The 72,089-nt window shown below is 41.7% G+C and overlaps 1 protein-coding gene across 1 annotated transcript; it reads right to left on the reverse strand.

Annotated features, from left to right (window-relative positions):
• Positions 1-275: 275 nt before the first annotated feature.
• On the reverse strand, positions 276-26,094 carry LOC134347562 (superoxide dismutase [Cu-Zn]-like). Its single transcript, XM_063049916.1, has 5 exons — positions 25,969-26,094; positions 24,831-24,924; positions 13,676-13,745; positions 10,296-10,413; positions 276-608 (listed from the first exon to the last, which is right to left on the reverse strand). Exons 1-5 carry the CDS (start codon positions 26,053-26,055, stop codon positions 498-500), a joined length of 480 nt encoding a protein of 159 aa, XP_062905986.1. The 5' UTR covers positions 26,056-26,094; the 3' UTR covers positions 276-497.
• Positions 26,095-72,089: the final 45,995 nt, after the last annotated feature.

Here is a 72,089-nt window from a genome sequence, read left to right on the forward strand (position 1 = left end):
ATCGAATGGTTTATCCCGTTCCTATCTTTTTAAAAAAAACTTTTAAAATGTTAAATGTTTCCTAATGCATAAGGATCCACGGAATGTACACCAAGATCACACTTTTTCAACATTTTCCCAATTCATTATAATAAATAATAGATAATTATTTAAATTTGATTTAAATTTGGCCACTTAAAAGCTCCAGAAAATTTTATGCTTTGTTTTATTCTTCTAAACAAAGTAAAGCATTATATGAAGGTCACACAGCAGAGGTATAAATAACAAAGATACAATTAAAATCAATATGTTTATTTGATGATACAAGAAACAATAACATTCACAATTTTGGCAATGCATTTTACACAAAAATAAAAGAGTTGTAATATAAACTCAATCTTTACACAGACTAGTTTCAACAAGTTAAGGGAAATTTTAGGGAGTTGTATGCTTACATGGGCAACTGATTTAATTTAATTATTCAATATTATTATTTGAATAATACATATCATGTTAATTTATTTATTAGCTATTCCAATGATACCCCAGGCTAAACCTTTTCCAGCATTTCCTCTGATAAGACTTTCTTCATTTTCACCTTTACCCAGATCATCTTCATTTTCAGTAACCTTCAATAAAGAAAAAGAGTTAGTTCCACATCTGCAAATGGAAACACTAACATTTCTAAAAATTACTGGTGAAAATAGCTATTTCATTCTCAACATTTAAGCTGCTTTTTTCCAGTTTACTGGTTTTTGACAGATAAAAATCAATTCACCTATATGTAAAATGTTTTCAAGTCTTTTGACACTGTGGCTTAAATATTCAATTATGATTTCACTTTGCTTTCACTTGTAATAGGATAGAGGAGGAAAGTGGAATTACATCCTTGCGTCGAAAATATTGCAGGAATAGTACACCATCCAGAATGAATCAACAAATCAGTCAAATGCCCTGTGTGCACAGCTCAGAAAGTGTTTAAGATCCTTCGATGGAGAGCACACACTGTGTGCATGCTCAGGGAGTGTGGTTAAATTTTGGCTTGATAAATAGATTGTCTCCACGAGACCACGATCCCAGGAAATCTATATGCATACCTTGCCTGTTATGCTCTAGAGAAGAGTAATTCTTCTCTGACTAAAGAAATCCCCATTCTGTACTTCAGTGTGTTTTATACGATAAACATCAAAATACATTGTTTGGGGTGACCCAGAGGCAAAGAAATAGAGGGCCACTGTGACATTCACCTTCAGCTGAACCAACAAGGCAAAGATGAAGCTTTGCTTAAAAGGTGCCAGACCTCAGTAGTTCATTATCTACTAGTTCATTAAGGGATGACTTAATGGTCCTCCTAATCATAGCCTTTCACGCCTTTGTCATACATCCCTGTTCTGGGAAAGAGAGGTTACATTCAGATCTTCTACTTCTGCAAATGATCTTATCATAAACAGTCACCTTCTGTACTCTGCAGAATTATCCGTGATTGGTACAAGCCTCAAGTGTTACCCCATGGAACACAGAAAGGGAATGTTAGTGGATTAATCATTATTGCACATATGTATAGATAAATAATATTTAAGGTATCCATTATATTATATAAAATTGTTGCTAGCTTCTGTATTGGTAGCCTTGAATGAATCTCTGCCCTCCTTGTTGTCAGGAGCCAAGTTAATAGTTCAGCCCTCTACAATATAAACCAACATAAAAACAAAAGCTAGGGCATATAATAGAGCAAAAATTAATGGGAAGTTAGATGGTTGGGAAGCTTTTAAAAACCAACAGAAAGCCACTAAGAAAGTCATAAGGAGGGAAAAGATGAAATAAGAAGGTAAGCTAGCCAATCTGCGATGACAGTCCTTGACGAGGATGGCTTGGGCCCAGATGCTGGAGTATTCAAGACTGGGATCGAGACACTGTCTCAAATGGGATTGAGAAACTGAGCACAAAACAAATGCTAGGCGAAATCACTGGTAGGGTTACAATCGAGCACTGAACCTATGTTCAGATGTTCCTTAAATACTCGAGTCTTGGTGCCCAAAACATGATTGTCAGTTAGAGGGAATGTCCTAAGCCCTTAAAGAGGCCGTGCCAGCTATCCGTTCTCCAGAGAGTTAGAGCGTTTAAATCTCAGAAGCTGGCGTAGTTCTCATAACAGGACCCCCTCCCCCACGGCTGACTCCTGACAGCCCTGGTTCCTCGGAGAGGCAGTGATGTTAATTATGGATGAGAGTTGGAACCAAGATGTCTCATTCTGGCACCCAGCACCTTTCCTCCAGTCCACTAAGTATTGCCGAACACCTCAAACAGTACATGAGTCCAAAATTCTTTTCACCATGAAGACCTGGTCCCCCTTGACCTGGCTGGCAGTGGGGCTAATGGTGGTAGGGCTAAGGGGCTGGTGCAGATAGGTTTTAATTTAAAGATGTGGAAAGTGGGGTTGATCTTTAGGGTCTTGGAGAGCTGCAAGGTGTAAGCCACTGGGCTTACTTTCCTCAGGATGTTAAAGGGACCAATGAACTTGAGCGCCAACTTTCTAGATTCCACTCAGAGAGGCAAATCATGAGTGGACAGCCAGACTTGTTGCCCAGGCTGCAACGTGGGTCCCAGACTTCTCCTTTGGTTTGCCTTGGTCTCCACTCTCCAGGTAGAGGACAGCAAAATCTCTCTTGCCCTCATTCATTTCTCCTTGCAGTGTTGGACAAGATCTTCTCCCACAGGGACCCCAACCTCAGTTTCTTGTTCCAGAAAGAGAGACTGAGGATAACCAAACTAGCACGCAAATGGTGACATCCCATGCGCTAAGTGCTGTAAGATGTTGTGAGCCAACTCTGTCCACATCAAATGGTCACACCACTCATCTGTCTTTCTGAAGCCAGGCATCTCAGGATATGCTCTAAATCTTGGTAGTCCACTCCTTTTACCCGTTAGACTGAGGGCAAAACCCAGAGGAAAGGCTTCCTGTTGCCCCTATTAGTTTACAGAAAGCCCTTTACAAATGCAGTGAGAATTGTGGACCACCATCTGAGACAATGTCCACCAGAAATCCATGGACCCTGAAGACCTGGTCAGGATCGAGGCACAACTGCGCAAGCGTGTGGACATCAGCCAGTTAGAACAGCAAGAAGAGTTGAAAGGAGACAGCTTTATAGAGCGGGTAACAGAGCAGAGGGAGACAGAATAGGCGGGCTTTGGCTCAATGGGGCTTCAGTGATAACAGGTCGAAGCGAGGTATGTTACTTGTGTAGAATAGAGACAGGAAGTACGTGTGAGGCCAGTTTTCTGTGCTCGGTGTCAGATCTGGGAAGTCCTGGAGACTCCCAGCCTTCCAGACAGCCACATCTGTGCCAGGTGCGTCGAGCTGCAGCTCCTTAGGAACTGCGTTAGGGACTGGAGATGCAGCTTGATGACCTTCGTCTGGTTAGGGAGAGTGAGGAGCTGATAGGATCTATAGGCAAGTAACACACTGGGGACCTGGAAGTCAGATAAGTGGGTAACAGTCAGGAGAGGGAAGGGCAAAGAGGCAGATGCTAGAGAGTACCCCTGTGACTGTCCCTCTTAACAATAAGTACTCCTGCTTGAGTATTCTTGGGGGGAGGGTCTTGGGGGGGAAGGGGAACGGCCTACCTAGGGGAAGCAAGAGTGGCCGTGTCTCTGGCACAGAGTCTGGCCCTGTGGCTCAGAAGGGTAGGGAAAGGAAGAGGATGGCAGCAGTGATAGGGGACTTTATAGTTAGGGGGTCAGACAGGCGATTCTGTGGACGCAAGAAAGAAATACGGATGGTAGTCTGCCTCCCAGGTGTCAGAGTCCAGGATGTTTATGATCACGTCCACGATATCCTGAAGTGGGAAGGAGAACAGCCAGAGGTCGTGGTACATATTGGTACCAACGACATAGGTAGGAAAGAGGAGGAGATCCTGAAAACAGACTACAGGGAGTTAGGAAGGAAGTTGAGAAGCAGGATCTCAAAGGTAGTACTCTCGGGATTACTGCCTGTGCCACGTGACAATGAGTATAGGAATAGAACGAAGTGGAGAATAAATGTGTTGCTGAGTGATTGGAGCAAGGAGCAGTGATTCAGATTTCTGGATCATTGGGACCTCTTTTGGGGCAGGAGTACCTGTACAAAAAGGACAGGTGGCACTTGAATCCGGCGGGGGGGCAATATCCTGGCGGGGAGTTTGCTACAGCTATTGGGGTGAGTTTAAGCTAGAATTGCTGGGGGGTGGGAACCGAACTGAAGAGACAGAGGAAGAGGTGGTTGGCTCACAAATAGAGAAAGCTTGGAAACAAGCTTGGAGGATAGGCAGGTGATAGAGAAGGGACATGCTCAGACCGATGGTTTGAGATGTGTCTAATTTAGTGCAAGGAGTATTATGAACAAAGGAGATGACCTTAGAGCGTGGATCAGCATTTGGAGCTATGATGTTGTGGCTATTACAGAGACTTGGATGGCTCAATGGCAGGAATGGTTACTTAGAGTGCCAGGCTTTAGATGTTTCAGGAAGGACAGGGAAGGAGGCAAAAGAGGTGGGAGCATGGTACTGCTTATCAGAGATAGTGTCACTGCTGCAGACAAGGAGGAAGTCATGGAGGGATTGTCTATGGGGTCTCTGTGGGTGGAAATTAAGAACAAGAAGGGGTCAATAACTCTACCGGGTGTTTTTTTATAGACCACCCAATAGTAACAGGGACAACGAGGAGCAAATAGGGAGACAGATTCTGGAAAGGTGTAATAATAACAGGGTTGTCATGGTGGGAGATTCTAATTTCCCAAATATTGATTGGCATCTCCCTAGAGCAAGGGGTTTAGATGGGGTGGTGTTTGTTAGATGTGTTCAGGAAGGTTTCTTGACACAATATGTAGATAAGCCTACAAAAGGAGAAGCTGCACTTGAACAGGTATTGGGAAATGAACCTGTCAGGTGTCAGATTTCTCAGTGGGAGAGCATTTTGGAGATAGTGATCACAATTCTATCTCCTTTACCATAGCATTGGAGAGAGATAGGAACAAACAAGTTAGGAAAGTGTTTAATTGGAGTAAGGAGAAATATGAGGCCATCAGGCAGGAACTTGGAAGCATAAATTGGGAACAGATGTTCTCAGAGAAATGTACAGCAGAAATGTGGCAAATGAAGGATGGTAAGGTACAGGAACGTAGCGTACAAAGGCCGTTGTAAATCTAGTCAAGCAGAAAAGCTTACGAAAGGTTCAAAAAACAAGGTAATGATAGAGATCTAGAAGATTATAAGGCTAGCAGGAAGGAGCTTAAGAATGAAATTGGGAGAGCCAGAAGGGGCCATGAGGCGGCTTTGGCGGACAGGAATAAGGAAAACCCCAAGGCATTCTACAAGTATATGAAAAGCAAGAGGATAAGATGTGAGAGAATAGGACCAATCAAGTATGACAGTGGAAAAGTGTGTATGGAACCGGAGGAGATGGCAGAGGTACTTAATGAATACTTTGCTTCAGTATTCACTACGGAAATGGATCTTGGCGATTGTAGGGATGACTTTCAGTGGACTAAAAAGCTTCAGCATGTAGATTTTAAGAAAGAGGATGTGCTGGAGCTTCTGGAAAGCATCAAGTTGGATAAGTCACTGGGACCGGACGAGAGGTACCCCAGGCTACTGTGGGAGGCGAGGGAGGAGATAACTGAGCCTCTGGTGATGATCTTTGTGTCATCAATTGGGACGGGAAAGGTTCCGGAGGATTGGAGGGTTGTGGATGTTGTTCCTTTATTGAAGAAAGGGAGTAGAGATAGCCCAGGAAATTATAAACCAGTGAGTCTTACTTCAGTGATTGGTAAGTTGATGAAAAAGATCCTGAGAGGCAGGATTTATGAACATTTGGAGAGGCATAATATGATTAGGAATAGTCAGCATGGCTTTGTCAAAGGCAGGTCGTGCCTTATGAGCCTGATTTAATTTTTTTCAGAATGTGACTAAACACACTGATAAAGGTAGAGCAGTAATGTAGTGTGTATGGATTTCAGCAAGGCATTCGATAAGGTACCCCATACAAGACTTATTGAGAAAGTCAGGAGGCATGGGATTCAAGGAGATATTGCTTTGTGGATCCAGAATTGGCTTGCCCACAGAACGCAAAGAGTGGTTTTAGACAGGTCATATCCTGCATGGAGGTCGGTGACCAGTGGTGTGCCTCAGGGATCTGTTCTGAGACCCTTACTCTTCGCGATTTTTATAAATGACCTGGATGAGGAAGTGGAGGGATGGGTTAGTAAATTTGCTGATGACACAACGGTTGGGGTGTTGTGGATAGTGTGGAGGGCTGTCAGAGGTTACAACGGTACATTGACAGGATGCATAACTGGGCTGAGAAATGGCAAATGGAATTCAACCCAGATAAGTGTGAAGTGGTTCATTTTGGTAGGTCAAATATGATGGCAGAATATAGTATTAATGGTAAGACTCTTGGCAGTGTGGAGGATCAGAGGAATCTTGGGGTCAGAGTCCATAGGACACTCAAAGCCGCTACGCAGGTTGACTCTGTGGTTAAGAAGGCATACAGTGGATTGATCTTCATCAACCGTGGGATTGAGTTTAGGAGCCGAGAGGTAATGCTGCAGCTATGTAGGACCTTGGTCAGACCCTACTTGGAGTACTGTGCTCAGTTCTGGTTGCCTCACTATAGGAAGGATGTGGAAACCACAGAAAGGGTGCAGAGGAGATTTACAAGGATGTTGCCTGGATTGGGGAGCATGCCTTATGAGAATAGGCTGAGTGAACTCAGCCTTTTCTCCTTGGAACAACTGAGGATAAGAGGTGTCCTGACAGAGGTGTAAAAGATGATGAGAGGTATTGAACATATGGATTGTCAGAGGCTTTTTCCCAGGGCTGAAATAGGTAGCACGAGAGTTTTAAGGTGTTTGGAAGTAGGTTCAGAGGAGATGTCAGGGGTAAGTTGTTTTTTTTTAAAAGCAGAGAGTGGTGAGTGCATGGAATGGGCTGCCAGCGATGGTGGTGGAGGTGGATACGATAGGGTCTTTTAAGACTCTCCTGGACAGGTACATGGAACTTAGAAAAATAGAGGGCTATGGGTAACCCTAGATAATTTCTAAAGTAAGGACATGTTCGGCACAGCTTTGTGGGCTGAAGGGCCTGTACAGTACTGCAGGCTCTTTATGTTTCTATGACAATCTCGGGCATCACCACCTTTGAAGGTAGCTTCTCCAAGGCAATGAAGTTGCAGGGTTTTGGAAATCGATCAACAACCATCACGATGACCGACTTACTCTTGGATGGCAGGAGACCCAGGATAAAGTCCATGGGGATGCGTGCCCTAGGTTTTTTCCCCGAACGGGTAGGGGATGGAGGAGCCTTTGAGATCGAGTATGGGCTCCTTTTCCGGGCGTACACCTTGCATGCCTGCACATACTGCCAAACTTCCTTCCTCATTCCAGGCCACCAATACCTCCTCTTGATAAACTCAAGGGTCCTGGCGATCCTTGGATGTGTGGTCATTCTTGACTAATGTCCCCATTACAGTACCTAGGACCGGACGAAACTTGGAACTAACAGCCAACCCAGAGGGCCATTCTCAGGAATCTCTCGTGTTTGGGCCTTGTGAACTAAATTGTCAATTCTCCAACCAACTGGCGCTACTACCCTGGCTTGGGGCAAACTGGTTGGAAGCTGTTCCTCTTGTTCCGGTTTGTTAAGCTGGCAGGGCAGGGCATCAGGCAGCTGGTTCTTAAACCCCAGTCGATAGGCCAGGATGAAATTAAACCGGTTAAAAAAACAAAGACCACCTGGCCTGCCTGTAATCTAGCCTCCTGGCCTCCTAGTTATAGGCCAGGTTCTTATGATCAGTCCAAATGATAAAAGGGTTCTTAGCCTCCTCCAGCCAGTGATGCCATTCCTCCAAAGCTAACCTAACCGCAAGAAACTCCTGATTCTGAATCTTATAGTTCCTCTCCCCGGGATAGCTGCTTGGAGAAGAATGCACACGGCTTCTGAAGGTTTACTGTCCGAAGGTGATCATTGAGACAAGATGGCACCTACTCTAATGTCTGAGGTGTCCACCTCCACAATGAGGGGAAGGTTCAAGTTAGGAGAAACCAAGATAGGAACTGTAGTAAACTGCTGTTTAATCAAAAGCAGCCTCTGCTTCAGTAGTCCAGACAAAAGAGCCTGTGGATTTCTTAGTAAGGGCTGTCAGTGGAGCTGAAGTTCCTGACGAACTTCCGGTAGAAGTTAACAAGTGCCAGGAATCACTGGACCTGTTTGATATTAGATAGTGGTGGCCAGTCTCTGGCTGCCTGGGTCTTGGTAGGGTCCATCTCGAGATTACTGTTAGAAATGAAGAAACCCGAAAATGAAACAGAGGGTCTGGGTGTTGGAATACTATGCTGTAAACAAAACCTCTTACAATGATTGGACAAGCAATGATTCTCCCTTCTCTCCAGTCCACAGATGGGTTATGCTGGGATAGCCAAGGATACCTGATTATCAGGGTCATGAGTGGAGAGTCAATAAGGTAAAAACTAATGTCTTCCATATGATCCCCTATCCTCATCAGAAATTCCACAATCTGTTGCCAGATATGCCCAGAACCTAGTGGCTGGTCATCCAAAACAGTTACAGGCAAGGACTGGCGCAACTCTTGCAGCTGTATGTCAAATCAATGGGTAGTTTCTAAATCCAGAAAACTTCCGCTGCCCCCAAGTTCACAAAAGCCTTCACCTGCCTCAAGGTCTTACCCCAGGTGAATTCTGTCTTTAGCACAAAACTACAATCCATGGGATTGGGTGTAGAGGATTTTTTGATCGGCAGGAGGCAAAAAGTGGGAACAAAGGGAGCCTTTACTGGTTGGCTGCTGGTGACTAGTGGTGTTTCACAGGGGTTGCTGGTGGGATCTTTTCTTCTTATGTTATATTTCAGTCACTTGGAAGATGGAATTGATGACTTTACGCCCAAGTCTGTGGACAATACGAAGATAGGTGTAAGGGTAGGTAGTATTGAAGCAAGGAGGTTGCAGAAAGACAAACAGACTAGGAGAATGGACAAGTGGCAGATGAAATACAGTTTCGGGAAATGTATGCTCATGCACTTTAGTAGAAGTAACAAAAGTGTAGATTATTTTCTAAATGGACAGAAAATTTAGAAATCTGTAGTGCAAAGGGACTTGGGAGTTCTTGTGCGGGATTCCCTGAAGGTTAACTTGTAAGTTGAGTCAGTAGTGAGGAAGGTAAATGCAATGTTAGCATTCATTTTGAGAAGACTAGAATATAAAAGCAAGGTTGTACTGCTGAGGCTTTATAAGGTATATGTGGGGCCTCACTTGGAGTATTGTGAACAGTTTTTGGCCCCTTATTTAAGAATCAGAATCAGGTTTATTATCACTGGCATGTGACATGAAATTTGATGTGCTGATATTGGAGAGGGTTCAGAGGAGGTTCCAGGAATGAAAAGGTTCAAGAAATGATGCCTCAAAAAGGTGGAAACCATCATTAAGGACACCCATCATCCAGCACATGCCGGCTTCACATGCCGGCTTCTTATTGCTACCATCAGGGAGAAGGTACAGGCACCTGAAACTCAATGATTCAGAAGTAGCTTCTTCCCCTCTGCCATCAGATTTCTGAATAGACATTGAACCCATGAACACTAACCTCACTACTTTCTCTCATCACGTATGAAGTGCCAGTAGCATTACATTGTTTACAACTTGTCTTGTAAATACACCTTATTATTTTGTTTGTTTATTTGTGGCATCATTAGTTTATGTGTTTGTATGAGTTATATGTACTGTGTGCTCCTTGGTCCAGAGGAACGTTGTTTCGTTTGGCAGCATACACGTGTAGGGTTCAATGACCAAAACTGAACCTGAATTTGAACTATTTAACCACAAAATATAATTGCTGGGTGAGCCAGTTAACTTTCAAAGTGGAGTTAGATAATCTTCACAATAAGATTTAATTTTATGAGTACTGTATGGTTCTATCTTAAAAGAATTGAGAGGCCCGATACAAGGCTTGAGAACAACAAATGAACAGTAGAAACAACCACAATGAACTGGAAATGCCCAATAAAGTCCAAGAAAATTTTTATTTTGTGCCTTCTGTTAGTACTTTTGCCATGAATTTTGTGTTTGGATAGACTTAACATTATTAGCAGAGGAGGAAAATTAATGACCTAAAATTGCCCCCTCTTCCTACTAGGCTCCCCTCCCTTACTGAAGCTTCACTGAAAATTATATTAAAAAACTCAGAAGTGCACAATTAAGTTTCTACTTTAATTTGAACAAATCTCGTCTGCGCTCCAACATGAACAGTTGCAATAACACAAAATACTTACCACCAAGGTGCGTCCAATTACTGAATAATTTCCTGCTAAACGAAGGAGTCGATCATGCATTTCAAACTTTGCAACGCCATCATCATTAGCTTCTATGTTACCTAGGTCACCAACATGTCTATAAAATTAAATATATTAAATATTAGTTATTACAAAGAAACAAATGATAAACAGCACATCCACAATATATTTATATAGTACATTTAATATAAAGATATAATTGAGTAAACAGTAGACAAATGAAAGCAATCCAATGACTCTTTGGAAGACAGGGAATCACTGTAACCCCAAAAATGGTAGGCAATGGAGAGGTGCAAAAGGGAGGCCACACAGTATGGTTACAACACGAGTCACACAGTTCATCTCATTCACACCGGCTCTTTATCAAAGCAATACATTCCAGTTACATCAATCAGTCTTCTCTGCAACTTTACAAATTTTTTCCTCCTTGCATTTATTCAATTTTTTTCCAGAGCCATAAAAGAATTCGCTCCACCACACATGCAGGCAATGCATTCTACATTTCAACCATGACCTGCATCAAAAGCTTTCCTTATGTCACTCCTTATTTCCTTCCCTTGTGGGCTCCTGTCCTTGACCCTCCTTCATCAAAAAGAGTAGCCTCCCACTATCCACTCTGATCCCACAGCATTATGGGAGAACTTGGATGATATTCCGAGGGAATGTCCATTGCAGCTGTTAGATAGAACTTAAAAATAGGAAAGAGGTGACTTTGGTGGAATTGTACTATAAGCCTCCAAATACTCAGCAGGAATCAGAGGAGCAAATATATAGGAAGATTACTGACAGCTGCAGGAACAATAGAGATGGAACAGGGAGTTGACTGGAACTGGTAACTTCCCAAGGGATTAGACGGGACAGACTTTGTTAAGTGTGTCACGGAAAACTTTCTCAGTTAATATGCAAATGGGCCTAATAGAAAGGAGGCAACACTTAACCTCCTATTAGGAAATGAGGCTGAAAAAGTGGCTGAAGTATCAATAGGGAGTGCACCTTGGGACAAGTGACAATCTTTTTCATTTTAAATAGTAATGGAAAAATACAGGGCTGGTCCACAAGTTAAAGCCCTTATTTAGAGCAAGGCTGATTTTGACAGCATTAGATAACAACTTGCAAAGGTTATCTAATCCATATCAAGTCCATAACGGGTGAGTCCTGAAGCAAAGGCAGAAGTCGGAGGCTTGATATTTGTGAGCCTAAGAGTTCAGAGTCAAGGAATGGAGGCCCAAAGGAAGCCTATCTTGGGGTTAGAGGCCTGCTTGTGTCTGTGTGAGGGGGTGGAATGAAAATGGGCTTGTTTTGTTGTTTTCTTGTTAGGTCCTCTTGCCCTGCAGTTTCCCAGTTTCTCCCACCTCCCCACCCCTGGTCTACTTACTCCAACTACTTGGTACCACATTCTCTCTCTCTCACTGTTATCCTTTCGCCGAGCATCCTTCCCTTAACTGTTTTCACACCTCTCATTTCTTATCAGATTTTCTGATGTGCAACTCTTTGTTCCAGCACCACCTCCCAAACTCTGTTGCTATCTCCATTCCTCCCACACCCAGCGCCATCTGGCCATCAAACGCTCCTTACTTGGATTTACCCACCTCCAGCTTCTCCAGTCACTCTGCTTTTCAGCAATATTTCTTTAAACTGGTCATTTCCCCTTTACAATCAGTGCTGTGAAGGGTCGCGACTCAAACAAAATCAGCTATATCTCTGCCTCCACAGATGCTACTTGGTGTTCAAACAGGTTTTTTTTGTTCCATATTCCAATTCTCCAGACTCCATTAGGCTTGTTGCAGTCACAATTTATAAGTGACAGGTGAACTCCAAGTCCAAGAACCTAGGCAAATGAACTGTAGATTTGATAGCTAGCAAATTTGGGCACAGTGCATCACGAGCTCTCAAAGCAATTCAGCGAGTTCAGCATAATGCTTGTGTTCCAACAACTCCAGAACTAAACAATGTAGCTCATAAGAAAGCAACTTATGATACTGAGAAACACAGATCTGTCCTAATTAATGAGCTGTTCAATATTCTGCGCAACTAGGAAATGTGCAAGGTACTATATTTAATTCAAAGAATGTTTACATTACAGGGAGATACTCTACAAGCTAGACAATTTGCCAGGATCTATTAAAATAAATTTCATCTTTGTATTTGAAGCCAAATCAATTTCAGATATCATATTTATTTGAAGAGTAAGGGTGCTGTGTTAGCCAACATAATAAGTCCAAAGTAAATACAAATTCTGATCCATGTATAGAACAAGTACAAAGAAGACCAACCTGCGTGTACTCAGCACACTCCTCTATGTCAGTGAGGCTTGGGCACCACACATCAGCCAAGAGGCTAAACTCGTTCCACCCATGCTGCCTCGGGCATATCTTGCACATCTCCTGGCAGGACAGAATCACCAACACAGAGGTTCTGCAGTAGGCTGACATCTCCAGCATTCATGCACTACTCAGCCACAGACACCTCAGAAGGTTGGGCCACATCAAACAGATGAAGCAGGGATGCAAGCTCAGGGACATGTTGCATGGTGAGCTGAGTGAGGGCTACCACCCATGAGAAAGACCATGCCTTCACTACAGGGATGTCTGCAAGCTCAACATGAAGCTGGCAGGCATTGACCTCAACACATGGGACGAAACAGTTGAATACCAGACAGCATGCCGGGGGGGAGTCAAAAGTGGTGTACAAAGTGCTAAGATAGCAAGGACCAACATGCTCATCAGAAAGAGAGCCAGAAAAGCCAAAGCTGCATCACCCAGAGCACCTTCCTCCTTCACCTGCAGCTGCTGTGAAAGAGACTGTCACTCTAGAGTGGGGCTGTACAGCCACTCTAGAAAGTGGAAACAGCCCCAAGTCTACAACCCCTGGAACCATCAGAAAAAGTGTCACACCATTGTCTCTCAAGACGTATGGATACTGCTGACAGAACAAGTAAGGAAAATGAATTAAAGCAATAACCAAAAAGATGAAGAGGTTCTGTTTAAATAAGTATTTTATAATAACTTTTTGACAAGGAGGAAATAGGATTAGATTAAGAAATATTTAAATTATACTTAAAGGTCAATTTTTTTTGCATGTGTTAAGATTTGGGTCCTCAACACAAAATAACTATAATGATTCTCTTGATAATAAATGCACTTTAAAAAGAACTAAACAACCATCATGAATACAATATGAAGTGACAAATAGTCTGATTAAAAGCAGTGGTTATCCAAAGGTTTATTAACTAAAAGAACTTGCAAAAAGAAGTTGGCTGACTCACTTTAGTGATTTTTTTTACATTCTACAGATTTACTTACAAACTAAATAAAGCATGCTAATTGCAGTGCTTATTAGTAACACCCTCACAACCTCACCTCTCATCATCTTGTGGTCCGCCATGTTTTTTCTCACAGGGATTATAATGCACTCCTGAACTAGTGTAGCCTGAAATAATTTGAACAATGACTTTGCATTAAGTTTTACGACTTAGACATATCTGTTTTGTCGCTCATTTCAAATTGACAATTCATTTTTGGAACTTTAGTTTATATATTTGCTTAACTTTAATACAAAATAGACAAAATTATATATGGTGTTTTACTACATTTCAATTAATTCCATGTGTTCGTATTGGTAGATTTATAGCTCTTTGATCCAACACGAAAAGGAATATTCACTACTCATTTTCCCTACCGGGGCAGTAATATATAAGCCAACCTTAATTTACTGTAATAAATTAAATGAGGCAACTTAATTAATAAACTATTTACTAAAAATGACATGCAGTGTATTGCTTCTGCAGTACCTGCGATCTTATGGACTTTTTTGTCCAAGGCAAGACATCTTCAGTAAATGTCTGTTGCTTAAGGAACTTCGGCTGTATGCGAACAAGTTGCAAAGCATCAATGAACTTTTTGCTGCAGGAGCAGCTACCCATCTTAGATTAAATGCTTTAGAAATGAAATGCAGAGAGGCATGGAAGGGTACGATCACAAAGCAGATACACATAATGCTCCATCCCATTCCAACTCTTAATCTATCTTTGTCCACTTATAATGTTCCAGTGAAGTTTGATGATAGCTCCAGGAGTAGTATCTCCTCTTCCAACCAGATACATGACAGCAGTAAAGATTCCACACTAAATTGAACAATTTCACATGATCAGCCTTTCCATTTAAAAACAGCTGGTTCAAATGTAATTTCAATTTGTAACATAAGCATTTTTGTCTTGTCGTTGATGCTGCCTGATCTGACAAGTTATTTCCAGCACCAGTGGTGTTCTGTTAAACTGTTCTCATTTAACCCCTCTGATTTACACTTCTTCCAGTCACCTGAGCCATCTTCTTACAACCAATACCATCATCGTCGGTCACTCAGCACTCTGTCCAATCTTCCTACTTCTCTGTAACTCTGAAATGTCTGACTCTTGCTTAATGGTCATCTCTCAATACACAACTCTCTCTGCTGTCCAACCACTAAAATATTTCCAACATTTTCTGTTTTCATTTCACATTTTCAAATTTGCAATGTTTTGATTATCAACCAACATCTGTCAAGTATTTCCAACATTTTCTATTTTTAATTCACATTTTCAAATTTGCAATGTTTTGTTTATCAACCAGCATTTATGAATTGCACATCACCTCTAATGTCATTTTGTTCCTTTTCGTGCCTTGTGGCATATCGGGCAGTATTTTTGCCACTTCCTTAGGATTTGACTGTTCTTTTTTTTATGTAAGTTCAAATTGCTAGCTTATACTTATACTTTATTGTCGCCAAACAATTGATACTAGAACATAAATCATCACAGCGATATTTGATTCTGCACTTCCTGCTCCTTGGATTACAAATATTAAATAATAAAAATAGTAAAAATTAGTAAATATTAAAAATTTAAATTATAAATCATAAATAGAAAATAGGAAAATGGAAAGTAAGGTAGTGCAAAAAAACCGAGAGGCAGGTCCGGATATTTGGAGGGTACAGCCAAGATCCAGGTCAGGATCCATTCAGCAGTCTTATCACAGTTGGAAAGAAGCTGTTCCCAAATCTGGCCGTACGAGTCTTCAAGTTCCTAAGCCTTCTCCCAGAGGGAAGAGGGACGAAAAGTGTGTTGGCTGGCTGGGCCATGTCCTTGATTATCCTGGCAGCACTGCTCCGACAACATGCAGTGTAAAGTGAGTCCAAGGACGGAAGATTGGTTTGTGTGATGTGCTGTGCCGTGTTCACGATCTTCTGCAGCTTCTTTCGGACTTGGACAGGATAATTTCCATACCAGGTTGTGATGCACCCTAGAAGAATGCTTTCTACGGTGCATCTATAAAAATTAGTGAGGGTTTTAGGGGACAGGCCAAATTTCTTTAGTGTTCTCTTTTTTAAATTTCTTTAGCTCGACGCTCAACCAAGGAGCTGGCCAGATTCAAATTCAGGACCACTCACCTTGAAGTCTGGTGCACCACTGGCCAGCTTCTAATATCATTTAAAAAACAAAATACTTTTCTTATTTTTCGACCAAATGAATAACATCACATTTCCACACATTATTGTCTATCAGCCATTCCCCACTTAACTGACCTATATCCCTCTGATGACTGCATCTTCATCCCCAGTTTATCTTCCCATGATCTTGCATTGCATCATCCATATACATAAAATTACATCTTTTGCCAACTCCACTGCTCATGTCACATGTTGTTTGCTCCATATAACACATTCCCATAAATTAACTGAATCAACACTTATCAATCAGAATTCACACCTGTCTTGTACTCCTCTAAACCCTCATTTACCAAATTCTAAACCTCAAGTCTATCTTTCACAGGTTGCACATAATAGATGTGTCGGTTGTTTGCATTATAGAAACACAGAAAATCTACAGCACAATACAAGCCCTTCAGCTCACAAAGCTGTGCCGAACATGTCCTTACCTTAGAACTATCTAGGCTTACACATAGCCCTCTATTTTTCTAAGCTCATGTATCCATCCAGGAGTCTCTTAAAAGACCCTATCGTTTCCGCCTTGACCACCGCCACTGGCAGCCCATTCCATGCACTCACGATTCTCTGCATAAAAAACTTACCCCTGACATCTCCGCTGTACCTACTTCCAAGCACCTTAAAACTAAGCCCTCTCGTGCTAGCCATTTCAGCCCTGGGGGAAAGCCACAATCAATGCTTCTCATTATCTTGTACACCTCTATCAGGTCACCTTTCATCCTCCGGCGCTCCAAGGAGAAAAGGCATGCTCCCCTATCCAAGCAACATCCTTGTAAGTATCCTCTGCACCCTTTCTCTGGTTTCCACACCCTTCCTGCAGTGAGGCAACCTGAATTGAGCACAGTACTCCAAGTGGGGTCTAACCAGAGTCCTATATAGCTGCAACATTACCTCTCGGCTCTTAAACTCAATCCCATGATTTGGCGACAGCCAATGCACCGTATGCCTTCTTAACCACAGTCAACCTGTATAGCAGCTTTGAGTGTCCTATGGACTCGGACCCCAAGATCCCTCTGATCCTCCACACTGCCAAGAGTCTTACCATTAATGCTATATTCTGCCATCATATTTAACCTACCAAAATGAACCACCTCACACTTATCTGGGTTGAACTCCATCTGCCACTTCTCAGCCCAGTTTTGCATCCTATCAATGTCCCGCTGTAACCTCTGAAAGCCCTCCACACTATCCACAACACCCAACCTTTGTGTCGTCAGCAAATGTACTAACCCATCCCTCCACTTCCTCATTCAGGTCATTTATAAAAATCACAAAGAGTTGGGGTCCCAGAACAGATCCCTGAGGCATACCACTGGTCACCAACCTCCATCCAGAATACGACCTGTCTACAACCACTCTTTGCTTTCTGTGGGCAAGCCAGTTCTGGATCCACAAAGCAATGTCCCCTTGGATCCCATGCCTCCCTACTTTCTCAATAAGCCTTGCATGGGGTATCTTAACAAATGCCTTGCTAAAATCCATATACACTACACCTATGGCTCTAACTTCATCAATGTGTTTAGTCACATCCTCAAAAAATTAATTCAGGCTCATAAGGCATGACAAAGCCATGCTGACTATTCCTAATCATATTATGTCTCTCCAAATGTTCATAAACCCTGTCTCTCAGGATCTTCTCCATCAACTTACCAACCACTGAAGTAAGACTCACTGGTTTATAAATTCCTGGGCCATCACTACTTCCTTTCTTGAATAAGGGAACAACATCCACAACCCTCCAATCCTCTGGAACCTCTCTCATACTCACTGATGTACGCCAGAGGCTCAGCAATCTCCTCCCTTGCTTCCCACAGTAGCCTGGGGTACATCCCGTCCAGTCTTGCTGACTTATCCAACTTGAAGCTTTCCAAAAGCTCCAGCATATCCTCTTCCTTAATATCTACATGCTCAAGCTTTTCAATCCGCTGCAAGTCATTTCTACAATTGCCAAGATCCTTTTCCGTAGTGAATAATGAAGCAAAGTATTCATTAAGTACCTCTACCATCTCCTCTGGTTCCATTCACACTTTTCCACTATCACACTTGATTGGTCCTATTCTCTCACATTTTATCCTCTTGCTCTTCACATACCAGTAGAATGTCTTGGGGTTTTCCTTAATCCCATCCTCCAAGGCCTTCTCATGGCCTCTTCTGGCTCTCCTAATTTCATTCTTAAGATCCTTCCTGCTAGCCTTACAATCTTCTAGATCTCTATCATTACCTAGTTTTTTGAACCTTTCATAAGCTCTTCTTTTCTTCTTGACTAGATTTACAACAGCCTTTGCACACCATGGCTCCTGTACCCTACCATCCTTTCCCTGTCTCATTGGAAAGAATCTATGCAGAACCACACGCAAATATCCCTGAACATTTGCCACATTTCTTCCATACTTTTCCCTGAGAACATCTGTTTCCAATTTAGGCTTCCAAGCTCCTGCCTGATAGCCTCATATTTCCCCTTACTCCAATTAAACGTTTCCCTAACTTGTCTGCTCCTATCCCTCTCCAATGCTATGGTAAAGGAGACAGAATTGTGATCACTATCTCCAAAATCTCTCCCACTAACAGACCTGACACCTGACCAGGTTCATTTCCCAATACCAGATCAAGTATAGCCTCTCCTCTTGTAGGCTTATCTACATATTGTGTCAAGAGTCCTTCCTGAACATAGCTAACAAACTCCACCCCATCTAAACCCCTCACTCTAGGGAGATACCAAACAATATTTGGGAAATTAAAATCTCTCACCACAACAATCTTGTTATTATTACTCCTTTCCAGAATCTGTCTCCCTATCTGCTCCTTGATGTCCCTGTTACTATTCGGTGGTCTATAAAAAACACCCAGTGGAGTTATTGACCCCTTCCTGTTCCTAACTTCCACCCACAGAGACCCCGTAGACAACCACTCCATGACTTCCTCCTTTTCTGCAGCCATGACACTATCTCTGATCAACAGTGCCACGCCCCCACCTCTTTTGCCTCCCTCCCTGTCCTTTCTGAAACATCTAAAGCCTGGCACTTGAAGTAGCCATTCCTGCCCCTGCACCATCCAAGTCTCTGTAATGGCCACAACATCATAGCTCCAAGTGCTGATCCACACTCTAAGCTCTAAATAGTACTCCTCACATTAGAATAGACACATCTCAAACCATCAGTCTGAGTGCATCCCTTCTCTATCACCTGCCTATCCTCCCTTTCGCACTGTCTCCAAGCTTTCTCTATTTGTGAGCCAACCTCCCTTTTCTCCATCACTTCAGTTTGGTTCCCACCCCCCAGCAATTCTAGTTTAAACTCTCCCCAATAACCTTTACAAACCTCCCCACCAAGATATTGGTCCTCCTCAGATTCAAGTGCAACCCGTCCTTTTTGTACAGGTCACACCTGCCCCAGAAGCGGTCCCAATGATCCAGAAATCTGAACCCCTGCCCCCTGCTCCAATCTCTCAGCCACACATTTATCCTCCACTTCATTCTATTCCTATACTCACCATCACGTGGCACAGGCAGTAATCCTGAAATTACTACCTTTGAGGTCCTGTTTCTCAACTTCCTTCCTAATTCCCTGTAGTCTGTTTTCAGGACCTCCTCCCTTTTCCTACCTATGTCGTTGGTACCACTATGTACCATGATCTGTGGCTGTTCTCCTTCTCACTTCAAGATATCGTGGACGCGATCAGAAACATCCTGGACCCTGGCACCTGGGTGGCAAACTACCATGTGTGTTTCTTTCCTGCGTCCACAGAATCGCCTGTCTGACCTCCTAACTATAGAGTCCTGTATCACTGCTGCCATCCCCTACCTTTCCCTACCCTTCTGAGCCACAGGGCCAGACTCTGTGCCAGAGGCACAACCACTGTTGCTTCCTCCAGGTAGGCCATCTCCCCCAACAGTACTCAAACAGGAGTACTTATTGTCAAGGGGGACAGCCACTGGGGTGATCTACAGCATCTGCCTCTTGCCCTTCCCTCTCCCACTTACCTGTCTTCCCAGGCCCCAGTGTGACTACCTGCCTACAGCTGCTCTCCATCACCTCCTCACTCTCCCTGACCAGACGAAGATCATCGAGCTGCATCTCCAGTTCCCTAAGGCGGTCTGCTCTGTAAAGCTGTCTTCCTTTTAAACTCTTCCCGCTGTTCTCACTGGCCGACTTCCACGCGCTTGCGCAGTCCCGCGCTGTTCAAACCGCTGAAGAAATAACCGTCATCTTTTCAACTCTGCTCACTTTTAAACTCTTAAACTTTTAAACTTATGACACTTTTCTTCCTGTTGCTGGAGATAGTGACATAAGTTGAGTGACAAGTAACCAGTAGGCAATGGTCTCTCCCTCCTTCGGGCTGACTGTAACCTACAGGAAGACTAGAGAGCTTACAAGTTGGCATGCAAGTTGAACATCAAAGTGCTGAGCTCATAAGACTGAGGAACTAAAATGGGACCATCTTCTGCTCTAACCCATAGCTTGTATCTGGATTGATCAGTATCTTTTACCAGTTTGTACAGGTCTCAGGGGCCAAAGATTGACCCAAGGTTTTGTGGCACCTGGCTTGACTGATCCTCTGTATCCTTCACAATTACCCGAAGGTACTGGGAGTCTAGTCTGTTGGGCACAGGGCAAGAATTGGCTGGACCAGATAGCCAAGAAATAAGGAATGTGGGAACAGCATTATCATCTGCAAGATGTCCTCAGTGTTACTTTACATGGCACAGGGTATGGCCCATAGTCTGCTCCTGTGTCATACAATCACCCAAGTCATCTTCCATTTCTGCTGGAGAGAAGAATGGATCAAGTCTGTCAGTTTGTGACATACAAGTCTTCAGAGAAAAAGGGAAAAAGGCTATGTGGACTTCATTCAAGTGATTACCTTTATGTGGCTGTATTGAGCTGCAAGTACAACTAGAATGCTCAAAGACCAAATGTCCCTACTGTGAAGTTCTACTTGTCCTTGTGCTGCAAAGGATGAATTGGCCTCATTGCGGCAATGTTTCATTTGAATGGACCTGACTGACTACCTGTTCTTCACAGAAGTTTCTTCAGAGAAACACCTTTAACCAGGCAGTGGCCAACACAAAATGTCTTGTGAGAAGGACACTGTGGCACCTGTGGGACAGTCTCCCAAGCAGACTGTCAAAGTCATTTCGCAGAATATATCATTTCTAGATCTCAAAAACAAGCACCAAGATCTCATTTGGCTGACAGAAAAAGAGACTCCAACAGATTCTTTAGATTCAGGCAAACGTCTCACTCCCACCACACACACGCTTCAAGGCTGCATGAGGATGAGCCAATCATTCACTTCCTTGTTAATTGCATTTGCCAAGGTTTAGAAAATGATGCAGTAGTTTGCTTCTGCAGCTGCATAACATGACTCTAACCCATTGACTGATCTCAGGCACAAACTGATACAAACATCAAATTTTGCTGGAAGAACATCAACTCAGTCTATTGAAAACTTGGTCTTCCAGTGTAGAGGTATCTGAAGGAAAATGCTACTGATCAACACACTTCAAGGTGCGGGAATACATGCTGAGGAACTCAGTGAAGCTTAGATTAGGGCCACAGTCTACAGTACTGCCACCTGTGGAACCTAAGGGGCTGGGATCTGTCTAGTCAACTCTCAAATACTTCATAGGCGCATTGTTTGCAGAAATACAAGTGGCATTGCTGCACTTTTTAAAATGTATTGAACTGGCAGTACAATGAATGAATGGAATAACGTATTCATTTATTTACTATTGCATTTACTGTGTGTATATTATGAATACAGTAGAAACAAGCATCATTTTAACAGCTTACTACCTCCAGGAGGACAGTGTGGTGTTCAGTATTAGATGACTGCAAGAGCTTGTGGCCAAAAGACAACACAGAACCAATTAAAAGGATGGAACTGCTGATATTTCATCCTCCTCCCATTTTTCCAACCCATCCCAAACTACTTATACCTTATAAATTAATGATATTACAAGCTTACTTCTTCCCCTCTTAATAGGGCTATCATTGCACACACATCATCAACAACACAACTGATCAGCAACTGAGCCATGAGAAAATTAAAGCAACATTCACAAACATCTGTTCAGACTTTTAAGACTGACAGCATGTGATGAATTCCTGGATATGAGTATCTGGCTTACTGCTAAGGCATTTCCTTCGATAGGATACTGTAAAAATCCATAATAATAATATATTGCATTTATCAATTGCAGTCAACTAGATGCTGGGATGATACACAACATCAGCAAGTAATGTTGTTTAAAGGCGTAATATTTTACTTTTAGTCACTCTTGGGATTTAAATACCATGTTTAAGGTCAGCATTTTCCCCAGTTATCCTCAAGGTGAGGGTTAGGGAACTGTCTTCTCAAGTCTCTGCAGAAGGTACTCCCGTAATGCTGTGGAGTAATTAATTTCAGGATTTTGATCTAGTGACAATGAAGCAACATAAATATATTTCAAAATTGAGAAGGGGCGAGATCTTTTGTGAAACTACAGTATGCCTGCACTCCTTTGTGGAAAGGTTCACTGTCAGACAGATGCTGACAAAGTTTCAGCATATACGAGGGGTGATTGATAAGTTCGTGGCCTAAGGTAGAAGGAGATGAGTAATACTGTACAATTCTCGTTACATGCACATGCAGTTCAACTCTTTCAGTGACTATACAGAAAGTTTGCAGTTAGTAACTCATCAGGGGTGATTGATAAGTTCATAGAAAGCAATGATTAGATTAGGAGGACACTCAGTCCTTGTTTATTGTCATTTAGAAATGCATGCATTAAAAAATGATACAATGTTCCTCCAGAATGATATCACAAGAAACACAGGACAAACCAAGACTAAAACTGACAAAACCACATATTTATAACATATAGTTACAACAGTGCAAAGCAATACCGTAATTTGATAAAGAGCAGACCATGGGCATGGTAAAAAAAAGTCTCAAAGTCTTGATAGCCCCATCATCTCACGCAGACAGTAGAAGGGAGAAACGCTCCCTACCATGAACCTCCAAGCACCGCAAACTTGCCGATGCAGCACCATTGGAAGCACCCGACGGCAGTGGACTCTGAGTCTGTCCAAAAACTTTGAGCCTCCGAGCAGCCCCTCCAACACAGCCTCTCTGAGCACCATCCTCTGCCGACCGCTTCGACCCCGTCCCGGCCGCCGAGCAACAAGCAAAGCCGAGGACTCGGGGCTTCCCCTCCGGAGATTCTGGATCACACAGTAGCAGCAGCAGCGAAGCAAGCATTTCAGAAGTTTCACCAGATGTTCCTCCGTGCTCTCACGTCTGTCTCCATCAAATCAGGATTGTGCACGGCACCCTACTTGACAGATAACAGACATCACCACCAGAGTGGCCACTGCGAGCTGCATCGCGTCACCATCTTCTCCTCTCGCCAGTTTGGAGTTATTAACTTCAAACTTTCTGCATAATCACTGAAAGAGTTGAACTGCATGTGCATGTAACGAGAGCTGTATAACTCATCTCCTTCTACCTTAGGCCATGAACTTATCAATCACCACTGCTGTAGGCACTTTCTGGAGGTCCAAGATCTGTACGCTCCACGACCGCTGGACTAAGTATGTAAATGTAGGAGGGGACTATGTTGAAAAATAAATGTGCTAGGTTTTCTAAAATTGACTCCTTCTACCTTAGGTCACGAACTTATCAATCACCCCTCGTATGCCACATTTTGAGCTGAAATCACTGGTGAAGGAATTCCATTATACTTTTCACGTGCCTTGTAGACCAAGGGTTTTGCAGAGGCAGAATTCAAGTCACTCACTGCAAAACACCCTGCTCTGGCATACTCTTATAACCAAAGTAATTATTCATCCAGATAAAACATCTTTGTGGTAAATTGTAAACTCTTTAGTCTAGAAGGCACAGGCCAACTATTAGCGGAAAAATCCTATGCAAATAAGGAGTACTTAAAGCTCTTCCCATTCTTTCTTTTTGAATTACTTATTATTTTATTTTTTTCATTTTATGAATTTGCCACCAGAAAATGCCAGTATTTGTTGCCCATTTCCTGAACTGCATAGCTTTCCTTGGTTTTTCAAGGGCTATGTATGGCTCTGGAATCATATATAGGCTTGACCAAGAAAAGGTGATAGATTTCTTTCCCTAATTAATATTATTGAATCACAGTAACTTAGCCATTTCTGATATTTACCTATTTAATTTTAGATGCATTTAATTAAATTTTAATTTCCTATATCTCTAAATTATTTTTGCAGGTCCCTGCACTACTCATCTGATATTCATTACATTACCACACCCTCCCACTCACTGTAAACCAAATGTGTGCTCATGTTGAAGCGATCATATGGTCCAGTAACTACTTCAAAGTCAAAATTAAATACTTTCACCCACAGAATTCTCAAAAATTTTCAACCCCCAACATTACCCAAAAAATAACATTCCAGCAAATTCAAACAACCAATTCTCTTTCCAATAAATTATCAAATCTACCAGAAAGTAATGATCCACTTCAATAGATAAATATCCAGTTCTTCTGTAGCAAGAGCAGATTCTCAATTACTATATTATCCATGACATAGATCTGATCACTGAAACCCAATATGGGGATGTTGGATGACTCGAGGACATTACAATCTCATCCTCTCTATCTTACTTTTGCCATACACAAACAATGCCCAATACAAACTCTTACCAACAAATTGTATTGAAAATTGTGAGAGTAAGAGTTTGGCACGGACTAGAAGGGCCGAGATGGCCTGTTTCCATGCTGTAATTGTTATATGGTTAAAATATAGGCACATGACCAATAAATACTATAGAGTCCAATTTAGTAGCTGCAATATTTTAACCTATCAGAGAATAAACAAGTTTTTATTTCTAAATGAGAGATGCACCCACTATAAATTACAGTTTGCAAGAACCAGAGTCTTTTAACCACAATTACAATGTTGAAAAATTGATTGTTCAGATATTCCTTGCAAGCATTAGCATATTGGTAAATACAGATTAAAAATGCAAATATAATCCTTTTCGATATAATGGCACAATGCATACCATGTGAAACGTTTCCCAGTGCTGAAATATAAAGACCGTGTTTTCCTGGTTTGAGTCCCTCAATGGTCCCTTTTATAAGCACTTCTTCTGTTTCCTACAAAATACAATTTTCCTGTTCAGTAATCAAATCCTTGGATTTTTATACTAAAAAGTATTTTTAATTCAGGGATATATCATGCACATGAACTCAAAGGCAAAAAATAATGTTGGGTTTCTCCACTATTTAATTGAAGGAAACTTCAGCGCATCTATTTATGAATATCGGACAATCGATGAATTGAGACGGTAGTAGTTAGAGTTCAGCGTGCTCAATATCTGGAAACTGATGCTGCTGAGGGCGACATAAAAAAGAGGACTAAGAAAGATCGGGATACATTGTAAATGGAGAGGGAGACGGCAGGGCCAGAGAGACTTTATGGTCATGGAATGCGAAATCGTTGTAGGTGCTTCTCTAGTAAACACAATCACTGACTAAATTTTGGGCCACAAGTCCTAAGGTTTTGGGGTAGAATTTACAGTTCTTAGTAAGCCCGATGCTGACCGAGATCTAGAAAGCTGAGCACTTATGCCAAATTATCTGAAGAGTGGTAATTTGGGGGCGGAAGAAAACTTGGTTGTATAACTGTATAAAAGTGTGTCGAACAAGGTGGTTTTAGCAGATTCCCCGACAAACTCGCACTCCCGCAACGTTGCTCCAAACTCAAATCTCAGTCGATCACAAGCGGGCAGCTTCCGAATCTCCGCATACATCGAGTTATGCCCGTGTTCCCCCGCAAAATCCGGTTTAAGTGGCGATGGGTTCCGCAACCACACACACGGCTCACCGCCGCACGGACGCTGACAGGAGACACGGTTCCTCCCGGCATCGGGGGAGGGGCAACGGCAGAGCCAGTCCCGCCCACCGCCGCGTGCCCACGGAACCGTCGGTTTAGGAGAAAATCGCGCGTGCCATTAGAAATCACCCTAAATCTCCTGACGCCAGTCACATCATTCATCATTCAAAGTTTTTTTTAAATTTAGGCGTTTCTAGACATTAATAATCGTCATCCTGTAGTTTCAAGCATGGCCACAATTGTTTGTGTTTAAACATCCCTCTCGAAGATGAATTCCCACCCACCAAATTGAACCTTTTACTTACATCCCACTCGAATGTAACGATCCCTTGGATGGAATTATCCTGTTCTGCCTCGTCACCTCGCAGGAAACAAGTACCCGTGGCTATCATGTTTTAACCAACTTGCGCCCACTCGCACCCCCACCAGCGACTGAACTGATGGCACTGAGCATGCGCCTCCCGTCCCTCCGCTTCCACTGCGCGCGCGGAATTGGGGGCGCGTGAGTGAATATGAATCCTTGCACGCAATGCTTAAAATAGGAAAAGAACGGGGGTGCAATGGATTTCCTATCAGAAAGGGCATTGATAGCAGAAAGGCTTTGCCGATGTTTAAAGTTTTCTGTGATGAACGTCTGTCTTTTTGTAATGAAAAGTTATGTCACATTATTCATGAAACTGCGTTGGAAGTGATTCCTATTAGGAAGGGCTTTAATAGGAGAAAGATTGTACCATGGTAGACTGAGGAGTGTGCAGAGGCAATTAGGTGGAGAAATAATGCGTTCAGGAAAGTTAAGCAGTATCACTCTCCAGGTGACATTATTTAGTATAAAAGGGCGCAAGCCGTGGTGAGGAAAATGGTAAAGATTGTGCAACACACATAAAAGTTGCTGGTGAATGCAGCAGGCCAGGCAACATCTCTATAACCATATAACAATTACAGCATGGAAACAGACCATCTCGGCCCTTCTAGTCTGTGCCAAACTCTTACCCTATCCTATTCCCACCGACCTGCACTCAGCCCATTACCCTCCATTCCTTTCCTGTCCATATATCTATCCAATTTTACTTTAAACGGCAACATAGAACCTGCCTCAACCACTTCTGCTGGAAGCTCATTCCACACAGCCACCACTCTCTGGGTAAAGTTCCCCTTCGTGTAACCCCTAAACTTTTGTCCTCTAATTACCAACCCACGCCCTCTTGTTTGAATCTTTCCCACTCTCAATGGAAAAAGTCTAACCACGTCACCCCCTCATAATTTTAAACACCTCTATCAAGTCTCCTCTCAACCTTCTACGCTCCAAAGAATAAACACCTAACTTGTTCAACCTTTCTCTGTAATTTAGGAGATGAAACCCAGGCAACGTTTTAGTAAACCTCCTGTACTCTCTCAATTTTATTGACATCCTTCCTATAATTCGGTGACCAGAACTGTACACAATACTCCAGATCTGGCCTTACCAATGCCTTATACAAATCCAACATTACATTTCAACTCCTATACTCAATGCTCTGAATAATAAAGGCCAGCAAACTAAAAGCTTTCTTCACCATCCAATCCACATGAGATTCCATCTTCAGGGAACTATGCACCATTATTCCTAGATCCCTCTGTTCTAAAGCATTCTTTAATGCCCTACCATTTACCATGTATGTCCTATTTTGATTAGTTTTACCAAAATGTAGCACCTCACATTTTTCAGCATTAAACTCCATCTGCCATCTTTCAGCCCACTCTTCTAACTGTCCTAAATCTCTCTGCAAGTTTTGAAAACCTACCTCATCATCCACAACACCACCTATCTTAGTATCATCTGCATATTTACTAATCCAATTTACCACTCCATTATCTAGATCATTAATATATATTACAAACAACATTGGACCCAGTACAGATCCTTGAGGCACACCGCTACACACCGTCCTCCAATCTGACACACAGTTATCCACCATTACTCTCTGGCATCTCCCATCTAGCCACTGCTGATACCATTTTACTACTTCCATATTAATGCCTAACGATTGAACCTTCTTAACTAACCTTCCGTGTGGAACCTTGTCAAAGGCCTTACTGAAGTCCATATAGACAACATCCACCGCTTTACCCTCGTCAACTTTCTTAGTAACCTCATCAAAAAATTCAATAAGATTTGTCAAACATGACCTTCCACGCACAAATCCATGTTGACTGTTCCTAATCAGACCCTGTCTATCCGGAAAATTATATATACTATCTCTAAGAATACTTTCCATCAATTTACCCACCACTGACGTCAAACTCACAGGCCAATAATTGCCAGGTTTATCTTAGAACCCTTTTTAAACAATGGAACCACATGAGCAATACGCCAATCCTCCGGCACCATTCCCGTTTCTAATGACATTTGAAATATTTCTGTCAGAACCCCTGTTATTTCTACACTAACTTCCCTCAAAGTCCTTGGGAATATCTTGTCCGGACCCAGAGACTTATCCACTTTTATATTCCTTAGAAGTGTCAGTACTTCCTCTTCTTTAATTGTCATACTTTCCATAACTACCCTACTTGTTTCCTTTACCTTGCACAATTCAATATCCTTCTCCCTCTCCTTAGTGAATACCGAAGAAAAGAAATTGTTCAAAATCTCCCCCATCTCTTTTGGCTCCGAACATAGCCATCCACTCTGATTCTCCAAGGGACCTATTTTATCCCTCACTATCCTTTTGCCACTAACATAACTGTAGAAACTCTTTGGATTTATTTTCACCTTACTTGCCAAAGCAGCCTCGTATCTTCTTTTAGCTTTTCTAATTTCTTCCTTCAGATTCTTTTTACATTCTTTATATTCCTCAAGTACCTCATTAACTCCAAGCTGCCTATATTTATTGAAGATCTCTCTCTTTTCCCGAAGCAAGTTTCTAATATCTCTTGAAAACCATGGCTCTCTCAAACTTTTAACCTTTTCTTTCAACCTAACAGGAACATAAAGATTCTGAACCCTCAAAATTTCACCTTTAAATGACCTCCATTTCTCTGTTACATCCTTCCCATAAAACAAATTTTCCCGATCCACTCCCTCTAAATCCTTTCGCATCTCCTCAAAGTTAGCCTTTCTCCAATCAAAAATCTCAATCCTAGGTCCAGTCCTATCTTTCTCCATAATTACACTGAAACTAATTGTATTGTGATCACTGGACCCGAAGTGCTCCCCAACAAATACCTCCGTCACCTGCCCTAAATCATTCCCTAACAGGAGATCCAACACTGTTCCTTCTCTAGTTGGTACCTCTATGTATTGCTTAAAAAGAAAGGAGGAAGTACAGTCGATGTTTCGGGCCGAAACCCTTTGTCAGGATTGCGCAAACGGTTTACTGGAGGTCATAGAACATAGAACATAGAATAGTACAGCACAGTACAGGCCCTTCGGCCCACAATGTTGCGCCGACCCTCAAACCCTGCCTCCCATATAAGCCCCCACCTTAAATTCCTCCATATACCTGTCTAGTAGTCTCTTAAACTTCACTAGTGTATCTGCCTCCACCACTGACTCAGGCAGTGCATTCCACGCACCAACCACTCTCTGAGTAAAAAACCTTCCTCTAATATCCCCCTTAAACTTCCCATCCCTTACCTTAAAGCCATGTCCTCTTGCATTGAGCAGTGGTGCCGTGGGGAAGAGGCGCTGGCTATCCACTCTATCTATTCCTCTTATTATCTTGTACTCCTCTATCATGTCTCCTCTCATCCTCCTTCTCTCCAAAGAGTAAAGCTCTAGCTCCCTTAATCTCTGATCATAATGCATACTCTCTAAACCACGCAGCATCCTGGTAAATCTCCTCTGTACCCTTTCCAATGCTTCCACATCCTTCCTATAGTGAGGTGACCAGAACTGGACACATTACTCCAAGTGTGGCCTAACCAGAGTTTTATAGAGCTGCATCATTACATCGCGACTCTTAAACTCTATCCCTCGACTTAAGAAAGCTAACACCCCATAAGTTTTCTTAACTACCCTATTCACCTGTGAGGCAACTTTCAGGGATCTGTGGACATGTACCCCCAGATCCCTCTGCTCCTCCACACTACCAAGTATCCTGCCATTTACTTTGTACTCTGCCTTGGAGTTTGTCCTTCCAAAGTGTACCATCTCACACTTCTCCGGGTTGAACTCCATCCACTTCTCAGCCCACTTCTGCATCCTATTAATGTCCCTCTGCAATCTTTGACAATCCTCTACAGCATCTACAACACCACCAACCTTTGTGTCATCTGCAAACTTGCCAGCCCACCCTTCACAAAAAGTAGAGGTCCCAGAACAGATCCTTGTGGGACACCACTAGTCACAATCCTCCAATCTGAATGTCCACCCTCCACCACGACCCTCTGCCTTCTGCAGGCAAGCCAATTCTGAATCCACCTGGCCAAACTTCCCTGGATCCCATGCCTTCTAACTTTCTGAATAAGCCTACGGTGTGGAACCTTGTCAAATGCCTTACTAAAATCCATGTAGATCACATCCACTACACTACCCTCATCTATATGCCTAGTCACCTCCTCAAAGGACTCTATCAGGCTTGTTAGACACGATCTGCCCTTCACAAAGCCATGCTGACTGTCCCTGATCAGACCATGATTCTCTAAATGCCCATAGATCCTATCTCTAAGAATCTTTTCCAACAGCTTTCCCACCACAGACGTAAGGCTCACTGGTCTATAATTACCTGGACTATCACTATGACCTTTTTTGAACAAGGGGAGAACATTCGCCTCCCTCCAATCCTCCGGTACCATTCCCGTGGACAACAAGGACATACAGATCCTAGCCACAGGCTCAGCAATCTCTTCCCTCGCCTCGTGGAGCAGCCTGGGGAATATTCCATCAGGCCCTGGGGACTTATCCGTCCTAATGTATTTTAACAACTCCAACACCTCCTCTCCCTTAGTATCAACGTGCTCCAGAACATCAACCTCACTCATATTGTCCTCACCATCATCAAGTTCCCTCTCATTGGTGAATACCAAAGAGAAGTATTCATTGAGGACCTCGCTCACTTCCACAGCCTCCAGGCACATCTTCCCACCTTTATCTCTAATCGGTCCTACCTTCACTCCTGTCATCCTTTTTTTCTTCACATAATTGAAGAATGCTTTGGGGTTTTCCTTTACCCTACTCGCCAAGGCCTTGTCATGCCCCCTTCTTGCTCTTCTCAGCCCCTTCTTAAGCTCCTTTCTTGCTTCCCTATATTCCTCAATAGACCCATCTGATCCTTGCTTCCTAAACCTCATGTATGCTGCCTTCTTCCACCTGACTAGATTTTCCACCTCACTTGTCACCCATGGTTCCTTCACCCTACCATTCTTTATCTTCCTCACCAGGACAAATTTATCCCTAACATCCTGCAAGAGATCTCTAAACATCGACCACGTGCCCATAGTACATTTCCCCGCAAAAACATCATCTCAATTCACACCCGCAAGTTCTAGCCTTATAGCCTCATAATTTGCCCTTCCCCAATTAAACATTTTCCTGTCCTCTCTGATTCTATCCTTTTCCATGATAATGCTGAAGGCCAGGGAGCGGTGGTCACTGTCCCCCAGATGCTCACCCACTGAGAGATCTGTGACCTGACCCGGTTCATTACCTAGTACTAGATCTAGTATGGCATTCCTCCAAGTCGGTCTGTCCACATACTGTGACAGGAATCCATCCTGGACACACTTAAACTCTGCCCCATCTGAACCCTTGGAACTAATCAGATGCCAATCAATATTAGGGAAGTTAAAGTCACGCATGATAACAACCCTGTTATTTTTGAACCTTTCCAAAATCTGCCTCCCAATCTGCTCCTCTGTAACTCTGCTGCTACCAAGGGGGCCTATAGAATACCCCCAATAGAGTAACTGCTCCCCTCCTATTCCTGACTCAAAAGAGGATCCTGCAACATTACCCACCCTTTCTGTAGCTGTAATAGTATCCCTGACCAGTAATGCCACCCCTCCTCCCCTTTTTCCACCCTCTCTATCCCTTTTAAAACACTGAAATCCAGGAATATTGAGAATCCATTCCTGCCCTGGTGCCAGACAAGTCTCTGTAATGGCCACTGCATCATAATTCCATGCATGTATCCAAGCTCTCAGTTCATCACCTTTGTTCCTGATGCTTCTTGCATCGAGGTACACACATTTCAGCCCTTCTACCTTACTGTCTTTACATCGTTTATTCTGCTTCTCTTTCCTCAAAGCTTCTCTATATGTTAGATCTGGCTTTACTCCATGCACTTCTTTCACTGCTCTATCGCTCTGGGTCCCATCCCCCTTGCAAATTAGTTTAAACCCTCCCGAACCATGCCAGCGAACCTACCTGCAAGGATATCGCTCCCCCTGGAGTTCAGGTGCAACCCATCCAATCTGTACAGGTCCCACCTTCCCCAGAAGAGATGCCAATGATCCAAAAATCTAAAACCCTGCTCCCTGCACCAACTCCTCAGCTACCCATTCAACTGCCATCTCTTCCAAGTCTTACCATCACTGTCACGTAGCACTGGCAGCAATCCTGAGAACACCACCCTTGAGGTCCTGTTCTTCAGCCTTCTGCCTAGTTCCCGAAACTCACACATCAGGACCTCATCCCTCTTCCTGCCTATGCCGTTGGTCCCAACATGTATCACGACTTCTGGTTGCTTTCCCTCTCGTACCAGGATGTTGTGCACCCGGTCAGAGACATCCTGGACCCTGGCACCTGGGAGGCAACAAACCATGCGGGTGTCCTTCTCACATCCACAAAATCTCCTGTCTGCTCCCCTGACTATAGAGTCTCCAATGACGACAGCTCTCCTCTTCTCTGTCCCACCCTTCTGCACCACAGGGTCAGACTCAGTGCCGGAGGCCCTGCCACCGTGGCTCACACCTGGTCGGTCATCCCCGCCAACAGTATCCAGGATGGTAAACTTATTATTCAGGGGAATGGCTACAGGGGTGCTCTGCACTACCTGTCTACTCACCTTTGCTTTCCCCCCTCTGACTTGTGTCATATTGTGTTAATAATGGAACGAATATTAAACTTGGAGATGTTTGAAGAATGATTAAGAAAATGGGGAGAAGGTCATAGGGATAATAATATTTCAGTCTTGATTGATGAGGGTAAAATAATTGTTACTGAAATAGGGAAGGTTGAGTTACTGGCCAGGTAATTTGCTGCAATTCATAGTCAAAATAATTTAAGTGAAGAGGTTAAACAATATAGGGATAAAGTTGAAAGTGACTACTGTGATGTGTTTGAAGTGAGCTGTATTATAGTATTACTGATGTTGAGTCTTCTTTGCATGAACTTAAGAATGGTTTCATTAATGCAGGCCAGACGTTTCTCGGAAAGGATGATATATGTTATATGATTGGACATATGACTGACAGCTCTCTTCAGATAATATAAAAAATTTTGAATCATATTTGGAGGTTTGGCCATCTTCTTTCCTCATGGAAAATGGCCTGTTTTAAAACCTGGGAAACCTCCATTGGAACTTCATGTTATAGGCTTATATTGTTAACATCTCATTTATGTAAACTTATGGAACGTATAGTTGTAAAGCATGAATTATATTTTGGAAAAGAAAAGTGATACAGGGTTTTATCAGAGTGGCTTTCAGAAGGGTAGAATGAGATTGGGTTCAGTTTTCTATCTGAAGATATTAGGAAAGCACAGGTAAAAAAATATAGCAGTATATTTGGTATTGAAAAGGCATATGATGTGCAATGGAAGGAAGGACTTTTGATTAAACTACAGAGATTAGGAGTGAGGGGGAGATTGTATAATTTTTTGAGGTTTTTATTTGGACAGTCTATGCAGGTGAGGTTGGGCAAGGTGTATTGGGGTTTCTAAGAGATGGAGAATGGGACCCCACAAGGCAGTTTTTGCTGCCCTTTATTATTTTCTATTATGATCAATAATTTTTTTCTGAGATAAGGACTGGGGTGGCTAAATTGTTATATGAAGATGATGGAGCTTTATAGATTAAAGGTAGAAATTTCAATTTTACTATACATAGGATGCAATTAGCGATGAATAAGATCGAATAGATAGGGATTTAAACTTTCAGTAGCTAAAATTCAAGGTATGTGATTTACAAAGAGGATTAATGGACCTGCACCTGATGTAAAATTATATGGTCAAACTCTTCAAGAAGTGTTGATGGTGAGATTTCTGGGCATATTGGATGGAAAATAAGCTGAAATGGAAACATGATATCAATAAAATAATTGATAAATGTAAGGGAGCATTAAATATTCTCAGGTGTCTATATGGGTGTTTTTGGGGTGCTACACGAAAATCTTCGAAAATATTTTCTTAATTGGATCTGTTCTTGATTGTGGCTGTGTGGCTTATGGGTCAGTTTCCTCTTTAACTTTAAAGTGTTTGGTTATGATACAAGCACAGGCTTTAAGATTGTGTTGTGGTGCAATAAGGTCGTCCCCTGTTTCGGCTTTACTGGTTGAAATGGGACAATTATCCTTACAATTGTAGAGGTTGAAGTTGATGTTATCACACTGGATTAATTTGAGGGCGCAAAAAAAATGATCATCCTATTAAAAGGTGTGTTGGAGGACTGCTGGGACCATCACAAGAAGAGTGTTCATAGCTTTGGGAGGCTGGGTTCTTATCTTGCTGGGACCGTTGGTTTGTTGGAATATGCAGTATGTCATGTAGCTTTCTTGGTAACCCCACCTTGTTTTTTTCCAATAACTTTAGTTGATTTTGACCTGGCTGGTGGCATAGTGGCATCAGTGCCGGACTCCGGGATGAAAGGTCCTGAGTTCGAATCCAGCCGGCTCCCCTGCACGCTCTCCATCCGAGCATGTGATCTCTTTGGAAACTCACCCGGCAGAAGGCAATGGCAAACCACTGCTGTAACTTGCCTCGTATGCGGTTTCCCATTACGTCAGAGAGGTGTGGAGGGAAATCGTCTAACCGGAGAAACTCCGGATGTGACACACCTTTCCTTTTAGTTGATTTTAGGTTACACAATTTTTATAAAGTCTGAGGATGGAAAATTTTTATGGCATGTTAACCATTTCTACAGGTGGATCAAAAGATACTTTAACTGGGAATACTGGTGTGGCAGTGTTTGTGCCTGAATTACTGGTAACAATAAAGAAATGACTGACTAACCATTTAACAGTATATTCAACAGAATTGGTTGCCATCATTTTAGGCTTACAGTGGGTGAAGGAAATTTGTCCATGTAAAGTTGGAGTTTGTTCAGATTCCTTTTCAGTTTTCATGAGTCTCAAATGACACAACTTGTGATTGGGCATATTATGCTTAATTATTCCTTGTATCTTATCAAAAAACATCATTCTGGGTTGTGTAGGTTTTATCACCATTATGAAACAGTTGAACATATACTATTACAGTGTAAGGCATATAAGGTTGAAAGAAATCAAATGCAGGTTTCATTACAATCTTTGGCGGGGGTTGTTAGTTTTCATTTAAAAAATTTAAGTTATGGGAGTGACATTAATTTAATTCACAGTATCATCTTTCATTACTTACAATCCACAGGGTTTTTTGGGGTTAGTTAACTTTCATTTGAAAAAGTAGTATCTGGACCTGCCTCTCGATTTTTTTGCACTACCTTACTTTCCATTTTTCTATTTTCTATTTATGATTTATAATTTAAATTTTTAATATTTACTAAGTTTCACTATTTTTAATATTTAATATTTGTAATCCAGGGAGTGGGAAGTGCAGAATCAAATATCGCTGTGGTGATTGTACGTTCTAGTATCAATTGTTTGGTGACAATTAAGGATAAGTATAACAAGATTTTCTCCCTCCAGTTCTCTACACCACACTCCATTCCAGTTGGTGGCAGTAAAGCACCTTTAAGCTGGAGTGCCCAACCACATAAAAGGTCAGAAGAAAAGGAACAAGGGTATATTCTGGTTAATTGGGACACATTAGGATCATACATTTTGGCCCAGTTAAGTGTCTGCACCAATCCGCCAAAGTTCCATGAAAATAAAAAGGTATAAAAAAATGAAAAACTACTGTTTAAATGAGAAACAAATTATGTATTTCAATGAAATACAGAACAAACTAGAACACTGCCAAAGCTGCTACAGTACTATAAAACTGAGGATATGCTGCCATGTATAGTGTTATCCAGGGAGGAGTAGCACCTCTGGTGAAGGGGCTTGTCATGTACATTCTGGGGCAAATTATTCACCTTTGATCCCCACCAGACACTCAGCTCTCCCCTGTAGCTCCAAGTATCTGTTTGCATACAACAGCGGCTATACTCCATTACACCATTTCAACAGGCGGGCGGGCTAAACCAGCTGAAGATGGCCAGCGGGTCTCATAGCCCAGTGATATATGGACATGCCTGTCCTAGCATGTGAACCCAGCTCTTGTGGACTAGGCAGATGAGATCAACAGTGAGATCCAACGGTCATAAAGGTGGTTCTGCAACACTTCGTGGAGAGTGAAGGGCATGATAAGGCACAGAAGTAGTCACGATCATCTACTGCAACCAAGGAAGACTCCAGTTTGCGACAACTACTCACATCACTAGAGCCAGACCTCTGAGGTTAAGAGAGCGGAACTGTCCCAGTGCATTAGGGTTTCCATTTTAGAACTCTCCAGCGCAGGTTTCACTGTCATCATTAGATACGATAGACAACCAACACGCTGCTGTATTATTTTGATTCACTGTAAATGAACAAAATTAGCACAGATACCTAGTATAGATAACGGACTGCCTTCATACAATGATTTTTACGATGACCTCATCCAAATCTTCATTTTCATTGTAACATTCAAGATGATTGTCGAGACCTTGAAATTCTTCATAGTTCCTAACTTGCTGAAGTAGTGAAATCGTTTCGTTTTCACCCCCGCCCATTTTTTGGCATCTCCAAGCCTCAATGCTTAAAACCTCAATGAGCAAAACAATTCTAAGTTCTTAGTGCTTATTTCTCTCCAACTAACAGTGGAAATGATCACTGCTTTTCGAACATAAACAGATCTAACTCATGCTATTTAAAAACGGTTCGTTCTAAGCACAGTGTAGTGTCTAAAGGTCCCACAAAAGTTCACGTAACTGACACGAGTTAGAAACTATTTGATAATGATCTCCTGTCGCTATTAAGTGACATCAGCATAGTATCCCAAATAAATTAAGGGAATCCTGGCTCTTTTTTTTGATTAGTTTTTTTTCTTTAAGGGATGTCCCAAATAAACAGCTGTCCCAATTAACCAATGGACCAATTAACTGGAATCCCCTGTATTTGAAAATTGCACTGCTAATTGTATGTGTTTACTCTGTATATTCACTTATCTGTGCAGTTGTTAATTTTATACACGAATAAATAAGCTTACGGTTATAGACAATAGATTTCCGAACATTTATGCCTGTGGTTTCCCATGTTCCTAATGCAACATGGACGTGGCAGATAAATTCCTGGATATCAAGATTTCTCTGCTACCAACAAGAAGCTATAGGAACTCAGCAGGTCAAGTATACGTGGAGGGAAAAGGACAGTCGACAAAACCCCAGACCCTGCCTGACACACAGCTAGTAATTGCAGTGTGGTTCCTTGGAGTTGAAAAGCAAATGCAGTAAAACACATTTGCTGGAAATCTGAAGTAAAAACAAAACCATTCCCAGCATTTTCCATTCAAGTTTGCACTTTACTGTAATTCCAGACAATGAAAAGTACATCAATTAAATTTGACTCCAATATGCCATTTGAGTCAAAATCTGATCCTGGCATGTTCTGGAATTTGATCCAGCTGTGTTAACCTGAAGAATGCCCAAACTAATTGGAATGATGGATACAAAAGAATTGCTGGAAATAAAAGATTTTTTTCCTTGACCTGAGACGAATATTTCAATAAATGCAACACATCTAAAGGAGCCTTTCTATTTAATTACTACTTATCATCCTCTGCAATATCCTCATAATAAAAGATCTACTCAAACCAAACTGATTTTATCTTAATCTTATCCATGCCTGACAACACATACAAGCCATATCATTAACCATTAAGTCTAAAACTCAACCATTCTCTGTAATGACATTGCACCAACATTTTTTCTCTTTTGTTCTACAATGTTGCATCTTATCTCATCTCCAACAAACTTTATGTATTATTGAAGCTGATCTTTAGAACTAAAGTGAAGCTGTTCAGTTTGCTGTTACTACAGTCCAGAACCAAAGCTACTAAGGCATGGAAACATGCTCAGAAGCCAAGCTTCATGTCATTATTGCTGTTCCAACAAGGCATATGACAGGATGGGTATTACATTCACCTGTTCCAATCTGTCCTAGCTAACCTTGAGGAATGTAAAGTCAGTGTGGAACAAGTCATGGTTAAGAAAGAGGAACTTTTGAAAAAACAATAGAATCATAGAGCTATAGACCACTACAGTACAAAAACAGGCCCTACAGACCATCTAGTCCATGCTGAAGTCTTATTCTGCCTAGCCCCATTTACACTTTACCTGGAGTATAGACCACTAATCCTTTCCCATCTATATACCTATCCAAAAATTTGCATCAAATCCCCATCCACTATATATGTTGGCAGCTCATTATACAACTGTACCGTCCACCGAGTGAAGAAGTTCTCCTTCAAGTTCCTGCTAAATATTTCTCTTCTCATTCTGAACTTATTACCTCTGGTTCTAATCCCAACTAACTTCAGTGGATAAAGTCTACTTGCATCTACCCTATCTATACCCCTCATAATTTTCCATGCCACCATCAAATCTTTCCTCATTCTTCTATGTTCAGGGAATAAAGTCTGAACCTATTTATCTTTTCTCTATTTTTCAGGTTCTCAAGACACGGCAACATCCTTGTAAATTTTCTCTGTACTTTCAATCTTATTAGTATTTTCCTGTAAGTAAGTGACTAGAACTGCACATAATACTACAAATTAGGCCTCCCTAATGTCTTATGCAACTTCTACAACATCCCATCTCCTGTACACAATACTCCGATTTATGGAGGCCAATCTGCCAATAGCTGTCTTTACGACCTGTGATTTCCTTGAATTATGGATCTATATTCCCAGATCCCTCTACTGCAATCCTTATTGCCCTACTATTCACAGTGTAAGCCCTACCCTAGTTTGTCCTCTCAAAGTGCAGCACCTCATACTTGTCTGAATTAAATTCCATCTGCCGTTTTTGGCCCGTTTTTCAGCTGGTCCAGATCCCTCTGCAAGATTTGATCGCCTTTCTCGCTATCCACTACACATGTAATCATAATACTAGTAATGGACCTAGCACTAACCCCTGGGGACCACCATTAGTTGCAGGCCTCCAGTCCAAAAAGCAACCTTCTGCCATCATTGGCTGCTTTCTACCATCAAGCCAATTGACTATCTAAGTTAGATTCTATTTGCTATTATTTACCCCACTTTCCAGTCATATTAAGACAGCCTTCTTCAATATCCACTACCTGACTTATTTTGATCTATCCACAAACTTACTAAACATCCCCCCTACATTCTCATCCAAAATGTTTACAGAGAAACTCAGTTACAGAGAAAGGTTGAATAGGTTAGGACTTTATTCCCTGGAGCGTAGAAGAATGAGGGGAGATTTGATAAAGGTATATAAAATTATGATGGGTATGGATAGAGTGAATGCAAGCAGGCTTTTTACATTGAGGCAAGGGGAGAAAAAAGCCAGAGGACATGGGTTAAGGATGAAGGGGGAAAAGTTTAAAGGGAACATTGGGGGGGGGGCTTCTTCACACAGAGAGTGGGGTGAGTGTGGAATGAGCTGCCAGACGAGGTGGTAAATGCGGGTTCTTTTCTAACATTTAAGAATTAATTGGACAGATACATGGATGGGAGGTGTATGGAGGGATATGGTCCGTGTGCAGGTCAGTGGGACAAGGCAGAAAATGGTTCGGCACAGCCAAAAAGGGCCAAAAGGCCTGTTTTTGTGCTGTAGTTTTTCTATGGTTTCTAAATGACAAACAAAGGGTTCATAGCACCTATCCCTTCAGCACATCCCTGTTCATGTGCCTCCATTTGGAAAAAAACACCTCCACTACTTTGATTTATGAAGGTCAATGTGCTAAAATCTTTTTTTACAACCCTACCTACCTGTGACACCACTTTTAAGGAATTATGCATCTGGATTCCCAGATCATTCTGTTCTACCACACTCCTTAGTGCCCTACCGTTCACCATATAAGACCTAATCTTTGATTTGTCCTCCCAAACTACAACACCTCATACTTGTCTACATTAAATCCCATTTACCATTCATCAACCCATTTTTCCAGCAGGTGCAGATCCCGCTGCAAGTTTTGATAGTCTTTATCACTGTCCATTACACCATTAGTCTTGGTGTCATCCACAAATTTGCAGATCCAGTTTGCCACATTTTTGTCCAGATTGTTGATAATAGATGACAAACAATAATGGACCCAGCACTGACCCCTGCGGCACACCACTAGCCACAGGCCTCCAGTCAAAGAAACAACTGTCTATTACCACTCTCTGCCTTCTCCTGATAAGCTAATTTTGAGTCCAATTCATTACTATATCCTGAATGCTAAGCAACTGAACTTTCTGGACCAGCCTCCCATCTGGGTCTTTGACAAAGGTCTTGCTAAAGTCCTTGTAGACAATGCCCACTGACTTTACTTCAAATCTTTAGAATTGGTTAGACATGACCTACCCATTCACAAAGTCATCCCGTCCTGTCTATCCAAAAATGTATACTGTATATCCTGTCCCTTAGAATACCTTCCAATAATTTACCCACTACCGAAGTCAGGCTCACCTGATCTAACTTCTTGGCTTATTCTTAGAGCCTTTCTTCAACAACAAAACAATATTAGCTATCCTCCAGTTCTCTGGTACCTTACCCATTGTCTAAGGATATTTTAAATACCTCTGACATGGCCCCTGCAATTTCTACTCTTGCTTCCTACAGGGTCTGACAGGACACCTTGTCAGGCCCTGGGGTTTTATCCACCCTAATTTGCATCAACATAATCTGGATATAGTCCATAGCTTCACTACCATTTTGCCTCACTTCTACAGACTCTGTGTCCATCTCCCCAGTAAATACAGATGCAAAAATTCATTTAGGATCTTCCCCATTTCTTTCTGCATCAGGTACAGATGACAACACTGATCTTCAAGTAGACCAATTTTGTCCCTTGCTATCCTTTTGCTCTTAATATATCTGTAGAAAACCTTGGGATTCTCCTTCACCTTGTCTACCAGAGCAGCCTCATATCTTCTTTAAGCCCTCCTGATTTCCCTCTTAAGTGTTCTGTTACATTTCTTCAACTCCTCAAGTGCCTCATTTGTTCCTTGCTTCTTACACTTGATATGCACCTCCATCTGCTTCTTAACCAAGGCATCAGTATCCCTCAAAAATCCTCAAAAAAGCAGTGGATGCAGTGTATATGGATTTTATTAAGGTGCTTGACAGAATGTCAGGAGGATAGGACCAATGGAAACTTAACTGCAAAGTTATAAGTAAATTAATTATCAAAGTATGTATACGCGGGATGATTGATAAGTTCATGGCCTAAGGTAGACGGAGATGAGTTATTAACTACAAACTTTCTGCATAATCACTCAAAGAGTTGAACTACACGTGCATGTAACGAGAGCTGTATAACTCATCTCCTTCTACCTTAGACCACGAACTTATCAATCACCCCTGCTGTGGACCACTTTCTGGAGGCCCAAGACGCCGACTACTACAAAGAAGGGATCCGTATGCTCCACGAACGCTGGAGTAAGTGTGTAAATGTAGGAGGGTACTATGTTGAAAAATAAATGTGCTAGGTTTTCTAAAATTGACTCCTTCTACCTTAGACCACGAACTTATCAATCACCCCTCGTATGTCACCAAACACTACCGAGATTCATTTTCTTGCAGATTAATTCTATTGCAGATATTCACAATAGAACAAAGAAATACAATAGAATCAGTGAAAAACTACACACAAAAACTGACAAGCAATCAATCTGCAAAAGACAACATGCTAATATCAAAACAAATAATAACAATAAATAATACTGAGAACATGAGTTGTAGAGACCATAAGACCATAATACCATTAGACATAGGAGCAGAATTAGGCCATTCAGCTCATCAAGTCTGCTCCACCATTCCATCATAGCTGATTTATTATCCCTCTCAACCTTAATCTCCTGCCTTCACCGGTAAACTTTGATGCCCTAGCTAACCAAGAACCTATCAACCTCTGCTTTAAATATACTCAATGACTTGGCCTCCACTGTCTGTGGCAATGAATTCCACAGATTCACTACCCTCTGACTAAAATAATTCATCCTCATCTCTGTTCTAAAAGGACATCCCTCTATTCTGAGGCTCTGGCCTCTAGTTCTAGACTCACTCACTATAGGAAACATACTCCTTACATCCACTTTATCCGGGCCTTTCACTATTTAATAGGTTTTAATAAGATCACCCCTCCCCATTCATTTAAACACCAGTGAGTACAGACCCAGAGCCATCAAACGCTCTTCAAACACTCCTGGAATCATCTCGTGAACCCTCTCAAATGAAAGAACATATTTTCTTAGATAAAAGGTCCAAAACTGCTCACAATTCTCCAAGTGCAGTCTGACCAATGTCCTATAAAGCCTTAGCATTACATCCTTGCTCTCATATTCTAGTCCTCTCAAAATGAATTCTAACATTGCATATGCCTTCCTTCCTGCAAGTTAACCTTAAGAGAATCCTGCACAAGGACTGCCTTTGGAAGTCCCTTTGCACCTCTGATATTTCAATTTTTCCCAATTTGGAAAACAGTCTATGCCTTTATTCCTTCTACCAAAGTGCATGACCGTACACTTCCTTACACTATATTCCATCAGCTCTTTGGACTGGAGGGGCCTGATCTGTGCTGCATCTCCAAATAAAAATAAATGGATAGATAGATGGTAGTGGTGTTGTGGATAGTGTAGAAGGTTGCTGTAAGTTACAACAGAACACTGATAGGTTGCAGAGTTGGGCTGTGGAGTGGCACATGGAGTTCAATCTGGCAATGTGTAAAGTGATACAGTTTGGAAGGTCAAACACGAAGTCAGAGTAGAATGTTAATTACAGGATTCCTGGCAGTATGGAGGAACAGAGGGATCTTGGGGTCCATGTCCGCAGATCCCACAAAATTGCTGTGCAAGTTAATAGGTTGGTCAAGATGACATATGATGTATTGGCCTTCGTTAGTTCAGGGATTGTGTTCAAGAGCAACAAGGTAATGCTGCAGCTCTATAAAACTCTGGTTAGATCACACTTGGAATTGTGTTCAATGGTCGTTGCCTCATTATAGGAAGAATGTGAAAACTTTAGAGATGGTGCATTGTATATTTACCAGGATGCTGCCTGGATTTGAGAACATGCTTTATGAAAACAGACTGAACAAGATAGGGCTTTTCTCTTTGGAGCAAGGAAGGATGAGAGGTGATTTGATGGATGTATATGATGATAAGAGGCATAGATAGAGTAAACAGACTACACTTTTTTTTCCAAGTAGCAACTGCTAATACAAAAGGATATAATTCCAAGATAATGGAGGAAAATATAACAGCGATGTCAGAGGTAAGTGTTCCTTCTTTTTTTTAAACAAAGAGTGGCAAGTGCATGGAATGCACCTCCAAATATTGAAATGAGTAAGTGCAGAGCCTCTACATGTGCATCATGAGGACTGAACTGGTGGTGCATCACAGTGGCAGTTTGCTCTAACCCTCTCTTTTACAGCATCAGCTCCATATCAAATTGCTACTTTTACAACCTGAACAGTATATTCTGTATTTAGTAGGAGATTCTGTTAACCCCTAATGCCACAGTCCTATTAACTTATATCTTAGCAAAGGGAGTAGAACCGTGAGTCATTTCTTTTGATGCTACTTTGTCTCTTCCAAACAACTTCTGAACAGTCTTATTCAGTCATGTTTCCTTTTCTTCTTGGTCCACTTTAGTTCTAATTATGTATTAATTATCTACTTCTCGTCATCTTTTGCTAATCATTTAGTCTTAATGGAATTGGAATAGAGCTTTCATTTGCAACATTAGTGCCATTTTTGTACAAGAATAAATGGATTGTATCATGCGCCTGCAGTATTAGACCGTAAGATATAGGAGCAGAAGTAGGCCATTTGGCCCATTAAGTCTGCTCTGCCTTTCAATCATGGGCTGATCCAATCCTTCCAGTCATCCCCACTCCCCTGCTTTCTCCCCATACCCTTTGATGCCCTGGCTAATCAAGAACCTACCTATCTCTGTCTTCAATGCACCCAATGACTTGACCTCCACAGCCGCTCGTGGCAACAAATTCCACAGATTTACCACCCTTTGACTAAAGTAATTTCTCCGCATCTCTGTTCTAAATGGACGTCCTTCAATCCTGAAGTCGTGCCCTCTTGTCCTAGATTATATTTCCGATAATTCAGCATGTTCAGGATTTGGTGCGAGATTGGCAAGTTATCTGAACTGTTGAATGTTATTTCTCTTAATACCTCAACCCTCCTTTAATTCACTTTGAACGCTATACATTCGCCAGCGGATTCGATAATCTGAAAGGAAGTGTGGGAAGAAGAAACTGCTGTGTTGAAAGGGAACATGGAAGTTGGGGTCTGATGAGTGGGGAGAAGAACTCAGGAACTGGGGCTCTTGCGAATGGAGAGGGAATATAGAAGATGCCCTGATGAGTGAGAAGTGAGTGTGGTAAACATTATCTGGAGAGCCAGTTCAGATTTCCAGATTGTCTAATAGTGAATGATCAGAGTTTTACTTCAAATAAGTATGCATTAAGGTTTTGCTGAGTTGTTTAATTACCTTCAGTTCCCAATCCTAGATTCGTATATTGTACAGGATGTTATTGTGTTGTAACCTTGATCACAAATCCACACAATAAAATTAAGAGCATCACACAAGCACATTTTTATTGCACATGATTTTCCTTTCTCTAATCCTGAACGTACAGGATAAAACTTAACTTTTTAAATGAGTTCACGCTCGCCTTCATTATGGGAAGAAAATACCATAGCCATGTCTTCACTTTAAATCTATAAATATTAGTAGAACTCAAAAATTTTATGTGCAAATTATAATGTACTGTAAACCTGGTTGCAGAGTATGGATGAAAATATACAGTTACCCATGTGAAAGTATACCTGGAAATACACTCATTTTTCAGAATTAAAAAGTTATGGATTCTGTTTGCAGGCTGGTTTGAAGTACTTCTGTATAACTTAGTTTTACAAGCACCAAGTTTAAAAAAATGTGTATAAATAAGTTATTGAAATTTCAGCTGAATAGGGATAAAAATATTCATAGCAAACAAAACACTAAAAGTTTCTTCAAAGCTGTCTGAAGGGGAAATAAGCTAACTCTACCTTGAAAAACATCATCTTTTGATTTTTACTGCAGACTACTTTCTTGAAAAGCCAATGTAGTGGGATTCTTTCCAACGATACAAAATAGTGAAGCTTAGCCATCGATCTGATTAAAAACTATTTGGTATCAATTAACAATTTAAAATATTCTGAGGAGTAAGTGGCTTTCTATGAACTTCTAATATTTTGAAAACACTGCCATTAAATTCCAAATAAAGATGTGACTAGCCACAGATTTAAAACGTTCAGACTGATCCTACTGTAGGGCACCTGAACTACATTTAACCATATAAATGTGTACGTCTGCAAAATGCACATTAACTAAGAGAGACGGGCTTTGTACTTAACATGCAGAAGAGCAAGGTTGCGTATACTAACCTCTCTTCCTGCACTACACTGCTGTCCAGGTTCACAGCAAGATCCTGGTAAAATGTAGTCCACATTTATTATAAAATTCACTATTGCCTTCAAAATGCCACCACAACCTTCGATGGACTTGGTTAAAAAGGGCCTTTGAAAATTAAGATGCATTAAGTTCTGACACTACATTCATGGACTACTGTCAGCAGTGATCCCAGCCCTCTTGTATATTTCTGAAGTCTGGACAACCTATAGCAGGATCTGAAGAGAATGGATAAGTAGCACCAGCATTATCTCCACAATTTGCTGCTGATCCATTGAAATAACCAAATCAATATTAACATCCTCACCCAAGCCAACACCTCCAGAATTAACGCCCTCATTCCACTTGGTCTGCTATGTTGCATAAACTGCATCACAGAAAAGGATGCTGTCTTTCAAACTCCCCATGGAAGGAGATTACTAGGTGAATAGAGGAGACAGATTGAAGGAATGTGATCAAAGTTTCCTTGAGTAAGTGTTAACCTTCCCACTGACTCTTGGAGACATCTGGTCCATGACCACACAGAGTGCAGAAGCAGCAATCAGGATGGTGTGAAGAATCTCAAGTCTGCATGGCGAGTGCACCAAGGACATGTATGCATGCCAAAGGTAGTGCACTACCTCATAAACTACCCTCCCAGTCAGCTATTTCCTGCCCCATTTCTGGAAGAGTCTGTGATTTTGAAAATTGGTCTCTTTGGTGTTCTTTAATCTCAAGGGACTGGTGAAGAAAATGGCATATACACCAAATTTACAAAAATCTTAGGACAATTGTTTAAAAATGTATAACTGATTTTCAATCTTTTCACCTTTAGATGAGGTTTTGATTAAGGCTTTTAGTGATATTTCAGTTTCAATGATAACTGACTACTTAGTGCAGTATTAAAACTGCCTTAATTTATAAGACTGATGTATATTGATAATTCATACATAACCAAACTACATAATTTGCAGAGATTTACAAATGAAATATAACATTTGCATCTCTGGGCTAAGATTGAGAAGACCACCAGTGAGATTTACAAAGTTGAACTTCAGATACTTATATGAGCTGATAGGGACAGTTCTCATATAGTCAACATTTAGTTGGCCTATTTAAATAATAGTTAAAGAGTAACTTCCAATGCTAGGCTTCCATTTTAACTACCTACCATCATCAGAAATGGCCGATTAGGATGATTAAAGGTTATATAGTGGATAGTAATTGTTGTGTTCAAAGCTATCAAGATTGTTTGATGAAATAAAGTAGAATCTCTAAACAGTAAGTATTCCGGAGGCTTTGAAGAGCATAACAAATAGGAGTTTGTGGTAGGTCATTCAGCCTCGTGAGTCTGTTCTGTCATTTATTGTTCCAGATGATTTTTTATCGTAATTCCACATTTACACTTCATCCTTAAATTCACTAGTGTCCAAAAATCTACACTGGAAATTCTCAACAATTCAATCAGCATACAATTGATATCATCGTTCTAAGTCATTCATTTTGTTTCTAACTGAACAGATGCTGCCTCATCCTGAATTTTTCCAGCATTTTCCTTTTTAATATCCATTTGCCCTGCGAGTGAGGCTAATTATTTCACAATTGTGATTGGAGTTCTTCATCCCATAATAAAGAAAAAGAATGATCTTCTGTATACAAACTGTTTAATGTGCCATCATTACAGAATATTTATCTCATTGCTGAAGGAGAAATTCAACTTTTTGGTTTATCAACAAGCAATTTGAAATAGTTCCTTACATTTGATTACAAAATAATTTCCTTTTATTTGAGTAGTGTGATAAGATAATCATTCAAAAGTACATGATGAGTTATCAGATTGAGGTGACTAATATGTAACTGGAGGAACTTGACTGGAGTGACTTAAGGTGAAACACAACTGTGTAAGTTTTCATGTTTAAGTTTCTCCTCTTAAACTTTCAGCCAAGTAGGCTGTCTCATTCTCTGCCTCAAACTTTGTATATTTGGCAAAATATCTAAAATCTATCCTTAATAATTGGTATTTACTCTTGCAAATAGACCCATGCCATCTGAAGTGTAGTTTTACTGCCCAGTACTTCTGTCACTTATTGAGGAGTTCTGAATATAATAATCTAATGTATCCCAGTCATCTGCACTTCCCTATATTTTTAATGGTTGATTGTTAAGCACAATCAAGATAGTTTGTTTTTGATTAAAATGTATATTGACCAATATGCTGTTGCTGACTGTTAGAGTGGATTTTTTTGGGGTAGATGATTTGTTTACACTGAAATGACTTTGGCCACCAGATTTCTACTTTAACTGTTTGACAAAGGACTGTGGATTGAGTCCACCACAATGGGCTTCCTAAAAGGTGTAAATACCAGGTGCTTCTGGTGCCTGATGCTGTAGTTTCGAAGACAGTATTATCTATACATTATAAATATTAATTGTCTTCTACGTTAGCACATAAAATGCCAAATCTAATCACTGCTAGTAGAACTTATTCTCGCTCTTCTGCACGTCACATGTAAAGGTTGAAACAATGGCCTTGAAATTACCATTTCAGTTTTCCCCCAGTAAAGTTAAATCTATTCTGCAGAAGATTTGAAAATCTGTACAGGCAAAATGTAATACTTGGTTATGTTAGAGGTGTGATACAGCCTCTGAATTTGGGTTTCTAGGGATCAAATTTTAATTGCTCTGAGTTTGTATCCAAATTCTGCACATTTCCATGAGGTGGCACTGTTCATCAGAGAGATTTTCTGACCAATAATTTTAAAGATAAAAAAACAAAACCAACTTAGTTCATAATCATTTTAAAACAATAAACATTTAGAAATAGCAGATACTCAATGATAGCATTAGTTTTTATGTATAAAATATGACTGTTGGAATAATACTCTTTGAAGGAATGTATATCCAACTTTATGGCAAATTGGATGCTGTCTGCTGTCAGTTACAGTTATATTTGAAGATCTGTTGCCAAAAATCATGACAGTGGATTGGTCCACTGCTGTGACAATGATTGACACTAACTATCAAAAGAAGAATTTTTTCACTTGTGTATCTGAAAAGAATGTTTGGTCAGATATAGCAGTCAACAATTTGAGAGTGGGGAAAAGAATCTTGGAGGTCCAGGCAGTGACTGATTATTTGACTATTGAAAGATGGTACCCTCAAATATAAATAATTCCATTTTGGCTGAGTGCTCTTATGAACCAAATAACAGATCACCCATTCACAGACAATTCCACCCTGCAAAAAGTCATTTCAGGGAGGTAGCACCCTCCCCACCCCACGGTCGACCTCCAAGGGTGTATGTAATACTTTGTTTAGTGATTTTGTCTAATCTGTAAACCAAGTTGTGTATATGCAGAAAATGTGACATTAAAATACGTACTTATTTTATCATGTTTATTCTATTACAACTTAAAGCAAGTCTACAGGGAGTTTGGCCTCATCAAGTAGGACATCAATAGCGTAACTCCTTAGCAGCCAGCCAGCTAGTTTAAATAATGTTAGCTATGCTAATGAACGAATGACACCTGTTAAACTCACCTCAACACTATTTGCTCACATTTATACAATTTTTAAAATCATCAAAATAAACTTGTTTGCTGCAGCACATACTATTTGAAGTGAATGTTTTGCTACATTTGTGTATTTTGTTAACTGAAAATTTGTCACCTACAATGCATCTATTACTTCATCCTAATACATGCTTAACAGTGATGCTGACCCAGTCACCCTTTACTGGAAACTAGATTTCAGTAGATAATGTCATACCCTTATTGAATCAGTTCCTTTTTACTTAATTGGTTGTTTTTCAGCAACTCACAATTCCAGAAGCTAATTTAGAAGGAGATTTATGTGGAGCGCTGCATAACTGCAAAATTCCAAATACCACACTGTCTGGTAGAATAGTTAACTTTGGGATTTATTTCAGATGATTGCCATTTTATTGTTAATATTAATAATGGAATTAATTGCATATAAACTTTTTCCATTGGTTACATGTTACATGTTGTTACATGTCAAGTCCTATGTCTTTTTTTTTTAAATCTTTTTATTGAGTAAGTATACAAAAAAGGTAAGCCATATAAACATTAATACAATGTTAAAGTATAATAAAATTCCAAAAGATAACAATACCAAAAAGAAAATACTACAATGTAATTTAAGCATAAGAAACCAAGATAACATAATAGTATACTAGATTTTATATATATCAATGGAAAAAAAAGAAAAAAAAACCCCAAAAAAAAACCCACCGTGCAACTAACTAAAAGCAAAGCAAAGCAATGGGCTAACTTGAAACCAAACAGAGTTAAACTTAAAATCACGTCCTCAATCCCGACCTCCATTAAAACAGTGAGAAAAGAACAAGAAGGGTAAATATTACATTAAATGAAAATATCGAATAAAAGGTCCCCAAATCTGTTCAAATTTAAATGAAGAATCATAAAGGTTACTTCTAATTTTCTCCAGATTCAAACATAAAATCGTCTGAGAAAACCAAAAAAAGGTAGTTGGAGCATTAAGCTCTTTCCAATGTTGTAAAATACATCTTTTCGCCATCAAAGTAAGAAATGCAATCATTCTACGGGCTGAAGGGGAAAGATTACTAGAAATTTTAGGTAGTCCAAAGATAGCAGTAATAGGGTGAGGAGAGATATCTATATTTAATACCTTAGAAATAATATTGAAAATATCTCTCCAAAAAGTTTCCAAAGTAGGGCAAGACCAAAACATATGAGTTAAAGAGGCTATCTGCCCCGAACATCTATCACAGAAAGGATTAATATGCGTGTAAAAACGCGCTAACTTATCTTTGGACATATGTGCTCTATGAACCACTTTAAATTGAATTAGGGAATGTTTAGCACAAATAGAGGAAGTATTAACTAATTGTAAAATCTGCCCCCAATCATCCACAGAAATGGTAAGCCCCAATTCCTGTTCCCAATCTACCCTAATCTTATCAAATGGAGCTTTCCTAAGTTTCATAATAATATTATAAATCATAGCCGATGCACCTTTCTGACATGGATTAAGGTTAATTATCGAATCTAAAATATATATAGGAGGAAGCATTGGAAAGGAAGAAAGTATAGTACTTAGGAAATTTCTAACTTGTAAATATCTAAAAAAATGTATTCTTGATAAGTTATATTTATTAGATAATTGTTCAAAAGACATAAGGGAACCATCTAAAAATAAATCCAAACACCGTAAAATACCCTTATTCTTCCAAGTTTGAAAAGCGCGATCCGTAAAAGAGGGAGGAAAAAATATGTTACCTAAAATAGGAATCGCTAACCCGAATTGATTAAGATCAAAAAATTTTCTGAATTGAAACCAAATACGCAAAGCATATTTAACGATCGGGTTAGAGACCTGCTTAAGGCGTTTCGAATCAAAGGGAAGAGATGAACCTAAAATAGAACCAAGTGTATAACCCTGAACAGATTGTAATTCCAATGCTACCCATTTAGGAATAGATAGTATGTCCCGGTCAAGTAACCAAAATTTCATATGTCGAATATTAATAGCCCAATAATAAAATCTAAAGTTAGGTAATGCTAAACCTCCATCTCTCTTAGCTTTCTGTAAATGTATTTTACCCAGTCTCGGATTCTTATTCTGCCAAATAAATGAAGAAATTTTAGAGTCGACTTTATCAAAAAAAGATTTAGGAACGAAAATTGGTAATGCCTGAAACACATATAAAAATTTTGGCAAAAAAAACATCTTAACTGCATTAATACGACCAATCAAAGTTAAATATAAGGGAAACCATTTAGATGAAAGTTGAGTAATATGGTCTATTAATGGTAAAAAGTTAGTCTTAAATAAATCTTTATGTTTACAAGTAATTTTAATCCCAAGATATGAAAGGTAATTATTAATCAATTTAAATGGAAATTTATAATATAAGGGAAGATGTTTATTAATCGGAAAAAGTTCACTCTTACTAAGATTTAATTTATAACCTGAGAAAAGACCAAATTGTGCTAATAACTCTAAAACAGCAGGAATAGATCTCTCAGGATTAGAAATATATAAAAGTAAATCATCAGCATAGAGTGATAATTTATGGGACTTTAATCCCCGAGTTATCCCAGTAATATTTGAAGATTCTCGAATAGCAATTGCAAGAGGTTCTAATGCAATATCAAATAATAGGGGACTACAAGTCCTATGTCTTTAGCATGCTGAAGTACTTTAATGGTAATTAATTTTGTATTCTAAACTGATGTGTATCTAACAGAGTTAGTAACACAGCCATTTTTTCAAAAGTCAAATAAAATTTAATGGTTTGTTTCATTTACATCCAAGCAACAATGGTTATTCAGGCTCCACAATTGGAATGCTTAAACTGGATTGAAAAATGCTATTAAGAAGCCCACGCATGTTTATTAGAAGGTTGACCTAAAATTGTAAACGTGCGGTATATATCTCTTGTTTATGTTTCTTGTGCTACTTAATACATTTCATTTCCTGAAGTCTACATTTTTCACATTGATCAGCAGTTGATATTAATCTGTTTATTTTAAATTGTTAAGCCCCTAATTAAAGCAATGCATGGTAAAAATTATGCAAATATAAAAAAGATGTTCTAAAAGTAATCCAGAAGAACTGAAACCACAATTTTCTTCTTGATGGATTACTTTCATTAGACAACAGCTAGCAATGCACAGTTGTAAAACTTGTATATGGCATAGGCTTGCAATGTTAACTTCATTTGGGGAAAAATCTTTAAAATGAAAGTCTTCTAAATTTTCTAGTTTATTACTGACACAAACTCTAAGTTCGCTTGATTTTAAAATATATATATTTACTTCCAAACTGTTTCAGTATATCTACCTGTGGTTTAATATTGATAGAGCCAGAATGATTGACATGTACTATGGCATGACTTGAAACACATTTTAGAATGTCCCAATAGAGAGAACTCTTTATCTAAAGATATTGTATAATGACAAAAATAATGTTTTTTTTCAATTTCTATTATGCATCTGACATAACTTATGTGACGTAACCTTTTACTGGTGACTTGCAGGTCAGCTCTTGAGGCGTTGTGTCCTGGAGGGACAATGGTTTATTCTACATGAACACTATCTCGAGCAGAAAATGATGGTGTTGTGGCCTTTCTCCTGAATTCTTGTGACAACGTTCAGACTGTGGATTTAACAGACTCGGCATGTTCCCTTGTTCATAGCTTTACATTCACTGAAGGTGTACAGCATGGACTGTTAGTTGTGCCTGAAAAGGATAAAAATTGGGGCCCAATGTATGTCAGCAAATTATGGAAGACACATTGACTTGAAATCAAGGTATGAGCTCAAAAGATGGATATGCATGATGATAATATAATAGGCTGAGCTAATTTAAGACTTTTGTAAATATTTAAGTTAACTTGCAGAAATTTTAAAAATTGCCTTGCACATGAAATAATTGTATATATTAATAAAATTCAATTTTTCAGATGTGAATGATTTACAAAATTATTAATAATTACTTTCTTGTAATTATTTAAAGAGGAAAGATTGTTAACTTATAATAAATTACAGAATATGGTACTGTTTTACTATTTTGTAAAATATGATGTTTTGTGCCTGAAGTAGTTCTGGTGTTATTTTGCTGAAAATCATGATAGAAATTGTGTGGAGTACCAGAATTGTCATTTACACTTAATGAGATTCCAGGTAATGCAAAGATCAGTAATTTCCTGAAGCCTAATACAGGTTTCCCCCGCCATCCGAAGGTAGAGCGTTCCTATGAAACAGTTCGTAAGCAGGAACGTCGTAAAGTGAAAAAGAAATTGCCATTTATTTATATGGGAAAAATTTGTGAGCGTTTGCAGACGCAAAAATAACCTACCAAATCATGCCAAATAACACATAAGACCTAAAATAACAGTAACATATAGTAAAAGTAGGAATGATAGGATAAATACACAGCCTATATAAAGCAGAAATACTTTTCTACAATCATGGCCGCACTGTCCACCGTAGCGAAAATCTCACGCAAGCGCTCTGGGCAGAAACGGCTGCTCACAGGCACGTGTTTAAGCAATGCCGGCTAGAATGTAGTTCCGGGTGAGGAGCTTGGCTGCTCGGGGAGCACTGCCTTTTTTCGTAACAGTGAAAACATCTTCTGTTAGCGAAAACAGGTAACTAATGTCGGTCTTTCATAACAGCGAGGTTTCGTAAAGCGAACATTCGAAAAGTGGACGACACTTGTATTCTGCATCCCATGGTGCTTAAAGGAGTAGCCCTAAAAATTGTGGGTATTTTCCAACATTTTTTAAACTTTGGTGTCATTCCATCGGATTGGAGAAAAAGCTGACATTACCCTAATATTTAAAAAGTGGAGAGGAGCATGGATATCTTGTTTCATTTATATAGGGCTTTGTTAAGGAAGTACCTTGAGTATTGAGGCAACACACATCAAAGTTGCTGGTGAACGCAGCAGGCCAGGCAGCATCTCTAGGAAGAGGTACAGTTGACGTTTCAGGCCGAGACCCTTCGTCAGGACTAACTGAAAGAAGAGCTAGGAAGAGATTTAAAAGGGGGAGGGGGAGATCCAAAATTATAGGAGAAGACAGGAGGGGGAGGGATGGAGCCAAGAGCTGGACAGGTGATTGGCAAAAGGGGTATGAGAGGATCATGGGACAGGAGGCCCAGGGAGAATGAAAAGGGGGGGGGGAAGCCCAGAGGATAGGCAAGGGATATAGTCAGAGGGATAGAGGGAGAAAAAGAAGGGTGAGAGAAAGAATGTGTGTATATAAATAATCTCCCACACAGGAGATTAGTGTGCAAACTTAAAGCACACGGTATTAGGGGTAAGGTACTGATATGGATAGAGAATTGGTTAGCAGACAGGAAGCAAAGAGTGGGAATAAACGGGACCTTTTCAGAATGGCAGGCAGTGACTAGTAGGGTACCGCAAAGCTCAGTGCTGGGACCCCAGTTGTTTACAATATATATTAATGACTTGGATGAGGGAATTAAATGCAGCATCTCCAAGTTTGCGGATGACACGAAGCTGGGTGGCAGTGTTAGCTGTGAGGAGAATGCTAAGAGGATGCAGGGTGACTTGGATAGGTTGGGTGAGTGGGCAAATTCATGGCAGATGCAATTTAATGTGGATAAATGTGAAGTTATCCACTTTGGTGGCAAAAATAGGAAAACAGATTATTATCTGAATGGTGGCCGATTAGGAAAAGGGGAGGTGCAACGAGACCTGGGTGTCATTATACACCAGTCATTGAAAGTGGGCATGCAGGTACAGCAGGCGGTGAAAAAGGCGAATGGTATGCTGGCATTTATAGCGAGAGGATTCGAGTACAGGAGCAGGGAGGTACTACTGCAGTTGTACAAGGCCTTGGTGAGACCACACCTGGAGTATTGTGTGCAGTTTTGGTCGTAATCTGAGGAAAGACATCCTTGCCATAGAGGGAGTACAAAGAAGGTTCACCAGATTGATTCCTGAGATGGCAGGACTTTCATATGAAGAAAGACTGGATGAACTAGGCTTGTACTCGTTGGAATTTGGAAGATTGAGGGGGGATCTGATTGAAACGTATAAAATCCTAAAGGGATTGGACAGGCTAGATGCAGGAAGATTGTTCCCGATGTTGGGGAAGTCCAGAACGAGGGGTCATAGTTTGAGGATAAGGGGGAAGCCTTTTAGGACTGAGATTAGGAAAAACTTCTTCACACAGAGAGTGGTGAATCTGTGGAATTCTCTGCCACAGGAAACAGTTGAGGCCAGTTCATTGGCTATATTTAAGAGGGAGTTAGATATGGCCCTTGTGGCTACGGGGATCAGGGGGTATGGAGGGAAGGCTGGTGCAGGGTTCTGAGTTGGATGATCAGCCATGATCATAATCAATGGCGGTGCAGGCTCGAAGGGCCGAATGGCCTACTCCTGCACCTATTTTCTATGTTTCTATGGATGGGGTACAAGGGGGAGGTGGGGCATTAATGGAAGTTAGAGAAGTTAATGTTCATGCCATCAGGTTGGAGGCTACCCAGACGGAATATAAGGTGTTGTTCCTCCAACCTGAGTGTGGCTTCATCTTTACAGTGTAGGAGACCGTGGATAGACATGTCAGAATGGGAATGGGATGTGGAATTAAAATGTGTGGCCACTGGGAGATCTTGAGTATTGTCGTGTCGACTTTGAGTATTGAGCTCAGTTTTGGACTTTATCTGAAGAAGGTTGTTTTGCTGTGGAGGGAGTTTTAGCAAAAGTCGCCAGACTCATTCCTAGGAACGCAGGACTGATGTATGAAGAGAGGTGGTCAATTGGGCTTACATTCTCAGAATTTAGATGTTTGAGAGGGAAATTTTACAAATACTAACAGGACTAGACAGATTAGATGCAGGAAGGATGTTGCTGATGGCAGGGTAGTCCAGGACCAGGGGAAGATGAACTTTGCTAAACACAAAAAGATCCTGGATAAAAATGTGCTAACCACGGCCAGAAAGCTCAAACTGAGGAGGAAGTTAGTCTTTCAACAGGACGATGATCCAAAGCACACTGCCAGAGCAACCATGGAGAGGCTTCAAAAGAAGAAAATTGATGTCCTTAAGTGGTCCATAATCTGATCGAACATCTCTGGCAAGACCTGAAAATTGCTTACAACCGTCACTCCCCAACTAATCTGGCACAGCTTAAAGCAAATTTGCAAGGAGGAATAGACAAATTCTGCTTCAGCACGTTGTGCAAGGAGACTGATCCGTAAAGTCTACTGGCTGTAATATCTGGTTCAACTAAGTACTGAGCAAAGGGGGATGAATATTTTTGAAACACTGAGATTTCGGTTCTTGAATTTTTAGTTTTTCATTCTTTACACTTTTCCCTGTTTTTCTGGGGTTCCACTGAAAAAAAGGAGCATATGATTCACAAACAAAAAATCTCAGTTAAATTGATTCAAATCTCTGGTGGTAATTCTCTTTTATGTGAACAAAGGGCTGGGGCTGAATACATTTTCAAAGCACTATAGATACCATACTATCTGCTTACAGGCTCATATCTTTAATCAAGCTTTCTTCAAACTGCTGGACTACAGAACTACAAGTTTCCCCGCCATCCGAAGATACAGCGTTCCTAAGAAATGGTTCGTAAGCCAGAATATCGTAAAGCGAAGAAGCAATTACCATTTATTTATATGGGAAAAATTTGTGGGCGTTCGCAGACCCAAAAATAACCTACCAAATCATGCCAAATAACACATAAAATCTAAAATAACAGTAACATATAGTAAAAGCAGGAATGATATGATAAATACACAGCCTATATAAAGTAGAAATACTTCTCTACAATCATTGCCTGCACTATTCCCTGTAGCGAAAATATCACACAAGTGCTCTCAGCAGAAATACTCCCTCCAGTAACCTTTAAGCTATGAAGCTGCCAAATCATACCAAATATCACATAAAAATACACTGCCGATATAAAGTAGAAATAATGTATGTACAGTGTAGTGTCACTTATGGGAATCAAGAGGACAGCGCCGAGCACACCGATGATGGTGTGTTAGGCTGAGTCATTGGAGGTTAGGGTGGTGCAGTGGCCCCCACCCTCCAGGCAGCGAACCGATACCGATCCGCGAAGCATGCAGGGGTAAAGCGGCAGCCGGGACACACCCAGCACATCTTTAAGAAAAAAGCCGAAATAAGCAAGCTAATTAATTAGGTGCCGCCCGATACGTAATTGTCAGCCCAGATCAGTGCCGATTGCATCACCTCTGATCTGGGCCGACATTTACGTGTCGGGCGGCACCTAATTAATTAGCGTGTTTATTTCGGATTTTTTCTTAAAGATGTGCTGTGTGTGTCCCAGCTACCGCTGCATTCTCCGCAAATCGGTATCTGTCCATGGCCCGGGGGTTGGGGTGGTGGGACACTGGGGTGTCATCTCATCGTCTATTTCCATCAGGGCAGGCAGGTCATCTTCTTCTATGTCTGCCTGCCTCGATGTCGAAAGTCGAGGTTCGTTGTCTGCTGTGGCTGATGTGGAAAGCTTGCTTGACTGCTTAGTGTTACGTACCCCGTAACTAGGTTGCCAAACCAGCAGAAATGGATCACTCAGTTGGAGTCTGGATTACTAGAACTAAGAAAGTTTTATTAAAGAAACAAGCAACACAGTACTCTAATCAAAAGGATAATAAATGCAACAGTTCAGCAATGATAAACATACATGTACACAGAATTAAGATAACAGGATCAATCAAGCTCTATCGTTGTCTAGGGATAAATGACCAGCTTCAAAGTAACGCAAAGTTCAGTTCAAGTTAGTTCAGTTCAGTTCGCAGTAATCGCTGCCGTGGCGATGGACAGTGGGGGGGGGGGAAGGAGAGAGAGAGCAAAAACGAATGAATATTCAGGGCTTCCAGACACAGTCCTTCGCAGTCAGCTTTCGGACGAGTCCTTTGTGATGTCATCTGAGGTCACCAACCGTGACCCCTCCGTTTCCAGATACGATCGTTTCTCTGCACTGAACCTGGCACCCAGGCAAGGGTGGACACACACCAGGTTCCCGCCGATCGTGCCTTTCCACCCTGTGCGTTTATGGCCCGGTACTTCCCACCGACTTGTGAGAGACGCACCGCTTCCAGGGTCTTGTTACCTCGGGTGTCGTGTGTGTCGCCTTAGCAAACCTGTCCTTTTTTATCCCCCTGCTGGGGTATCGCCTGTCCATCACTTCAAACAGTTCGGGGTTCAAAGGGTGAGCTGCTCTTGACAGCTCTCCTTCCCCTTCATTAACATCTCCACATGCTGCTCCGTGGTTTTCCTTATCTCTCTCTCTCCTGAAGACAGGTGGCAGACCAACTGCTGATTCCACTGGTGCCAGCACAGGACAGCTACATCTTAATCTTTGTGTATTCTTGTCACACTTCCGCCCTTTAAGGATTTTTACCGGGGGGTAAAAATTACAAACATGAATACATTATTTGATACACACACAAATATACATCTTTATCAGCTATTTGGCTAATACAGCGAGTTTGAAGTTGTCAACACCTGACAGACAGTCAGCCATCACATTTTCTGTTCCTTTTATATGTGCTATTAATAATCCCTTAGACCAGGCTCCAACTTAGCAAACTTCATAGTGGCCAAAAACACTGATGAATTGCGATCAATGTAACCTCTCATTTGGTTTTGTCCCGGACCACAATAACAAGGGTCGTCCCATTCTGACTTAGTTTTCTCTCGCAAGGGCTTAGTAGGAGGGGGAGGGGTAGTGACCGCAGAGTTATTGCAAAACTTCTACAGTACCCCACCATCTCCAAGAGCCTTCTGAGGGCCCTCTTGTCTGTCGGGGTTGGGAGGTCAGCGATAGCCTGCACTGTAGCTTGCATCGCTGCCAGCTGCCCCTGTGTCACCACAATTCCTAGGTAAGTGACCTTCGCGTGGCCGAACTCATTTTTTTCACGGTTCATATCAAGCTGGCTTCAGACAGCCGTATTACATTGCCAATACACACCTCTGTGTTCGTCAGTCCTTTAGTCACTGAATTACTCATTCTATATGATTGTTGTTCGCTAGGCTGACCTAGTGTAACAGACACCACCCAACGTCCCAGTTCTTTGCATCGCCTCGGGACAATCAAACACACGGATGCGAGTTGTTTAATTACTTCTCCTAAAGAGTTGCTTTGTTCGGGGATTAAGGGAGAGACCTTATCAGCAGACCTGGCCAAAACAATAGCCTTCTCCCATCTGGTCGATACTATACTCATCTTTTCAAAATGGTTTTTTTCTCTTATCAGGGGGCCCCTAGCTTCATTGATTTTCGCGCTAACACCGACTAGGTTTGTTAGCATATCAAAAGCCTGTGACCGTCCCAGTTCGCGTCGGCCATAATCAATAACATCCTTCCCCCTGGGTAGCCGGTAAACCTCTTTCATGATTCCACCAACTGTTTCCTCCAGCACCGCAACATGCCCACCGAGGGGTACCTTGTGGGCCAGGTTAAAAACCTCATCCCCATAACTCTTTTGCATCACCCCCCATTCCTCATCTGCGGGTACGGTACTTGGTTTCCCTTTCTTCCTTAGCACTTCCTCCTCTACACAATAGCCTACTAGTTCCCTTGTTAATTCTGTGTCAGAGAGAGCTGTCTCTGCCAAAACCATCAGCCCCTCGTCTCGCTCCCGCGCCTGCACAAATTCCTTCCTGGCTAATGCTAAGTCTGTCTCAGCTCCCTCACTACCTCTTGTCTCACTACACTCCTTCTTTTCACTTTCTACCCCCTTCTCGTACAAGGCTGGCAGAAACATCTCAGCTAAATTTACTACCGCGGTCCCGTGATGAACCTGTGAGTCCATGGGCGGGGCCTCAATGCTAGCAGGCTGACCTGTCAATTTCACTGCTTCGAACACGATTCCCCCGGCGAGGTCATTACCAAGCAAGACTTCTACGCCTTTCATTGGTAATTCGGACCTCACCCCGATCGTGACTAGTCCAGAGACCAGGTTGCTTTGTAAGTGTATCTGGTGCAAAGGGACTGACTCTGTCCCTTCCCCAACTCTTTTGACCTTTACCTCCCCAGTCTGGGTCTCTGAGCTAAACTCTAATACACTCTTCAGTATCAGTGACTGACACGCTCCCGTGTCTCTCCAGATCTGCACTGGAACTGGTTTTAACCCCTCCTTCACTGACACCAATCCGGCCGAGATAAACTTCTCGCGCCCTTCCTGAACTTTGGCAGACCTGTCCTCTCCTAGCGGTTCGTTTACCAGCTCGATACAGCCAGTCAAAATCGCCACTTTTCCTTTTCCCGTCTCCTTCTTTGGGGCAAAGCACCTGGACGCAAAGTGTCCGACTTTCCCGCAATTATAACGGACGACCCCAGGAGACTTCCTTCCAGACTGCTCCCGGTCTACCTTATCCTTCTGACTAGTCCCCGGCTTACTTTCTGACTTTTCTGGCAGACTCTCCCCGCCGTCCTGACTACCCTTCTGGTAGCCCTTACTCGGGGCAAACTTCATTTTATGCGTTAACACATACTCATCCGCTAACTTAGCAGTTGCGGCTAACGTGGCTGCCTCTTTCTCATCTAGGTAGGGTCTCATACCCTCAGGGACACAACCTTTAAACTGCTCAATCAAGATCAGCTGCAGCAGTCTGTCATAATCCACCTCTACCCCCTTCGAGGCGCACCAACGCTCACAATATGTCTGCATCTCACGGCCAAACTCTAAATACGTGCGGTCCCACTGCTTCCTCGCATTCCGGAACCTCTGCCGGTATGCCTCCGGGACCAACTCATAAATCCTGAGGATGGCCTCTTTCACCACCTCATACCTCTGGGCATCTTCCGCAGACAAAGCGGAGTAAGCTTGTTGGGCTTTCCCTTTCAGTACACTCTGAAGCAAAACAACCCACTTATCCCTCGGCCAGTCCTGACTTATAGCCACTTTTTCGAAATGGAGAAAGTACCGATCCACGTCAGTATCGTCAAATGGGGGAACCAGCCTAACCTCCTGGGTCGCCCGGAACCCTCCACGTTGGTTTGGCACGAGCCCTTCCTCTGCCCTTAACTTTAACTTCTCCAGCTCGAATTCCCTTTCCCTCTGTTTCTCCTCTCGCTCCAGCTGTCTCTCTCTCTCTCTCTCCTGCCTTTCTAACTCTTTCTCCTGCCTTTCTAACTGCTTCTCTCTCGTGTTCTCTAACTGCCGTACCCAGAACTCGTGTTCGAGTCTCAGTTTTTCAAGCTGTACCTGTACCGCGTCTCCGGCAGGTTTTTCAACAGACACCACCCCCAGCTCGCCTTGGGGAAACACACCTTTAGATACATAGTGCTCTACGATAGCTCTGTGTATCTCCTCTCTCCTCATTGTCGACTTCCCCTTAGCAAGATTCAACAGTTTGGCCACAGCTACCAATTCCGATTTCCTGGCATCCTCTAATGCCTCCAAAGTCGGCGCCTTTATAAATTCCTCAGCCTCCATTTCTGCTGTTTGTCTTTTCTTTCTTTCGGGAATTTTGACCCAATCAATTTACTCCGTCCCAAATTTAGCGTTCAAAATCGCGGACGAGAACCCCACTTATGTTACGACCCCGTAACTGGGTTGCCAAACCAGCAGAAATGGATCACTCAGTTGGAGTCTGGATTACTAGAACTAAGAAAGTTTTATTAAAGAAACAAGCAACACAGTACTCTAATCAAAAGGATAATAAATGCAATAGTTCAGCAATGATAAACATACATGTACACAGAATTAAGATAACAGGATCAATCAAGCTCTATTGTTGTCTAGGGATAAATGACCAGTTTCAAAGTAACGCAAAGTTCAGTTCAAGTTAGTTCAGTTCAGTTCGCAGTAATCGCTGCCGTGGGAGATGGACAGTGGGGGGGAAGGAGAGAGAGAGCAAAAACGAATGAATATTCAGGGCTTCCAGACACAGACCTTCGCAGTCAGCTTTCGGACGAGTCCTTTGTGATGTCATCTGAGGTCACCAACCGTGACCCCTCCGTTTCCAGATACAATCGTTTCCCTGCGCTGAACCTGGCACCCAGGCAAGGGTGGACACACACCAGTTCCCGCCGAACGTGCCTTTCCACCCTGTGCGTTTATGGCCCGGTACTTCCCACCGACTTGTGAGAGACGCACCGCTTCCAGACTCTTGTTACCTCGGGTGTCGTGTGTGTCGCCTTAGCGAACCTGTCCTTTTTTATCCCCCTGCTGGGGTATCGCCTGTCCATCACTTCAAACAGTTCGGGGTTCAAAGGGTGAGCCGCTCTTGACAGCTCTCCTTCCCCTTCATTAACATCTCCACATGCTGCTCCATGGTTTTCCTTATCTCTCTCTCTCCTGAAGACAGGTGGCAGACCAACTGCTGATTCCACTGGTGCCAGCACAGGACAGCTACATCTTAATCTATGTGTATTCTTGTCACATCATCGTCTATTTCCATTAGGGCAGGCAGGTCATCTTCTTCTATGTCTGCCTGCCTCGATGTCGAAAGTCGAGGTTCGTTGTCTGCTGTGGCTGATGTGGAAGGCTTGCTTGACTGCTTAGCCTTGCACATTTTTCTATCATACAGTTCTTTGTAAGCACTCAAACCATCCTGCAAATATGCCCTAAACCGACGTACCCTTTCAAAATTAAAGTCGTACTTTATCATTGCAGCGAAAATCTCACGCAGTTGCTTCACGTTCATTTCGTTACTGCATTAGGTTTCGATTGTTATCCTTTCCTCTTCCAATTGCATCAGCTCTTGATCGATCAGTTCTTGGTCATGGGATGCTAAAACCTCTTCAACATCATCTTCGTCAGCTTCCACAAGCCAAACTCACTTTGTCCTTACTTCGTTCACCACGATCAAAACGCTTAACTATGTCTAGTTTTACGCTAAGTGTAACACCCTTACGAGCTCTTTCAGGCTTTTCCAATACCTCAGAACTCATCTTGCAAACGGCTGCTCACAGGCACGTCTTAAAGCAATGCCGTTCCGAATCCGGGGGAGAGCGGCTGCTCAGGGTGCCCGCAGCCTTTTATCGCGCGCTGATTTTTTTTCGTAACAGTGAGGTTTCGTAAAGCGAACGTTTGAAAAGCCGGGGACACCTGTACACGCAATTTCGTTTCTAAAAGGGGTTTATCTAACGAATTTAATATTAAACACAGCGCATATTTTCCTCGCATGAATATAGTGATAAATCAATTATAAGTCACTTATAAGTCAATAGCATCATAACACTTTTAGTAACGTTAGGATATTAAACACACAGCGCATATTCTCCTGGTATGAACATATGAAATCATTGCAACACACCAATATCGCTGAATCAGTGGGAGCCCTGGGCTTGTTTTCCTGCAACGAGATGGTCCTATCGAGGGGTGTTGGGAGACAGCGATACTCGAATGGGGTTCCTTATGTCCAGTCTATTCCGCAATTTAGTTTTCGTTGCATTCATTGCAGAAAACCCCGCTTCGCAGAGATATGTTGGTAATGGAAGCAACTTTTCAGTGCTTTCATGGCTAACTCAGGATATTTAGCCTTGACTTTGATCCAGAATGCTGGCAGAGATGTTATATCAAACACACTTTTCAGCCCACCGTCATTTGCAAGCTCGAGGAGTTGTTCATCTTCCAGCACTGACATGGATGACGCATGCATAATGACCTCGCATGCGTTCAAGTTCAACAGTGCATGACAGGGAATGAGGAAAGGTGCAGCTGACTCATATCGTTTCATATCGCCAAATCATATCATTTCCTTGCGGTCTGGTAGCACATGCTTTGCGGTCCAGTACCAGTCCCCAGCCCGGTGGTTGGGGACCACTGATCTAAGCAAATCTAACCATGTTTCCATTCAAACAAACTGAATTGTTTCACTTGCTGATTGGAAATTTACTGCATTGGATAAAAAAAAAGCTCCCTTATTAATTAGCTTTTCAAAAATTTATGACAGAGCTATTCTACTGAATGGCCACTGACTAGTATGATGAGTAGTCTTCCCTTCAGAAATAATCCAAGTCACTATGGTATTCACCCAGTTCAGCTCCAGCAGAATGTCTGCAATACTAATTAGACAGACGGAAGTCAACTCTGGTGATGCTCATTAAATACAGGCCCAACAATTTTTCTGTGCTACTTAATTGCAGGTGCTCCAAATGTAGCACCAATTAGCTACAGGTAGAAGAAAGACCAGAAGTAGTCTCCAAAATGTACACCCACTATTATTGTAGAGTTCAAGTATTGGATATTAACTTCCATGAAATTTGAAGTGGCAAACTGTGTGCGCTCTAAAATACAGGTCAATGATCATCTCCAACTATGGAATCGATATAAGCACACTTGCTGTCAATAGCACTATCATCAGCAGAGCCTTGCACCATCAACATCTGGGTTCACTTTTACTAAGAAACAACTGGGCCAACCACATAAATACTACAGTAACAAGAATAATTCACAGGCTGGGAGCACTGCAGTAAATGAATCATCTCCTAACATCCACAGCTCTCCCATCTTTTCAAAGGCACTTGTCAGGAGCGTGATCAATTGTAATTTCAACAACACCAACAGCTGGATGCCATTCAGAAGAAAACACTCCAATTAACAGGACTTCCCTACCCCAACTGTAAATGTAACTTTGCTGGATCAAATAACGACAGCACAAAAAGATCATTACTTATCTTTTCACCTGTTTATTTCTTTGAGCTCAGCCGGCGAGTGAACTTGGACCCGACATCAGGGAGAGAAACATTCTCATCTCCCTGGTGGTTCAACAAGTTCACTGCCTGATGTCAGAATTGTTAGAAGTTACAAGGCCACCGATACAAAAGAACAATCAGTTTGATAACCATTCCAGTCAAGTCAATGGACTATTGATACATAAGAACAATCAGTTTGACAGACACTCCAGTCACCTTAATTAAAGAAAGGAATGTCCTACCTGGTTTGTTGGAGCCACAACTTAATTACAAAGATCAGAACATCCGTCAAATTTATGCTTTAATTAAGAAAGGAACGTTCTGTCTAATTTCCATCAGGTACCGCCTTTTGTCAAAATCAAAAAGGTGTGAAAAGCCAGAAGACATCTTATGTGGATCTGGGTGAACTTTTACCCTTATCTCGCTCCAAAGAAAGCAGCTGTGAGACATTATTCAACACACTGCAGTCACAGACATAGTCAGTAATTAATCCATTGTTTACAGGAATCTGAGAATCCCCCATTCCCTTAAACTTCATCACATCCATCACCTTAAACTTGAATTCCCTCTGCCAGTGTTGAAAAATTCACTACATTACTAGTTGAGGCTTATTATTTAATCAATTTTTGTTTGAGTGCAGGATGGTCAACATCTGTTTAGTTTCCTTAAATGCCCTTGCAAAGGTGGTGGCAAGTTACCTTTTTGACTGTAGCAGTCATTCTGGTGATGGTGCTCTCACAAAGCCATAGCAGAGAGTTCCACAATCCACAGTTCCTGCTATGATGAAGGAACCGCAATATACCTCCTATTCAGGAAGGTATGCAACTTGCTGACATCGTGTAGATGCTGACATTCCCATATGGTGCCATGTCCTTCTTGCTGGTTGAGGTTGCAAGATGTTATTGGAGTAAGCTGGGTAAGTAACTGCAGAGCATTTTGTAGATGATTTTGCAATTGGATCCGTGACTCTCTAACCGGAAGACCACAATCTGTGCGGATTGGTGATAATATCTCCGCCTTGCTGACCACTAACACCGGTGCATCTGAGGGGGGTGTGCTTAGCCCACTGCTCTGCTCTCTCTATACCCATGACTGTGTGGCTAGGTATAGCTCAAATACCATCTATAAACTTGCTGATGATGCAACTATTGTTGGTAGAATCTCCGATGGAGACAAGAGGACGTACAGGAGTGAGATATGCCAACTAGTGGAGTGGTGTCACAGCAACAACCTGGCACTCAACATCAGTAAGACGAAAGAGCTGATTGTGGACTTCAGGAAGGGTAAGACGAAGGAACACATACCAATCCTCATAGAGGGATCAGAAATGCAGTGAGTGAACAGTTTCAAGTTCCTGGGTGTCAAGATCTCTGAGGACCTAACCTGGTCCCAACATATCGATGCAGCTACAAAGAAGGCAAAACCGCAACTATACTTCATTAGGAGTTTGAAGAGATTTGGTATGTCAACAGGAACACTCGAAAACCTCTTTAAATGTACCGTGGGGAGCATTCTGACGGGCTGCCTCACTGTCTGGTATGGGCGGGGGGGGGGGGCGTGACTGCACAGGACCAAAAGAAGCTGGAGAAGGTCGTAAATTTAGTCGGCTCCATCTTGGGTACTAGCCTACAAAGCACCCACGACATCTTCCAGAAGCAGTGTCTCAGAAAGGCAGTGTCCATTATTAAGAACTCCCAGCACCTCAGTGCCCTTTTCTCATTGTTACCATCAGGTAAGAAGTACAGAAACCTGAAGGCACACACTCAGCAATTCAGGAACAGCTTCTTCCCCTCTGCCACCCGATTCGTAAATGGACATTGATCCCGTGAACATTACCTCACTTCTTAAATATATATTATTTCTGTTTTGCACGATTTTTAATCTATTCATTATACGTATACTGTAACTGATGTACTTATTTTTTAAAATTCTTTTTCTTCTCCTATATTATGTATTGCATTGAACTGCTGCTGCTAAGTTAACAAATTTCATGACACATGCCGGTGATACTAAACCTGATTCTGAGATGGTACATATTGCAGCCTGTGTCCTAGTGAAGAACAGAATGAATGTTTAAAATGGTGAATGGGATAGCAATCATAAATAAAAGAACAGAGCAAATAGAAGTAGGAGTAGGCCATTCACCTCCTTCTGCTTGTGTCACCATTTAGTACGATCAAGGCTGATCTTTTAACCCAGCACCATTTTCCTCCACTGACCCTGTACCTCTTGACTCCATTAAAAAAAACATTGATCTCTATCTTCAACAAAAGCAGCGACCAAGTTTCCACAGTCTTATAAGCTGCAGAATCCCAAAGGTTTACTACTTAGGAGGAGACAATGGCGCTTAACAGCGACTCCTTTGATTGCATCTTCGGAAGCTGCTCTATTTCCATCTTTAATATCTCTGTTTTTCCCTTTCAGGGTTCTTCTGAAGACCCTGACCTGGAGTTACACGCTGACTTCCGTTCTTTGCGGGAATGGGACCCACTCTCGGGGTTTCACAACTGGTCGTTATTCGACATGCCAAGGATGCTGCCTAAGAGATTAGCTTGACTTCGGAGTTCTGGGATCTTGTGGCTCTGGAGATGGGCGGACCGAAGGCTGGTATCCCGGCAGGAAATTGGTGTGTCGTGGGAGACCAAAGATCTCTGGCTGTGTGCCCAGAGACCTGAGATCTACGGGCACAGAGCTCAGAAAAAGTGAAGCAACAGACTTTTAACATCGTAAATAAGTGAGTTATTTGTTATGCCTCCCCCCTCGCTGTGAAACAGAGATACCTGTCGAATACTGGGTGAACGAGTAGTCTTTGGTGTACTGCAAGTCTGTGTCTTTGCTGTTGCTTCGCTGCACGCTTGAGTGTTCAGTGGTGGATGCCAATGCTTTTTCTTAAATTGGTGGGGGAGGGGGGAATCATTGCTTTGCTGCGGCTTACACGTGGGAGGAGCTGGGGGGACTTTGGGGATCTAACATTTAACTGTCATTCATTCTTTGGGGGCACTCCTCTGTTTTCGTGGAGGGTTGCGAAGAAAAAGCATTTCAGGATGTACATTGTATACATTTCTCTGACGTTAAATGTACCTTTGAAACCTTTGAAACTTTCTGGGTGAAGAAATTTGATTCCACCTCAGTCAGCTGTGAAATGCCAACTCCTTTTTCCGAAACAGTGAATCCTGGCTCTAGCCATCTTAAACCAGGAAGAAACTTTAACAGCTCAACCTTGCCTCTCCTACCTAAAATTGAATTATATAGGGCAGTCATATTTCTGCAATGGGAATTATGTGTACATTTACAAAGATTTACAAAGATTGATCTGTCTACTTTTTTTTACAAATACTTACAAATAAGCACAAATCCTTTCCAAGCACAGTCATGATCTTTGTGAGCTGATGCTAATGCTGCGCAGAAAAGAGCCACATGGCCAGAGTTTAAGCTAGCAAGAACTTGCCTAGCAAAAATGCCTTTGCTGTACTTAAACAAAAAGATTGATATCCCATTCACCATTTTAAACATTCATTCTGTTCTTCACTGGGACACAGTTGTTGCTCTGGAAGGCTAATACACCTTTTCATTCAGGCTTTTCTGAGCATGCTGGATGCATTTCCAAAGAATGAGTGCTAAAAGATGTCACTAGAGTATTTTACACACACAGAAGTATATTACTGATAGCACTCCTAAGCTAGGAACCTTGGGCAAACCCCTGCCCTCTTCAGCTGATTTGCTGATGATCTGGCACAATGATTAGCCCCACAGCTTGGTATGGAGAGAATCGTGCTGGTAAGTGGTGAGGCCAGTCAGTGCTGGGATTTGGACCTCAGTGTGCACCCTGCCTGGCACAGTGTGGGTGAGATTTCGCTGGGGAGTAGCAGCAGTTGCTTTGTGTGTTGTCAGACCATTCAGATCCTAGTCTCCCTATTCACCACCTGTTGAATGTGGTGGTAGCTGCTGCCTCTCACACAGCACACCCCGCGCCAGAATTCCAGTCCTTTGCAAACTCACTGGCTGGCCTGTGCATTGCGTGGACCATGCACATCCAGGTTTGGTCTAAATAGGAACCAAACTGCTGAATTTGAGAAGTGAGGTGAAAATGACTGCTCTGGCCACGAGGTAAACATTTGACCAAGTGTGACAGGGCATCCTAGCAAAACTGGTCAATGGGTACCAAAAGGGAAAATACTCCAATGATTGTAATCAATGTCACACACGGTAGTAGGCTGTTACTGTTTTACATCAATCTTCTCAGCCACAGGATAATATGTCAGGAGTATCTTAAGACAGTAATCAAACACATTCATCAATTAACTTCATCAAAAGCTAGGGTGTCCCATTTGAAAGCACCACTTTCCAAATGAAGTAGCCCATGCCTACACGCATCAACACCAAGGCAATATTCAAGCAGAGGCTGATGAGTGGTGTCGGGCAAATACCTCTACCTACCCTTGTCATTACTTTTGGATTCCCTCAACTCGACTTGCAACATAAATCCCCCATCTGCAAGTGTAGGTAAGAGGCAGGGCACTCTACAAGTGACTCAATGTCTCTTGCATCAATGTCTTTCCACCATCTGTAAGGCACAAGTTAGGAGAGTCATGAAACAGTCCCCATTTACTTGGCTTCAATACATCCCAGGAAACTTGGTAACATCCAGGACAAGGTAACACACTTACTTGAATGCCATCCCATCAACCACCCTAAACATTCATTCCCTCCACTATTCACAGCACAGAAGCTGCAGTGTGCATCACCGACAAAATGCATTGCAGTTCCTCATACAAGCTACTGGACAGCAGCTCCTGAACTTATGACTTTTTATAATGGGAACAACAACACAACACAGACTATCCTCACTTGGAAATTTTTTGCCATTGCTTCACTGTCACTCGGTCTAAGTTCAGGAGCTCCACATGCAAAATTACCATGGGAATACATTCACTAAAAGGACTACAGCAGTTCAAGGTCACAGCTTAGCACCATCATATCAGAATCAGGTTTAATATCACCAGCAAATGTTGTGAAATTTGTTAACATTATAGCAGCAGTACAATGAAATATATGATAAATAAATAAAGAAAACTGAATTACAGTAAGTAATTAAATAGTTACATTAAAATAAGTATGCAAAAGAAGTGAGGTAGTGTAGTGCACTACCTATAATTAGAGATAGGTTATAAATGCTAGCTTTGCCAGTGACAGCTAAAATATGAAGTTGAAAGAAATAGCTCCAGAATCAGTTTATGGCCTAAAACTTAATATTAAACTATGCCAGTACATTAGTTTTAAAAATCTGTCCATACATTTAACATTCTTCCTAAAGGTCAAGGTGCTTTGTTTGTAGAATACATTTCTTTCAATGGGCCAAGATTCATTCTAGGGACTTCAGCACATAACCGATACCAATATTTGAATGCAGTATTAAACAGACATTGCAATGATACAGATACAAAACTATAGAAATATGATAAATTGAGATTAGAATCATTTCTATATCATTTAATCAGAACATCTTATTTTCTTTATTCGCTAAGGAAATAATCTCTTTTATTACCTGACTTTGTCCCACAACTTTCCATGTTTATGCCCGTATTTTTTATCAAAATATTCCAAAGCTGGTATACAAATTTGTTTCTGTGACTTCTGTCTGATCTGAGACTTTTTATTCTTATTGTTCTAAAAAGACAAAATTCAAAACAACAAATGATTCCTTCATCCTTTATTACCTCATTATTTAGTTTTTTCTTTACTACATCTGACTCCACCACCTTTTCTGGTTGTTCAGCTTTATCATATTAGTTTTAACTATAATTCCATTTTAGCTTGCTCTGCTTACTGGTCACAAATCCCTATTAGACTCACAGCAATATAGATTTTACTATCTATCCATATCTCTCATAATCTTGCATACTTCTGTCAGATTACCCCTTAAGGCTGATTTATACTTCTGCGTCAACTTAACGCAGTGCCTACGCAGATCCCTACGCTGTAGCCTGACGCGCACCTCTCCCAAAATGTAACTGCGCATCGCAGCAATGCAGACCGCAACAGCTGTGATTGAGTCCATTTGGTAGCACTGCAGTTGCTCCTACACTGCAATAGCTTCCCATTGGCCGACTGAAAGGCAGGGAAGGAACACTGGCTGCAATGCTTTCCATAAAGCTTTACAAACCTCCGAAATTATGGAGGACACATTTTACTTTTATGAAAAAAGATGCTCGCTTTAAACTTGTTTACCCCGAGAAAGACTACCATGACCATGAAGCCTTGCACTGGCAGGTGTGTGCGCATGTGCGACATGCCCGAATTGCAGAGTGACGCAGACACACCAACGCACCAGTATAAATGCTCACAACGCACGTAGGCCACTTGCGTAGGTTATGGCGTCCAGTTGACACACAAGTATAAATCAGCCTTTAGACTCCTTCACTCCACAGAACTCAAGCCCAGGTTATCCAAACACTCCCCAAAACTAAGATAGTGATCACTCCCTACGCAACTCCCTTGTCCATTCGACCCCCCCATCCCTCCCCACTGATCTCCCTCCTGGCACTTACCTTGTAAGCGGAACAAGTGCTACACATGCCCTTACACTTCCTCCCTCACTACTATTCAGGGCCCCAGACAGTCCTTCCAGGTGAGGCGACACTTCACGTGAGTCGGCTGGGGTGATATACTGCGTCCGGTGCTTCCGATGTGGCCTTCTATATATTGGCCAGACCTGAGGCAGACTGGGAGATCGTTTCACTGAAGACTTACGCTCTGTCTGCCATAGAAAGCAGGATCTCCCAGTGGCCACACGTTTTAATTGCATGTCCCATTCCCATTCTGATATGCCTATCTGCGGCCTCCTCTACTGTAAAGATGAAGCCACACTCAGGTTGGAGGAACAACATCTTATGTTCCGTCTGGGTGGCCTCCAACCTGATGGCATGAACATTGACTTCTCAAACTTCTGCTAATGCCCCGCCTCCCCCCGTACCCCATCCGTTATTTATTTATATACAGACATTCTTTTTCTCTCTCTCCTTTTTCTCCCTCTGTCCCTCTCACTATACCCCTTGCCCATCCTCTGGGCTTCCCCCCTCCCCCTTTCTTTCTCCCTAGAACTCCTGTCCCATGATCCTCTCATATCCCTTTTGCCAATCAACTGTCCAGCTCTTGGTTCCATCTCTCCCCCTCCTGTCTTCTCCTATCATTTTGGATCTCCCCCTCCCCTCCCACTTTCAAATCTCTTACTAGCTTTTCTTTCAGTTAGTCCTGACGAAGGGTCTTGCCCATCGACTGTATCTCTTCCTGGAGATGATGCTGCCTGACCTGCTGTGTTCACCAGCAACTTTTATGTGTGTTGCTTGAAATTCCAGCATCTGCAGATTTCCTCGTGTTTGCGTTTTTAAATTACACTCCAAGTTTCTTTATTCTCATAGACAAACATGCTAAATTTATAAATACAGTACTTTGGATGAGGAAGTGGAAGGGCGGGTTAGTAAGTCTGCAGATTGC

Source organism: Mobula hypostoma, chromosome 6, assembly GCF_963921235.1.
Source record: "Mobula hypostoma chromosome 6, sMobHyp1.1, whole genome shotgun sequence".
Lineage (NCBI taxonomy): Eukaryota > Metazoa > Chordata > Chondrichthyes > Myliobatiformes > Myliobatidae > Mobula > Mobula hypostoma.

Bases quoted from the DNA above. Each gene is read 5' to 3' on its own strand.
- LOC134347562 (XM_063049916.1), bottom strand. From the start codon at position 26,055: ATGATAGCCACGGGTACTTGTTTCCTGCGAGGTGACGAGGCAGAACAG. The intron at 24,925-25,968 runs GTAAGTAAAAGG...TGTATTTTGTAG, and splicing joins TCGTTACATTCGAGTGGGAT to GAAACAGAAGAAGTGCTTAT. The intron at 10,414-13,675 runs GTGAGGTTGTGA...TTAATTTTATAG, and splicing joins GGACCACAAGATGATGAGAG to ACATGTTGGTGACCTAGGTA.